The sequence below is a fragment of the Buteo buteo genome, chromosome 15 (genome assembly GCF_964188355.1).
Source record: "Buteo buteo chromosome 15, bButBut1.hap1.1, whole genome shotgun sequence".
Taxonomy (NCBI): Eukaryota; Metazoa; Chordata; class Aves; order Accipitriformes; family Accipitridae; genus Buteo; species Buteo buteo.
The window spans coordinates 22,394,500-22,466,588 of record NC_134185.1 but is presented as its reverse complement, the minus strand read 5'-3'; the positions used below and the strand labels follow the sequence as shown (position 1 = coordinate 22,466,588).

Below are 72,089 nucleotides of genomic sequence, written 5' to 3'. Positions count from 1 at the left end.
AGATTATTCAAGGATCTAAAATAATATAATATTTGGTAGTTCAGGGTTTGTATAGGTTAGAATTAATTCATTTGACCGCAATATCAAACAGGGTTAGGAACTCAATAATACAAAAATGTAATTTTTAGGTGTCTATACATGCTCTTCACTGTTCTAGTTTCTTTAGGGGAGTCAGAAAATCTCTTAGAGACCAGCTGTGTGAATCAAGTTGTTTAAAGGAAAATGGTATTCTCTTTCTATAGAGATTTTAAGATTTTCTAGTTGGTCTATAATTAAAATGAAAAGCAGAAGTGCTCTCTTTGTTCAGAGCAAATTCCAAAATTGTTATCATAAAAAGAAGTGAAAGATGTTTCTATTTCTAGTGAAAGAAAGCTTTATAACATCTGAAGAGAATTTAGAGTCAGTATTTCGCTATATCGTTAACTAATCATATTGACATTTTAAGACAAAATCTTTTATTTGGATGCACATTTTTAAAATTCCTCTGATTAGACTAATAAAAAATTGGAAAAATATCAGAACTGACATTTTCTTGTGTCTTTTTTCACAGTAACATATATTTCAAATTTGTGTGTGTGTGTGAACAAATTTTGACTAGCTCTGTTAACCTAAGTATAGGCACAAAGAGCATCTAATACCTTCTTTTTACACTGGACAAGGGCAAACACTGCTTTGCACAGATAGTCTTTTCAGTGGTGACAGCTTTTCTACCTTAACCATTTGGAGCAGAAGGATGTTTAGAATTCCTCTTTACCCTAATATATCTGTTAAAAAATTGCACAGCTCTCTTCTTCAGATTGTACAGAAAATGTCTTCAAAGTTTAACACAGGGTAATTAAAACATTTAAAATCCTATTGGTGTTACAGGTTTTCCAGCCCAGTAGCTGCAACTGGAGGAAGGAAGAAGCCACTTGAAAGATTCTTAACTTGAGAAGCCTACTAAACTCTTCAGGTTTATCTACAACCTGCTCAGCAAACTGGTGCCTACCAGAGATGAGAAAATGTCATTTATGCTTATTCAAGGGCACCATGAAGGACAGAATACTGCACAGCCAGTTGAGGAATTCCAACAACATTAAAGAGATGAGAAATGAGCAGCAATCATTTCCCTCAGCATGTTTCTTCTCTGTATGCTAGGCACTTAGCTTTGAATGCAAAAGAGCTTAGAGGTGGGACTTCTGGATAGATACCAAAGGTTATAAACCTTTCAATTAGAGGAGCTTTCAGTTAAGCACTTCCATTGCCTCCAATATGTGGCCTTTCCTTTATTTTTATTTTTAAGGGCCATTCTATTCTATGAAATGAAAATTAGTTACAGTGCAAGTGTTTTTTCAGGAAGATACCTTTTCTTCGCAAAAAGGTAACAACTCATATAACATGTTACAAAGAAAATTAGATACAAAAAGAGTGAACCTGCATGTTATTTTTCTGGTCTGAATGACTACATACAATTACATATTTAAACCATATTCTAAATTATAGGTTAAAAAAAAGAAAAAATCATAGGCAGTAAAATGAGTGTTTTAAATTAAAGATTGAGTAAAAAAGAAGAAATAATTAAAGGTTTATAGAAAGTTTAAAAATGTACCTATTGAACCTATTGAACAGTAAAAGCAATCATTACAGAAAGCGAAATTTCTTTAGCACATAGAAAACCTTGTGAAAATTGTTATTCTTTCAGCCATTTCTTTGCAGGTTACGAAGTCAAAAAAAACCTAAACACACACACTCCCCCCTTCAATCAAAACAAACCCCCATGAACAAACCAACAAACCCCACCTTTGGCTAAAATAACCAAAACCAGGCATTGAATTATTTTTGTCTTTTAGTATTATATGGATGAATAATTTGCTCAGAACTGAAGCAACTGAGCAGCTATCATCATCTGACCTCGCATCCCCAGCGGTCTGCCTGTGGGGATGTGTCTCTGTGAATAGAGTTAAAAGATTATTTTTCTCCATTTTTCTACCCAGGACTGCAGTAGAAATTCTGTACATAGACCAGCTTCAGTATATTTTAAGCATAAAGGTGCCATGCTCTGGGCAACTCTCCTAGTATTTTCTTCAATATTATGATTTGGAAACACCTTTTTTCTCAGTATAGTTAGAAAGCCATAGAAACTGAATGGTGTTTTCCAAATACTTTGCAACATGCGTATTTGCCCCAGATATCACCCCTCAGTTATGATTCTTGGCATGTGATATCCCTTTTTATTGTACCATATAGCATGATTTATGTCTATACTTTCTTTTCTCCCAAATTCTCTTGTGAGCTTTATGTTTTTCTTGAGCTACAAAAAATGAAGCAAGTTATTAATATTACACCTGCTGCAGATGAAGAAATACTACTTTATACCCATTAACAAATGCTGTTTAAAGAATTTCATGTTTAGATAGCAGCACATCTCCATTTGTCTTACACATTGTGTTGCAGTGACCCATTTGGTTCAGAACATTAGTCTCAGGCGCAGGACACTGGGCTCAAGTAAAGGCAAGATAGTCTCTGGCTGTAATTTAAAGTCTGGCAGCTGGCCCCCCCTTACATGCTAAATTAAAGCACTTTACAGTGATGCATCAAGCAGCAGATCCAAGGGCAGAATATGGCCCTGAGGAAGCAACAGTTTTGAGAGATGGAAGACGCCATCTGCAATTGTTTCCTTGTCTTAAAGACAGAGAGACACTCTGTTTTCCCTTTACTCTCCACAATTTCCCAGCACTTTGTGTTTTTATGAAAGCTATCAGCATTTGATACATCAAACTCCATTCACTCCAAGCACCCCTGGATTACTTGCTTTATTTCCCCAGCCTCCAGTCTCACTTGCCGGAGAAGGTCTGCCAGCCCAGCCTGTTCAATAGCCATCTCCGTGAGTCATAACACAGCAGCTCCAGATGGAAGACAGGGCAAACATCTCCCTCCAGAGTTATCACCAATTCAGTTCCCATCAATCAACCAGCAGCTGGGAGTGAGGAATCATTCGCCGCTATGCCTGGCTCACTCGTGCCAAAGACTCGGCACATTAGGGCTGCACTCGCCTTCTCATCCAGTCCTTGGGGAAGGAAAAACCTGAAGCCTCTCGTGGATTTCCCACATGGCTACTCAGCCCGCCACCTCCCAGCGTCACGCCAAACTTCGTGTACGAAGGGGATTTTGTCTTAGCACTTTGACTTGGGGTTTTTAATTCAGGGACCGAAGCTTTCTGGCTTGTCGAGCCAAGCATGTGGTTTACAGGTGAGATGTAGTCAGTCTCGCCTCCATCCAAAAGACAGAGGAGCGTTACGTGTATTATTCTAATGGCACAGGAGCAAGCGATTGGCGAGCCAAAGGCACGTCTGGGTTAACATGTGGGAAGCAAGGACACTGAATAAATGTGATTGCTCATGCCCGTTCTGCAGTTGGTAGAAGTAGTAGGAGTTGGCTGGAGAACTGTGATAATGGTGAGAATCCAGTTTCTGCTCTGTAGTAGCTCTGTAGTAGCAGACGTGGCAGGAGGTGGCTGTTCCTTGAGCCAAGACAAAAATGGAGAGTGAACAGTTGGAGCACTCTGGCAGCAGAGTTTTGGCATGAAGCTGCACAGCAAATGCTACATCGCGCCAGTGTGACCTGCTGAGCAGTGCCCTCAGCCGTCACCTGCACGTGTGGATGGCTGCAGAAGCGGATACCTTCGGAGGGTATGAAAGAAACAAAACTGCCTGGAAAACAAACACGTAGCCTGAGTAGCATCTTCTAATCTGTTACAGACACAAGCAGTAAACATCAGTGAATACTCCTCTGCTCAGAATTAGGTAGGCTGGCAGATATAGCCCTTGGTTTTCTTTGAACTAATGACCCCCCCGCTCCCGAACAAGGATGTTGGTTTTTACAGCAGATCTTGGCCCTGCCTAAGTGGGCATGGGACCTGTCTGCAGGGGAACGCCTGGCTGCCATTCTCAGGAATGACATTCGGTGCCCCAGATTTGCCCCTTCGTACTGTGAGCAGGCGTGGAAGTCAAAAGTCTCCTTTTGGGGGATTTTTTTAAAGCATTAACCCAGGCCTTTCTGCCCCGCATTTGATAACAAGAGGGAGATGAAACAGATTACACCACACACAGTATTTCCATTTTAGGGGCCTCCATTTGAGGAAAACTCAATCAAAGACATAGTCCTGATTCTTACCTTTGCCTAACTATGCAGTGGTGTCCTGTGCTGCCTGGGCAAAAGTCATGGGATCAGTTTGCATAATTTCAAATGTATTTATCTGTTAAAAATCCGACTCAAATATTACTGGCATTGTATATCTGGGGAAAAAGGAACAGTAAGCAGACAAAAAGAAAATCATACACTGCAGGACAGAGAGGAGCAAAAAAATCATCCCAAGAGGGAAAAAAACCAGTAAAGAAAGAAATTCAGCTGGGAAATGAAATAGTACTATATACAAATTATATATAGAAAAAAAAAGAGAAGAAGGAAATCTACTTCTGTAGGCTAGCCTTTTGTAAGCATCACTTTTATCCCTAGTTTCTATAGAGGTAGCAGACCTTGCTTTTGCAGAGAACTGTGCATTAGGAAAAGAAAACTTGAATCACCTATGGGGAAAAAGAAAAAGGCCATAGGGCTAAATCATAAGAGTCAAAGATTTGAAACATTGAACTAAAGGTACAAAGCCAAAAAATACAGTGACAAATTAATAAATTCTACATAGTTGTTCCATTCAACATAAGACATTGTTCACCATCTCTAGTCCCGGGAGATATTTTATTCACCTAGAAACCTGTCTTCAGTCTGTCCGAAATAGTATTTTTGTTCTAAGATACAGGGATGTCATTAAATAGAGGGCATCTGACATTGCCGTAGGGTTTCCCAATTGAAAAAATGCTCTATCACATGAGGGAATTTGGCATCTTTCTATTGTTACTATCTACTGAAGTTAAATAAAAAATTATACCTTCATTGCACCTTTTGTACTTCGGAGTCTCCAGGGAAATCAGGCAGATCACAACTGAGTTAAGATTCCAAACTGTCAATCGGAAGGAAAAGGGGATTTCAACATTTTAAGTAGGGCAAGTGGATCGCTCCCCAATTTTAACCAAAGGAGTGGAATAGCAAGGAAACCCAGCTGGACTCTTCTGATTCCCCATAGCAGCACTGAACAGAACTTTTGCAACCTATTGACAAGACTCTCTAAGATTTTAATATCCCCTCCTCCACCCCATCTCCCTTTTTCCCAAACTCACAATCACTGGAAGCCCGCATGCAACTTGGTGATAAAGCAGGCTTGTTTGTAGTTTAAAAAAAAGTCTCTCTTTCCTTAGAACAGTGTTCTGCTCATTTTTAAGCTTTCTTCTCCCAACCCACCCGTCACAATTCAAAAATGTCATGTTAATGTTTTATAGGCAGAATCCTCCTGGCTTCTTCTTAGAAACAGCTGCATCCTTGAATAATTTATATCAATGGGTTTCTGCTCTACTTTTTTCCTGGACTTCAGTAAGCTTCCATGAAGGAGAGGGAGGAGGAATCAAATAAGCAAATGCTTGGAAGTATCTGCCTCTACATTCAGCATTTGTCCTCCATCGTCCCCCTCAGATGGGAAGGGAAATTCTTGCCTCAGAAATGTTAAAGGTTGAATTCAAGTTCAAGACTAGCAGGGCTCTCCAATAACAGCTACAAGGATCACAGTAGGTAAAATCAGGTTGAGCAAACACCTGCTTGTCAACGATGTGATATGTGAATGACGTGATAGTGAAATATGGGGTAAAGAGGGAGTTTGACCATGCAGGGGTCTCCCGCCGGGGTCTTACATTGCCTCCCAAGCTGTTCTGTAACTTAAACCATTTATGCCTTTGCTGAAGCAAATTTCAAAACAAAACATAATAAAGCAAAGCAAAACCACACATACAATAACCGCACACCTCCCCCTGCCCCCCACAAAAAGAAGAAAAAAAGACTGATATAACCTGCAAAGGCCACAGGACTGCTGGAGTATCCCTTCTTTAAGGTGAACCACAGACCACGAGAAAGGGGCAGGAGAGGCCCAGGGGTGTGGGTCAGCCTGGAAACCCCCTCGTAGCAGCCACTGATCGGCAACCGTGTCCTCCTCCAGCCACCAGCCCTCCCTAGAAAGCAAATGCCCCCCTCGGCCAGGAGGGAGAGATGGGTGATGCCTGAGAGCAGCCCAGCCCTGCCAGCAAGGCTGTCGTCTGGGTCTGCAGAGGACAAGCCATTCGATCTCGGCATTTTGGGATTTACGATCAACTACTCCGGCGAAATGAGCTTCTCAGCCCCATCTAAATATAGGTATGAAACCTTGAACTGTATGAATTTGTAGCTTCCTATTTATTACAGTAGAAACCAATTGGTTAAACCGTTGGGTGCCTAGAGATGGGGGTCTGCCCCCCGCTCTGCCCTGCGCCAAAGAGCCCGGTTGTTCAAAAAAACATTTCTAATGCCACACGGGGCACATCGCTGCGTTTGCTACAGACACTGGTGTGTCTAAGCCTTGCTGACCTCCTGCACCATGTAAAGTTTGAAATAGCCTTTTGTAAAGTTTATACCAGTACTACTACCTCCTGTCCAACACAAGGAAAAGTAGTCAAATGGCCAAAGAATTTGTGTCTTTGAAAAAAGCTTGATGGGGTTTTTTTGAATTATTTTTTTCTAGCCAAAATCAACAAATGACATCTAAATCCTACTGGACTCATGTGGTGTCCCAAGGAGACCCAGGCTTTTAGCCTCATTACCTTGGAAACATCCAGAGGAGGACTCCAGGTATTTAGCTGTCATACATTCGTGACTGCAGTGCTGCTCTGTAGACCGAAACACATTATCCCCATAGGCATTCTCCCTCTCTGCCTTTTTTCATCTCACCTTCATCCACTTAAGGCAGATATAAATTATTTTCAGTGGTTTACACTGCAAATCAAAAGTAAGTCGGCAGTTTGTACAGGCCATTCCTAATCTATTAACTGAACCCGGTAACAGCACATCTGCAGTAAGACAAGGTAAAAGCTTTCAGCTGAACATTTGCCATGTACTGAACTCTGAGTTACCTATGATGGGTAAGAAACAATGGCATTTTAAAAGCTAGCCCAAAATGCTGCTCAGGAGACTATTTATTAAACTTTCACTTTTGAAACCAAAATACTGAACTTGGATGACTGGGTGATTTAGCCTTCTCCTTATCAATTTCTCAAAAGTACCAGGAATACATATATCTTCATTGCAGTTGTTGAATCTTATGCTAGCCTACCTGATATATCTTTACGAGCTAGTGCAGGGGTTGCTAACAGTGAGGCCGAAACATCACAAAACTGCAGAGACTAACTCCATGATACATTTCTCCAGCTCGCTCTGTGAGGCTGGTAATAGATTCTAGTTTCCTACAACTGTTTGGTAGTAGTACCCCAGTTATCTTGTACTGTAAAGCTTTCTCTGTTATATCCACACAGAATGAAGTCACACCTTTGCCTGAAGCATGGAAATACTGTAAAGAAAACTGCTATTTTCTAATTTCAAAAAGCCTATTTGAAGCACCAGAAGGTTTCTTAACTGCCTTCATAGCCACAGAAATGTATTCACGTTGAGAGTATGCAACTGTAAATTTTAATTTTAGAAGGACGGAAGTTTAATTTTGCTCATAAAATATAAAAGATAATAAAGTGAGGGGTCAGATGGTTTTAGCCTTAAGAAACAGAACCATTATGATTTAGATATCAGTCATAAGTTAACTCCAAATCAATATTTGACACTTGCACTATATTTAAATTATATTGCGGTAAAGTACATTAAAAATTCACTGTTGAGAATACACTTATTCCACAGATGAGGCTAAAGAAGGGCCAATGTAATAAACAATTTATAACTGTAAGTATGTTTCCCTCAATAAAGTTCCAAAATTCATCCTAAATAAATCTTGTGTAGTATCTCATTATAGCTCATAATTTAGTTATATGAAGAATTAAAGAAATAAATTATGGTTATTCTCTAATACTCTGGATGTTTTATCTCTGCCCTTAAGAATCATTTCACATGATAATTGATTGCCGGAGCCACATCTCTTATCACAAGGGTGAATAAGAAAAACTTCGCAAAATTATTTTAGAGCTTTGGGACCTATAAGAGGATGTGATATGCACTTATCAGACCTCCAGAAACCACAAGTATAGTGAAATCTCTTATCACTGTATGAGGCAGGGATTAGCAAATACACTTCCTTCATTAGTGTGACAATTGATTAGAGGAAAATCATAGCTACATTGCATGCTCCTGAAGTGGAGTGGGTAAGTGTTTTCAGGAGTCAGACACGCAGTAATACGACCATGTACCACCAAGGTGCCAGGATGGGGAGAGCTGTCAGGTCACTCTGAAGCTGTTTCATCCTTCCGCTGACCCTATTTAGCAATTTGTGGCGTTACTGGGCTATACAGGGCTAAAGCTACGAGCACGATGGGAAATGAGCTTGGCATAGGAATGCTTCCAACTTTCAGCTAATTCAGTCAGTTCGACACTAAAAGTTATCCTTGCCAAGCTAAATTAAAATTAGCTAGAATGTTCTAGACATTAGTAATGGCTTTGGTTAGGACTAGGTTTTCCCGTGAGGTCAAAAAAAGCTTAATAAATTTCAAAGCGGAAAGGGTAAAATGAAACATCCATACAAACTTAAAGATGTAAATGGATAACTGATCCAAAACCAAATTCATTTATTGCTCTGAATTCTCTGCTTCCTTCCTCATCTCTTTTAGTTACACTCTCCTGGGAAATTGTGTTAACTTATCCAAGTCCTTCATCTACTTCTGCTAATACAGAAATTCAATGGCACTAGGAATGGGCCTTCTGCTCCTGCAACCTGGAGTCTTGTAAAACCTCTCAAAGATCATGGGAAAGGAGCTGAGCAGGGTATAAACACTTGCCAAAACAAAGCCTTTCCCTGCAGAATTTCCAAGCGAGAACATTGTCTTGGTTGCGTGTGAGTGCCAAGGCGCACCAGTGCCGTTTCAGAAATCGGAGGTCTCATCCACACCAAAAGTCAGACAATCCCAGTCAGGAACTGGTGTTTTCCAATGGCCATTGCCAGATGACAGCAGCTGCCCCAGCTGGACAGCCTGAAGCTGGCTGGAGTGTTCCTACACACATCCACAGCGTACAAACAAATACTTAAATTCCGTCACCACTGTTTGCTTTGTGGGATTGTAGGCAAAGGCAGAGGTTTTCTTAAAGGCAACTGACAGTGATGAAATTTCCTCGCAGTTTTGGTCTCCGATGTGTGTTTGCTTTTTGAAGCAGACTGCCCGGGAGCCAGACCCTCATGTAGTCACAGTATGGGTAGAAAAGGAGCATACCAGCCTGCCATGGTTGCAGATTTATACTTTGCTAACACCTTAGACTATAGTCATACCCTGTATCACTGATTTTTTTCTCTACTAAAAGTCTAGTCCATTTTCTATTTCTAGTCTCACAGGAAAATGCCAGATCAATATTAAAGACCCTGATGTCAGGAATTTAGGGAACCATCACAATCTCTTGTGCCCTACTACCAATGAATTTCTCTCGCCACCACCCCTTCCTGCAGAAACAGGTCTGCGTTTCTCTTTCAGGGCAGGCTGTTGTAAAGTTTTTGATGTAGCAGCTCTCATACCTCATTTCTTCCAAATTCCAGTACCTTATTAGTCTGACTATAGTAATATTATTCATTCATAGTTGAGGGGTCCCAAAGATTTGTATTGAGTCATTTCTCATTTACTCTAAAGGCAGTCTGTCAACTGCGATAGGAGCCTATCTTATCTTAATTCAATGTATATTTGTGTGGTAGAGCAACAATTAAATAAAACAGAGAAGACCTGTGGGCTTCTAACTTGTTACTGTATGTCTCTCTTTCCATAACTGATCTGGTATCTGGCAGGGATGAGAGTATGGATGAGAGCCAGCTTGTTAAGGAGACAGGCAATGCTGATGGTGAAACAACTGAAGAGGAGAGACAGTTATTATCGAAGTGTTATGATAAGAGTGTAGCTTCAGGTGACATTGCTGACTTTGGAGAACTGGTGCCTACATTTAGAAGATGAGGTAAAAGGAACAGTGATATATACATTTTTGAGACTTGAGTTTGGTGCAAAGTAACCCAAAGCCAAGGAGTTCTAGAAGGACATGCAAGATAAGTTTTCATTATTCTGGCTTCTGAGAGGGATGTGGAACTGTGATGCTGGTGATGGCACAGAGTGGACAGGTATTTGTTTATAAGAAGCTGCCTCATTGAAAAAAAAAACACTGAATGCATTGTGTTCTATTTTTGGTCATTTTAGGTATTTGGCAGAGTAATGGAGCACCTTGGAATATGAAGAGGTTTTGCTGTTTGCAAATGTAAATAAACTAATCATAGTATAAAAACATCTGAGTAAATTTTTTAAAATATCAAGAACAGAAAAAAAGTAGTGAGAGAGAAAACAATGCTGAAAACCATACATGACCAACAACAAAAACTTCAGTATGTTTAGATATTCTTCTAAGCAGAGAGATGTAACTATCCAGCTACAGAGACATGAAATAAAAATAAAACTATTTTGATATTGCCATATATATATTTGAATTCTTTAGTATATTAAACCACAGAAGTCAAATCAGTATACTCAAATATTTATATCAAAGTAATTAGAGAAAAGAATGCAGTGCAGTATACTTTTCTTTTCTGTAATAGTGTAAATAGCACAACCAGCTTATCCAAAGAGTGGTTTTTACAAATTCAGCAACAATTTTCTGTTTGCTCTGAAATGTTTTACCATTGTCCTTTCTAAAGACAGGAACAATTGTAAAAGTATGATAAACACTTCCTACATTTCTTCTTCTTTATTTTTTTTTCTTTTTGAAAGGTAGTTTGGGGAATAATCTTCAAGGCATAGCTTTTTTTTTTTTACTTCAGAAAAAGAACCGAAAAAACTCTTCTCTCTCAGCATAAATAAAAAGTCTTTTTACTCTGTGGGAGTTCTAATCCTCCTGTAATAATATTGCTAAAGAACTGGGGGGAGGGGGAAGAAATAAGAAGTTGTTGTATACCTGTCTTCTCACATATCTACCTAATTTTAGCAGAATTTATTTTGTTGAAAATAGTGGTGGGAACCAAGGTACAATTTCTATCACATTTTTCAATTTTAGTGATACTTAGATCCAGGAATTGGCTAAAATTCATTTCTAAGATACTGAATGCTTCAAATGTACGTTTTAATTTTCTCTATACCAAAATAAGGAAGGACTGAATTCTTCAGCACAATGTAGCTGTGAAGATTAAAATGCCAAAGTACTTTTCAGTGATTTCCCCAGCTTGCTTATACACGTCATTGATTTTTTTCTTTTGTATTAGTCATTCCTGAGAAGACTGAAAAAATAAATTACATGGACCTGCTAATAGTAAGCGTGGATAGAATGAAGGCTTTTTCATAGACCCCAGTTCAGTATGTTGTCCGAGCATATGCAGAGTTCTTCCAGGCAAACTTTTGCAGCAGGTGACTGAGGCAGGGGTCTGCCACACACTGGAGAGCACATCTGGCCCAGATGTTGTTGGAACAGAATGGAAGCCACACAGCTTTCCATAAAAATATACCACACGGTGGCACAACTCTTACTTATTTTTATCTGCTGCAAGATCCATAGATTACAAGTATTGGACCAGTGAGTCACAATGACCGTGGGCGCACTGAGTGGACATGATACCACAGTACTTTTCAAAGGCGTGAAACAGAAGCACGTGGGAGAGCATAAGGAGAGATCACTTGAATGAGTCATGTGCTCCAGTTCTATGCACTGATAGTTTGAGTCTGAACCACAATAAACTAATGCACTCTGCTGGTTCAGTTCCTTGCATGCTATAAGTTACAAATCCACACAAAGAAAATTGCTGCTCATAGTCAAGTCATTCAGAGTGCAAGGATGAGATACAATGGACAAAAAAAAGAAAGCAGTATAAGTGATAGAAGGTTCCCTGTTGCCCTATCACATTTTGTATCCCTGCATATGTTTTTGAACGCAGATTAGGTGAGCAAAAGTTCTCCAATAGGAATCAAAAATAAACAGTAGGGACTCCCTAATACTTAAGAGTTCAAGACAATTGCATTGCTCCATAACTTCCTGAAGAATGGAGAGTTTAAGAAAAATAGAGGTTCTTTCTTTCTGGTTGGATATTTTTAAATTATCTTTTGTAAGACCACATAAAATGATTTAGTTCTCAAAGAATAACTGAATTACATAAATAAAACATCACATAAAAGATGTCTCTACAATTTATGTGAAGTCAATTTCACAAGGACTGGTCTATTGTAGAAAATTCAACTTATCTCTTCCTGATCCTCTTATTCTATCTAAACATAGAAATTTATGTCAGTTCAAAAATATCTATTACTGTTTCTCATAACTGAATCCATTAGTTTCCCTCCATGATCCATCAGGTAAAAACAAGTGCAATAGATAGCTCTAGAAAAACCTGAACATAATAGGCCTCAAGAATAGAGTGAGTTAAGTTAAACCCATCTCGCTGTACACTGTAACTGGAAATGATAACCTTGATGTTTAATTTAAATCAAGTCATAGCAAAGACTTCTGACTATAATTGTTACCTGTCATATAAATAAAATTATTATAAAATGGAATTGGACTTGGAAAGGTATAGTTTTGCATGTTGTATTGCCTGCAAGCAAATTGAACTCTGTGAAGGTTTATCACCCCTTGCTGCATTCTTCCTCCAGTCTTTCTCGGTAATGGATCCATTTGACTGCAAGAATATGGAGAGAAAGACCTGAGAACGAATGATTAATTTTCCACATTACTCTTTATTTCCAGAGCTTTGCTGATTCCATTGCATTGCTGATTTTTCTTTCCTTTGTTCCCCTGCCAGCCCAGGGAAAAAGAGACCCCAAAGTTAGAGCTCAAACGAGCGTGGCAGCATTTCACTGGTATAACAGCAGTTTAGGGACTGGCAAAATAAGGAATTGCAAGGAATTCCAGAAAGAGGAACAACTGGATCTCATAGCAGCATCTGTGGTTTCCAAGCTTGGCCTCAGCTGGATTGTTGATAGTGGCAAAGGGGCTCTACCAGGCACCAGACTTTCTCAGAGCATCTCAGTGCAAGAGAAAGATGAATGTCCGGGCCCCATCACCTACCTGTCTTTCTGCCTTTCCTTGCTTTCCACTTCTAGTATAAAAAGAGGGTGCACTGGTGGCAGGACACACACCAACGGGGTGGAGGTGGTGTTCAGGCATGGAAGACAAAGCCTGACCTACAGGATGTTGCCTCAGGGAGGCCATATATGCACACGCTGCCTCAAAGATGAAGACAAATAAACTTATTTATTTAATGCAGTGCCTAAATGAGACACGCCAAGGTGAACCTACCTCCTGCTTTCAGCCAGTGCTGCTGCTTGTCTCCCACCCTGGTCCAGCCCATGCTAGAGGCAGCTGGCAGATCCAAACTCGATTAACTAGCTGCGGTTGTGCAAGCATGCAAAGAGAAAGCACAAAAGATAAAACGGCAGGATGCAGCAGCAGGGGAACGTGCTTGCCGGCAGCAGCACGGCGTGCCAGGCCGTGTCACCTGGAGGCCATCAGATGTGGGTGCCCGTTCCTCACACACGTCTGCAGGGTGCAGCTTACTTGCAGCTTCTGCTCCTTTCAGCTAAAGGTGGTTCGTGAGGCCACACTTGGTAAAGGGAGCTTGAAACAGCTAATTTCAGTTTGCAACATGTGGGTTAGTACATCCACCCCTCAGCAGAGTCTCATCTCTCCTGGATACCTTTATAGCAGCAAACAGAAAGAAGGCCACCAGGGGTTCTTCAGAGGAGAAATGCAATTTTAATGCACTGATTCACCATCTCAGGAAGCCTCTCTCTCTGACTATGGGAGAAATTAAGGAGACAAAGTATTCAACTTAGCTGGATGAACAGACCTTCTATTCCCTACATGCTAGTTTAGGAAGATACTTACTCTACAGGTGTGCTTTCTTCAGAATTACTGGTGTCTCTTCAGTGGAGCCCTGCAAGACCCTGCTGACTTCCACCCGAGTGCAGAGGCCAGCACAGAACAGCTTGGACCAGTTGGTATAATCTGGAATTCTGAGAACTTTGCTATTTCCCTGCTGTCAATTTTTTTTTTTCCTAGCAACTCATCTCCTGTCAACTGCACACGTCTGTACTTTTTAAGATTATATTTCTTTTATCAACAGTTTGAGTTGGGCAAACTCAACTTTTATTTGCAACTTTCTTAATGTTTTAAGTCTGAAAAATCATGCTAGAAATAGTGCTTGAACATCAAGACTGCAAGTTTGACACAGAGATCTCTCCAAATAACAGCATACCTATTCTGATTACATAAACCTACTCTGTGGGATTTGCTAACCTCATACTGTAACAGTGTTAAACACAGCTCCCAGCCAGATGAGAGACGCACGGATTGATGGAGGTTTGATAATCATAAATAAGATCTTGTTGGGGCCATGAGCTGGTAGCTAGTCTCAAAACAAACATGGACAGAGGACAGCAGGAGACTTTGCCTGGGAGTCTCCCAGTTCCTTCCACGCCGATTCTTATTAGGATGGGTTTGGCAAAGCCATTTAACCTCTTCTTTCAGAGTGGATGATTACTTTCCAAAATTGCATGGATACTATGACAGCTAATTAATTATCACTGTATTGTGCTTTACAAATGTAATTAGTATAAAGAGGGTTAGTAGGGATAAACACTGTACAGAAAATGAAGGTGAACAGAGACAGAATGCTAGAAAGACTCTAAACATAGTAAAATAGAAAGAGGAGAAAAACAATAAATAATGAAAGGAGTTTTGAATAGCAAGTACATAAGAGATGTGTATGAAAGAAAAAAATGGTGTGCTGCCTTCCAAAAGTAGAGGAGGGGAAAAGGAAATTAAAAATTAGAAACAAGGCACTGAGATGAATGGATTTGAAGTATAAAGAGAAGAAAAGAAAACGAAAAATATGTAATAAAAGCCACTCAGCCTTTAAGGTAATGAATCTTTTCATTTATTTATACCCTTTTTTGATATGAGAGGAAAATGGTAGCACACTTATACTGAGCTCACACTATGTTGACACAGTACAGTTCTTAATTCCTGGATTATGTTGTTAAATAATTAATTGATGAATCATAAGTAAATAATTAAAACTTGGTTCTCTAAGCCTCACAACTGAGAACATAAAACTGTCACTGATATCAGATTTTAGCAGAACTGATACTGTAGTTAATTAGAAAAACTGCAAAAAAAATCTAAAATCTGTAGCTGTAAAGACTGCCAGCAGAAGCACCTGGGTTCCATTTCCCCATAGAACAAAATAAAATGGATCATCTATTATTTAAATCTTCCATATTAAAGTTACATCTGGAGAAGATGGAAGCATGGATTGCTAGTTCCTCTGCAAAATACCTAGACCTGTCTTGGGCCTTGTCCTGTTGGAGAGGCTCCATGATTTGGGCAGCAGGATAGGAAAGGGTGTCACTCTAAAAGGCTAAGGTAGTCTTGAGTTCTTGTTAAAGTATCTTCTCCACCAATATCCCTAAAATGAAGAACTATAAAACAAATCGTTACACTTCAATGCACAATAACTCATCGGTTCCGTGGCACTATTTAACAACATTAAGAAGAAACAGCTTCAAGAAACTAATAACTGTGTTTATTCTTGCAAAAGAGGAAGAGTAGACAAACTAAAAAAGATCACTCTTTGCATCCACAAAACAAAATAATTCCTTTTCTCCCATGAACATCTGTGTTATTTTCTGATATAGCAAAAGCACATGTACTTCAAGTCTAAGCAAGGCAATTAATCTGGATTCTGCCATCATCACAGTCATGGGATTATTTTATTTTTTTTTACAATGAGAGGACTCTGGAAGCACAGATCCTGCTGTGCAGAGCCATCACATTCCTTCATGAGAGCAACCTGGTAGGAACGAAAAATCTAAGGAACAGCAAATAATCATTCCGATAAAGAAATGACAAAACGCTACAATGGTTATTGAGCAACACTCATTTCATTTGCTCATTCTTGCAATCTCTCATTTAAAAATAAATAGAAGACATTTTATTTTTGAGAAGCCCCCGCCCCTCCAGCCTCCTGGCGCTTAGTCTTGCCAAACACTTGCCAGCAGCAAAGACATGAAGTGCCTCCAAGTAGCCGTGCGGGGATGAAAACGTACCGGATTTCCCCCGCACCCCCTAACAACCTCCACGCCAGAGGTCAGGCTGATTTCGCGGCCCCTCCTTCGGCCACCTCGGCCAGCGTCTGTCCCTCGCCCCCCACCCGGGCCTTCATTTCACCACGGCCTGGGCGTGGGCGTAGGAAGAGGACTCGGTCTCAAAGTAGGTCTCCAGCTGCTCGCAGAGGGTCTCGAAGGTGGGCCGCCCGCCCGCCTCCGCGCTCCAGCACTGCAGCATCAGCTGGTAGAGCGGCGCCGGGCAGGTCGGCGGCTGAGGAAGCCGGTACCCCTTGTCCAGCATCTGGATCACCTGGTGTCCCGGCATACCTGCAAGCCGAAAGGAGCTCGTCAGACCGCTCGGGGGTCTCGCTTCGTGACGCCGCGTGTCCCTGTCCCTTACCGAGACGAGGCGACGGGGTGCCGGCCCCGTGAGGTACGGGTGTGGGCTGAGGGCAGGGCTGGCCTCCGCAGCCCCCTTCAACGGCGACAGGAGTCACTGGAGGGTCCCAAACCAGCAGTTACAAAACACCTCCGGCAGTTCCCAGCCCCCTCACCCCCACCGTGCCACCCGAGAGGCACAGCAAAGGGGTTCGTCTGGGTGTCAGGCTTTCCTCCGCCACCCGGGTTTGCCGAAATTTTTCTGACATCTGTTTCGCTTAAAGTGTTCCTAAATCCCTCTTGTCTCAGTGACTCCAAAATCCCCCGAGAAAATATGTCCTGCTGCTGAATTTTCCTCACATTTCGAAAGTTTTCCCTAACGTCAGCCCTAACTGTCCTCTGGTGCAGTTATGCGATGGCATCCTGCCTGCTCTGTCACTGAAAGTCACGGAGAAGAACCCATTCCCCTACCTTTGCTATACCTTTATATATTAAGACTATTGTCCTGTTCCCTTTCAATTTTCTACTCTTGAAATTAAATCTTGAATTGCATAATCTTTACTTCTTTTCCCTAGATCTCTGGATGGTGTTCCCTCTGTACGTTACCCACTGCCACCATGGATCGACATAACCTCTTCTCCTAACTGATTACTGAGGACAAAATCCTGAAAGTAGTATCAAGGAAGCAAATAGCCACGGCAAAAGGACATTTTCTACTGTAAAGTTACAGGTAAACTATGCCTTTGCAAAGGGATAACGCTGAACATATTTTCAGACAATACCGAGAATCACAGTGTTACATGTCATTTATACTTGAATAGTTTATTTATGTGCATGTGTGCATATGCAAACACCTATCGTTTATAGAAGAAAGAGTTGAGGGGTTTTGGCTTTGGTTTTCTTTTTTTTTTTTTTTTCAGAATGGTTTCAGAGGAGGTGAGGGTGGGAATCAAAAAGCAAAATCAATTTTTCCTTTTACAGGAAATACTAGTTGGGGACCCTGTGAAATGTAGTTTATGGTGAATGCACCACCCCTCAGGCCTGTGCAGATGCAGCATAACTTTTTTTTGCTTTAGTCCTTCCCTTGTGTTCTCCTCACTAGCACAAAATGAGTCACAGTCAATCATCTCACTGATATCTTGTGTTATTGGAGCCACAGTTCCTTGACCATTTCTCATGGTGCTAGGAATAATAGCTGCTCTCATACCATTAAATCTACTTTTGAGGTTGGTGTCATTTTATTCCTAATTCTTGTGATCCTTCTCTCTATGAAGATTTTCCACTGCAATAGTCAAATATGAGGGAAGGGGGTAAAAACACCCTGATTCATTTTTCAGACACCTTCTTCCTGAAGTGCCTGCACTTCACACATAATAATCTGATCTGCCATGACATATCCTCCAAAAAATAAATTAAAACAAAACAAAACAACACCAAAAACAAGGGCAGGATGGGGGACAGAAAAAACTTCCCTTTTTGCACATTCCAAGAATTGGCATCTTTGAGCTGATGCTAGAGGGAAATAGCCAGTTGGCTTAGGTGCCTGTGCAATGCAGGTTGACTCCAGTGAGAGAAAGCTTGAATGGCTGCTAATCACAGCCTTTGGAAAGCTTCCAGGGAGCCTGGGGCAGCCAGAAGGTCTGACCCACTAAATGGGCCTCATCTGAACAGCCTTCTTTCTGTATTTACAGTTTTAACCCTTTAACATGCCCGCAGTACAGGCATTCAACATTTTTGTGTGTTGTTCTTAAAGCAAGAAAATATTTGACATTCTTTAGGTAAAAGCACTTACCAGCGTAAGGCATCTTCCCATAGGTGATTATTTCAAACAGAAGTATCCCAAATGACCAGACATCTGACTTAACACTGAATTTATTGTAGCGGATTGCTTCCGGGGCTGTCCATTTCACTGGGAGTTTTGTTTCAGGCCTAGCTTCGTATACGTTTTCATTTTCTACCTGTCATGGGCAAAACGAAGCAAGCCTGATTTCAGATCTGCTTCAGCAAAGAACTTAAGCACCTGACTAAGCTAAGCATGTGCTTAATCTTATCCTCTTTTAGCCAAGCACTTGCCTTTCACAGTATTAAAGCATGCACTTTCTGAAGTCTATTGTTGAATTGGGCTTCACAGTTGAGAAATGCTACCATTCATTGGAGGCTTTTCTAAAGCATTTTTCATTTCAAGTGAGCACACAGCGTTGGAGTGGCTCGTGATTAATTATGACCTGCTACTGTGAATTCTGGACCTGGCATGCAAGATTTCAGAAGTCTGTCAGGAGTGGCAGTGTAAGCAGACTGCTGACAGGAGAGACCAAATGGCTCTATGTCTGTTCTTCAGTAAACAGAGAAGGCAAAAGAGCAAGAGCTAATGAATTTCAGAAACTTTCTTCTGTGATTTATTGCAGTGTTGAAGGGCCATTGACTTTGATAACAATCACTTAAGCAGGTTTCAGAGACCAAAGAACAAACTCCAAATGATTCAAATTAACATATTAGCTTACAGCACGTCCAATTAATTCATGTAAAGTGAAGATGAAAGACACATAGAAAAAGAAAAATTATTTACTTGCAATTTCATAGAATCATGTCCTTAAAGTTTTATGGCATACACATCTAAACTTTGTGAACATTTATTCTCTCTTTAATTCCTAAGCATAATTTAGTGCACATCAGTCACATCCAAGCCTTGGTCAGGTTTTTCACATGCAAATCCAGGCAGACGTGTACAAGAATTTGTTTGTTTGATCGTTTTAATACAGAACGTACATTTCCCAGCTGTACTGCCCTATAGTTTTGAAAAGACTGGTTGTTACTGTTTTGTATCTACATACTGATGCAGGTTGTATCTTGACCATAACACTCATTTCTAGAAACGATTTTGTTATGCTAATTAACACATATAGAAATAGAGATTTCATTTCTCACCCCTACTCCTTTGGGATCTTTGCATATGACCATGTTAGTGCTTTGGCTTAGGAAAGAATACTCCTAAGAAAGTCTGCCAAGATGACTCTATGACAGAGTATTTTAGTAAAGTTCAGTTTTAACAAGAAATGTCAACAGCTGTAAATTATTACCCTCTCTAGTGAGGACTGAGGAGAAATATCTACTTGAAGCATTGTTCATTTAAAAATATATATTTTTCATGTTAAAAAATGTGCAATCTGAACTTATGCATAACTAGAAGAATCAAAATTAAGCAAAAAGCACTTTCAAAGTCCCTTGATGCCATTGTCAAGCCATTATTCTATACTTCAGTATGTAATAAATCCAACTGTTATGAACTTCAATTTCTGCTGCTTGAATGGAAAAAAAAACAAACGAGAAGCAGAGGGCTTTTTTCTGTTTTTCCTTCTCAGTGCAAGAACATAAATCAATAAAAACAAAAATAAGACCTCAGTAATTATGGATTACATATTGAAATCCATAAAATATGTCAAATCAAATCTTTCCAACTCTGATCAAATCATTTTCAGAGGTAGGAAATCTCATTTCTAAACCACAGCTCTTTCTTAGGGTGATCTTGGTCAGCGTTACTTGACATTCCATGTCCTCAAGGACTAGAGAAAAAAACCAGTGCAATGGCAAAGAACTTGAAACTGCATCAGATTTAAAGCTCTGAGAGCTCACTTTATGAACTCTGCTGTTAGTCGTGGAGAGGAATAAGGTCCTTTTATGATTACTACCTGCACTCGCAAGCATCATGGAGGCAGTGGGGAAGTGAAGAAGGAGAGAATAGCTGTCAATACATTTTTATATGCCTTCCCTTACAGGCTCAGGAATATAATTTGGCCATCATTCCTGTGATCTCTCTCCATGGGGCAGACACTAGTGATGTGGATAAAGATTGTGCAGGAAAGGGTATTGCTTGCCAGGCTCCTTCCTTGCTGGCTGAGTGGGAAGCAATCACCAGGATGCCATCTTCAGACTGACACAAAGGCACTGGCCAGCTTCTAACCTTGCATGGGATAACACAGGTAGAGGATACAAATGAACACGTTAGGGGTCCTCTTCTCCCTGGACGTGCCTTTTGCCTGGACCCAGCAATTCAGAGGCTACAGTTTGTCCTTTAGTTGACCTCTTCCACCTTGTTCCCCAGCATTAAAGTAGAGCCAGTTCACCTTCTCACAACCCACCTTAAAAACTCTTGCAAGTCCAAAGTCTGCCACTTTGTAAACACTGTGTTCACCAACAAGAACATTCCTGGCTGCCAGATCCCGATGGATATAATTCTGAGATTCAAGGTAAGCCATCCCGGAAGCCACCTGAGCAGCCATGTCTACTTGATGTGGCAGGAATATTTGGGAGCCTGCATCTTCTGTTTAAAAAGATTACAAGGATAACATAATTCATATTCAGATATAAATAACATAACAGCTGACTGGTTCCAATAGCCAACGCAAATCAACAAAACCATGCAATACAGTAACATAACAGCCTGACCAAATGACAGATGTTAGTGAATGACACTACTTAGTCATGCAGCTAGTTGCACGATAACTGCATAACAATGCCTGTCCCATCTTCTTTAAAAGAGTACATACTAAATGCAGCAGTTCATCTAGGCCTGGAAGGACCTTTGGAAACAGTCCAAAGAAAAAGGCGTTTATCTACTGATAGTAATGCAGATGTTTGCCTTTCTGACAAGTACATAACCCACTTCAAACTGTGAGTAAGAGTTAATGTCAGTACTCACTGGGTGTAGCCAAAGCTGATTAAAGATGGAAAAGCACAGAATTCTGCTGTTTCCCTGTTCTCCAATGATTCTTACTAGGAAATATACCATCTGCTGTCAAGTGTAACTCTCATTTTCACTTTCCAGTCCACTTGACTGCTTCACGCTGTTATATCTGTTGCTGCTACTCAACAGTAGGACTCCTTGAGCTGCTTTCAAGCTGCCTGCTTCTCTTGTAGAACTTTCTGAAGCAATGTGCATGCCATTCCCACCACTGTAAGATCAGCATGTCCCAGAAATAGAGATGTGGCAAAGATCAGCTGTTCAAACAAAGTAGCAGAAGAACTTTGAGCAGAGCAACTTCCCTCCAGAAATGAAGTAAAGAGCCTTAGGCCATGAAAAACTGCAGCCAAAAATAGTAAGAAAGACAGGTACTCAAAAAAAAAAGTAATTGGAGTATAACACATTAGAATTCAAATTCAGGGCCTTTGTGGCTTTTTTGGGGACAGCTGACTTCCTCACAGCAAAGAATTCATACCCCAGGGTAATCTAGGTAAGCCAAATCAGTGCTGTATTCAAGCATCACTGCCACCCAAACCCAAACACTGCAGCACCGAAGCATAAGTGTCTACCTCTGTAGCCTCTAATACTCAAAACAGTTTCAACTTTCTGTTTCAGAATCTTAACAATATCAAAAAGCTAAGTATTTGCTACTACGTTTATTTGTAGTTCTCCTTTCTCATTGAGGATGGTGACTTTTCCTTACTGCCTCTGTGTAAAAAAAATAAAACATTTGTAGCTGGCAGTTTTCTGTGGCTTATTTTGAATTGATTCGTAGTGAAAGTGTGTCTTAGCATTGTTTTGCATAGTCTGCCCCAGTTCTGGCATTTTCTCTGACCTAACCTTGCAATCACTCCTTATGAGGAGTGTGAAATTCCATTGTTTATTAATCTATTCTGCAATCTCCAGGCCTTGCATTTCCTGCTCATCTGGATGTTCTGAGATGAATAGGTAAAAGAAATTAATTTTAAATGATTGAATTTTCTCTGTATATCTATTGTCCTACTTCCTTTTTGAGGCTAAAGTCATTGTCATGATAATCCAGCACTAAGATTATTTACTTCTATTGTTGACTCAGAAAGTCTTTTCCTCTCCCACACATGTGTTTAATAGCTGCCTTGACCTTTAAAAGAGAGAGGGATAAAAATCAGGCTATGTGAAAATCTATGGCTTAGCCATCAAGAAAATCCATCATCAGGCCACAGAATAATATAACACTGAAGTTTTGCGGTTATGATGACTGGCAGGCATCAACATTTATTATTCAGCTTGCTGGACAAAGACATAAATCTGGAAATGATGCTTAAGTTGTACTTAATCAGAAATTAACTAAATATTTACAAGTACCTTGCATGAGTACCTGGGTTTTGGAAACTAGCTTATGTGACTCAGTTTAAAATCCCTCTCTCCATGTTCCCTTTCACACTGCTCCTTCATTTGCACAGGCTGCAAACTACCTCCTGGTGAAAGCAGACTAGGATGCAGACAGACTTGAGCACAGGTTTGTCGTTGCTCTGCCGACACTCCAGGCTGGCCTGACACAAGGTTGCTCCAAGAGGCAGAACACAAGGATGTCACGGAAAAAAAGGATGACTCATAAGCCTCGTGTTTAATGAGCTGCTTCAGGGCAGAAAAGTAGTTAGAGCTGCTAAACCCTCCCTGTCTTATTCCCTGCAGGACACACAGGTGCACCTTGTTAAAGGGCAAGGACCAGATCCATGTCTAATGGTGGAGTTGTAGCTGAAAGACTATTTCTTCCACTGGGGCTTGTTTGGGATCCCAGATCAGGCTGACCTACTGCCTTTAGCAGGTGGGCTGAGGGAAGGGAAGAAGCCACCATGGCCCTGGCTGCTGCAGTATTTCTTGGAGGGTCTTCCTCTGTGAGCTGGTTCTGCGCTGGTCCTGTTCTGGAGCTCAAGAAGGGAAAGCTGTAAGGAGGAGCCTCAGCTGATCAGGAGCTGCAAACTGTGCACATAGAGGATGAAAGCATGGTCTCTTTGGGATCTGAAGTGCAAATCACGTACGGTCATCTCATAAAGATTTCTGACTATACCTCCAAAATCCCTGGTTGGGCCAGCCAAAGCACACAAGTTCAAGCACAGCACTGCATTAGTACAACTACGGAGTTCTCCAGACCAGAGCCAGATCCCACCTGGCTGGTTCAGAGCAGGTTGGAAGAGTTTACAGCTGTATTCATATGGGTATACACGTGCTCTAGTTTGTTTTAAAGTGTTTTAAAGCAGGAAAAACTACAACAAAAACCCAAGGTTAATGTAACTTCCACACTCAAAACCAGGCACTACTGGTGAATTTATAAAACCTTCCCATAGCTTATTCTTTATCCTATAAAGAAAATGTAACGCCTCTATGTCCTTTTTTACTAATATTTTTTGACAAAACTATTGCCCTTATATGAAAAATTTATTAGAGAAAAATATTAAAGAAGGCTTAGGATCTGCACCCTGTTCTAAGGAATCAATCACAATATCTCATATAGGAAAGACAGGAAAACATTCTCATTGACAGATGCCTGACAATAAAAAAATAAGTAAATAAGCAGCACTTTCTCCAGTTGAGAGCATTGCCTCCATAATAATTCACTGGGCTTCAAGACTGCATCCCTGCAGAACAAGCCCCAGGTCTATCAGAATTGATAAAAACACTCATACATTTATGACACTTGCATTCACATCCAATAACAAAGAAAAGTTTTCACTTGCATTTTTCTCATACTGGTGGCAGCTCAATAACTCTGCATAGCAGTGTTCATCAAGAGGTATCCCGAAGTACGTTCATGGGGTGCACAGGGAATTCACATGCCCATCATTATTAAGTAGCTGTCGTTATGGTAGAATGCGACAGTCACTATGCATGGAATATTAGGGATTTTTAAAGCTCGAAAGACATACCATGCATTTCTAGGAGGGGAAACTTAACCAAAGAATGATCTCTGGACTTTCCCCTCTGTTTTAGTTTGCCATATTTACCCATAGTGCACACAGAGACAGCTGCCTTCTGGAAATGTTTTCCTGGTTCCTGCAGTGGCTGAGTCTCAAGAAAGCTTATCAGGAGCTGTGCACTGACCGCCAGCCGACACAGATCACTTCCAGTCACAGAGCTCTAAGCAAGCTTCAAATCTCTCTATTTATTACTCTCACTGACGGTGACAACTTTTCTCTGACCAATACTATCAAAGCACCTGGATCTCTGCCTCCACCTCTTAGTTCTGTTTATCCCCGTGTGCGTAGGCTATCAGACAAGGAGAGGTACTGCTAGGCTGGGTTTCAATTGGCCATTTTTACGGTTATCTTCATGGCTGCCTGGAAAGCAACTGGCTTTTCACAGTCTCTCTGATGCAGGACTGCAGGAATGAGCGCTCAGGCAAAGATCAGGCTGCATACATGCGCTGCCCCCAGTAAGGGCAGCTGCTCTGCATATGCTGGCAACTGATCCACACGCAGGCTGCAGCACTGATGTGTCCTGGACAGGTTGTACTCCATGCACAAACAGGCCGATTTTCACCTCTGCAATAGCTGTGACTCATGCTGGCTTTCTCAGAGCTGTTTCTCAGGTGCAATACATGTTTTCATGCACAGCAATCATTTCCTGATGTGCCAAGCTCTTTCAATCAGATAAGCAGCAATCTGCACACAAAGGCACCAAGATGAGAATTTAAAGAAAATTTGTGCCTTGCTACCTCTGGCTGCTAAATGCCTACAAAACTGTAGATGATCTGGCCCAAGCTCATTGCAGCCCCTCTCTGCCAAGTTCCTGGTGGGACTGTCCCTCTACCCGAGATTTCTTTAGATGGAATTGGCCCTGGACTAAGCCTCGCTTTAAAAATGGTTCCACAGAGAAGATGGGGGAAGGCATGTGTCATGGTAAATACTGTCTGTGGCATTTCACAGGGCTTTGCCTTATGTGCAGGAGACAGAGAAGAAATTTAGCAAGACAATCGCAGCGAACATTTTGTCTTCAAGAGATCATTACAGCTTTAGAGACATTTAGCATCTCAGAGACATCTGCTAAACTGAAAATGGGTAACAACACTAGAATCAAGCATTTCTCAATAGCAGGGGTGAACTTAAAGTGCAATAATTATGCTAGTCTGTTCCAGGCTGTACAACTCTATTTTTAATTATTATTTGCCTTCAAAAGAGCACTTTGAAGTGCTGCTGAGATAAAAGCCCTAATGCAATAGGCAAGGGACAAATTCACAGTGAAAGGCTATCCCTGCCTAGTAATAGATTTCAAAGCTGTTAAGTACATTTTGTGGAAGTGCCTCTATTTCATGTCAAATATGATGACCTATCCTTCTGGATGCTTATATTTTTATTCTGTTGGTGTATGTTCCCATGTACTCATGGAACTGGGTGGAAAAATATGTGTCATTATAAGGCAAGAATCAAACTGTGAATGTGATTCTCTCCTACTTCTCAAATACTTTGGCACTTCAGAAATTCATAAACCTCTTTCTTTCCTCTTTTCTCAACGCCACACATGACAAATAATGTAGCTTTTATATTAAACCACAGTGTTGTACTTCTATCTTTTCCGTTAGTGTGTTTACTAAACTGACAGCTGTGGCACCCCTTGAAATGAGTTTATAGTCATTTGCTTACTTTGAAGGTATTCTAGAAGACTTCCATATCTCATCAGCTCAGTAATAATATAAATTGGGTCCTCCAAAGTACAGACAGCATAAAGCTGTATAAGCTTTGGATGTCTCAAGTTCTTCATTATTTGTGCTTCCCTCAGAAAGTCCTTTGGATCCATTGAACCTGAAACAACAGCATATAACAAAACATAAGCTGAGGTTATCAAAGGCCTTCCTACCAGCCTGGCAGTCTTAAGGGAATAACGGAGATTGTTTTCTGTCTTTCAAAGAACATTAGCATCTCAAATCTTCACAGTTCCCACAGAAAACAGACAGTGCAGCTGAAATAAACAGTTGATGAGTGAAACATGCCAGTTGTGCAAGGACAGAGAACATATGTGTTCCAGCCACCAGAAATATAAAGGCTAAAATTAACTGTCCCCCAGGCCTCCCTCAAACAGAAAAAAGTGAGGCTAGAATGTTAACTGATATAATTTAAGCAAACAATTATGTTACAACTGGTTAACGAAATGACCAGAAACTGAGGTAAGAGTGCCTAGGTAATGAACTTAAAATTTCTGACAGAAGAAAAGTGCTGCAATAATAATTTAACTATTTTTTCAGCTTCAGCAATCAAAGCCTGAAAGCATTGAAATGACTTTAGCATACAAGGAATAGATGTGTGCACTTCATATACATAAATACAAATAACTATTTATAATGTTCACATAACAGCAACCTTATTAGAAATACCAATGTATGCACAGATGTAACAGTAATTTTACACCCCCTTAAATGCAGAAGTATCTTAAAAGCTAATGATCCCAACTTTTTAAGTGTTACATAACATCGTAGTATCTCTAGTTCTATTCATACACACAGTGAGCCAATGCATAAACTATGTCAAAGAAACGATACAGAAATGGCACAGGGAGCTAAAGTTGGTGGCAAATTTAGGATTAAAGCTCATATGTCCTGAACTGGGGATTGATTAGAAAAAACATGCACAAATAAAGAAGCAAAGCTTTCTCTATGAATGATCCAGTAGTGATCAAATATTCTCAGTTCTTTGAAGAAGATGGTAAATAACACCTACTTCACAATACTTGTACCAAAAAAATGACATTATCCAAATACTCAGATGTTTCTTTCCTCCCAAATCAAAATAGTTTCATTAAGAAAAGATTACAGTGAAGTCTGAGGGAAAAAAAAATCTACCCAAGTCTAGTCTGCTTTATGCCGTGTTTAAAAACAAACTTTTTTCTTCGTGTAAGCAGACTGAGTCATTTGAGAAGCCAAGGAGACTTTATTTTATGGATTTTTAATATTAGGTAACCAACAAGGTTTATTTGGGAGTTTGGCTCAGTTCTGAACATGGATGTTTAAATGAAGTGAAATGCTGGGAGGATGCTAAATGGCTCAGCAATAAAACTCCACCAGAAAATCTGTTCTACAGAACGAACTGGCAAATCAGCCTGGGCCACCTTCACCGAACACCTACCTTGAATGCCACCTCCTGAAAATTGTTCCAACCTATTTCCCAAAACATAACAATGATGTGTGATTTCATATTCTTGGATCAATGCAAGAGGAATGACTCAGAAATGCTTCTGACATAGACTTTATGAAAAAAGAGCCATTTGACATTGCAACTTGTGAGAGCAAAGATTATTGCAGGGGACAGATGCTCCTCTTCCCTGTGTCCTCATACTTTCCTTGGCAATCCCACGGGGTCCAATTTGACAATACTTTATAGGATGTCATTAGGAGGGATGGTGAAAGTTAATGGATTTCCATGCCATCAATAAATGGATAGTAGCCAATAATACATCTCCTCAACAGGTACAGGCTATACCCATTTCCTTTTGTCACTGTCAGAGGAAAGTGGGGGCCTGAATGAAAAATAAATGACTCATACTTGGTCTGGATAAAGCAGAGATTATGACAGTCAGGTGGAAAAAAATGCAAATATCTGTAATGCTAAAGCCATGTCCTTTTCCTGTTTAGAGCAGCACAATCTTTACAGCTTTATTTGAACTTTCCACCAATCCTAGATTTAAAAAAAAAAAAAAAAAGCCTAAGGTTGTCTTTATAGGGTTTGGACTCATTTTGATACTGATTTAATATTGTGGTCCATTTGCTTACTCTTTCTAAGATATATGCATTTCTCATGGAAATCATCCTAAAGTCTGCAGAGAAGCTGCATGGTGTGAAGTATTCTGCCTCCAAAGGTAAATGCATAAGCACGACTAGTGATTTAGCATCAGTGCCAAAATTTGACAAGTTGATCCTAAGAAGGATAAAGTATTTGCTAACTTGGGGTCTACCAAATCACCTGCCCTCTATGGATCATTATACAGGATTTCTTCACACCATAGAAAATGACAGTCTGATTTGTTCCCATCATCAAAGTTTGCCTACAAGGAATCTCTCAGTTTAATCAAGCTATAAACTTCTTCCAACAAAATGAAATCAAGCAACATGTTTTTCACGTATGACAACTTCCAATAAATTGATCAGGAGGGAAGTAGTCTATTAGCTGAATAGCAGCAAATCCTTCTTTATGCTGTAAAAGTAATTAATAATGAAAACAAACCAGTGACAAAAATCAATAAGTATTTCCTGCATATTTTAAACAGCATATGTAACCTTTGTTTTTACTTAGTTTATATCTTTAAATAGCATAAGTAGCAGATAGTGCGCAAAACCCCCCAGAGCCCTGTAGCTCTTATACCGTAGTTAATAAGTGGATTGGATGCTAACTGAAAAAATTAAGAAGTGCCTTTATCAGTGTCTTGTCTAAGATTAGGTTTTAGCAACTAGATAAGCAAAGCCAAAACTGCCTCTAAAAGCAAGCAAACATGCTTGTTACAAATTCGTTAGATAAAGCCTGTCACAATAGCGGCAAAGAGGTTACAATACATTTCTTTGAGGAAGTTTATATAAAAGAAATATATAAAATACATGCCACATTGAGTTTCAAATAATGGGGAGTTTTAGTTTGTAGTTGAATTACATGTGTTTTTAATGAAGTATATGTTTTCAGCTGTAAGTTGTAAACAGCATGAAGAGCAGATTACTAAGTAGAAACCCCTTGATCAAAAACCAACTAGTTACAGAAGCCTTTACCAAAACAACAAGCATCCCTTGTGTAAGGCACCAGTTTTAGAGTAGACTGATCAGGACCTGAAGAAAACACGGTTTTGTTAATTTGGTTTTTGAATGAAAAATGTTTTTATAAATGACAAAGTCCTTCTTAAGAACAAAATGTTGGAATATGTTTCTTTGATGTGTTCTATGATGTGCTGCTTTGCCAGAAATCACCTCTAATTTAAGCCTACGTAAAGCAGGTATATCAGTTCTGATTACTTTCTGTAAATATTTTGTTCTAGAATTGAGGAAGCTTCACATTATGAGATAAACACTGATAATTTGGAAATGAGTTAGAGAAGTCAGTTATTTTCCAGTTTCCACTGGCATAGATGTAAGTGGTCTTTAAATATTTGATAAGCCCCTCCAGAGACCCTGTGTTTGCAACTTTCAATAAACCTTCCCAAATGACTTCAAAGTAACCTTGTACTACACAGCAACCTTGTCTTCTGAATAAATTTATACAAAATGAACTTACATACAGAGTACTTAGAGCATATGCTGTGATCTTCTGAATAAGTTTATGCACAATAAAGAAATAGCATTAAAAAGACAAAGTTTTTGGTAACACAAGAGACTGAGTGTAAACTATTCACATTGACAGGACAATGAGATAGGTGTCTAACAATTCCTCAAGCAGCTTTGTCACCATACAGAAGTGAACTTACAAGTTAGTGTAAGGTTATGTACTGATCTAAATGGAATAAAAGAAATTCTTTGTTCAGGGAAATTGGGAGACTTTCCTGAGTGCAAAGCTTTTTACACTGCATATGCACTAGAGAGATGAGATGTTGAAGAACTGAAAATATTATTAAAACCTCCACTGACAGTACCAACCCAGAGATCATTTTGAGAAAGCCTCCTGAAAAAAAAAAAAAAATCATGCTTGGGCAGCTTCCATGCAAAGAGAGAAGCTTGAGAGATGCTTTACAACATGATAATAACAAATGCACCTGTCAACTTGAACAGGCATAAGGAACTTTCTCAGATACGATTAATTGGTGATGATAGATGCCTGCTTTACGCCCTGACAGTTGGAGAAGCAAGCTAGCCCAGACACTAGGTTCTAGAGAATCCATCACACTCAGCATAGGACAAAGTGCAAATCCCTGCTGCAATGATTTCCACTTAAATAGAAAAAACAATGTCTCAATGAAGAAATAAAACCAGAAATGTGAAATGACATGTTCAGGGACCTACAGCAAGACAGTGCTGTGCAAAGCCAAGAACACAAATAGCAATTGCTGGTTTCTAGACCATTTTCCTATCTGCTGATCCCTACCTCTCTGATGATGGAGTCAATAACTCAAAAGTCAGAGATGTTCTTAAGGCAAAGATGTAGATCTGTTTTGTTTTTTCATTCACACATCTATCACTATTTTTTTGGCTGGTAAAATGTCACAGATGTCTCCAGAGCAGAGTCAAACACCAGTGAACAAATAAGAGAATTATCTGAATGAAGGCATCACATTACTACTGCTTTTTTTGTTTATAGTCACAGTGATCAACAGATTGTAATAAGGATAAGGAGAGGTAATGGGCAAAACATGGACTGAACAAAGATAGAGAGCAAAGAGAGGAATTATCGTGGGGAATTTCAGTTGTAATTCTGGTGAAGGGATGAGGGGTGGATTGTGTGTAAATTGTCCACATTTTTAGGTGTTCTAATGATGCTATTTTGATTTTGGTGTGGGGAATTCTTTTGTTGATGCAAGTGAATCTTGTGTGATGAAAATGGATTTTAATGATAATGTGATTTGCAGAAGCAAGTGGTGGAATATAGTGGGTAAGGTTCTGGTAGCGGGGGGGGGGCTGCAGGGGTGGCTTCTGTGAGAAGCTGCTGGAAGCTTCCCCCATGTCCGACAGAGCCAGTTCCAGCCGGCTCCAAGATGGACCCACCGCTGGCCAAGGCCGAGCCCATCAGCGATGGTGGTAGTGCCTCTGGGAGAACAGATTTAAGAAGGGGAAAAAGTTGCAGCAGCACAGAAACTGCAGCCAGAGAGAGGAGAGAGAACATGTGAGAGCACCAGCCCTGCAGCCCCCCAGGTCAGTGCAGAAGGAGGGCAGGAGGTGCTCCAGGCGCCGGAGCAGAGATTCCCCTGCAGCCCGTGGTGATGAAGACCATGGTGAGGCAGGCTGTCCCCCTGCAGCCCAGGGAGGTCCACGGGGGAGCAGATCTCCACCTGCAGCCCGAGGAGGACCCTACGCCAGAGCAGGGGGATGCCCAAAGGAGGCTGTGACCCCGTGGGAAGCCCATGCTTTGGTTTTATTTCTCATTATCCTACTCTGATTTGATTGGTAATAAATCAATTAATTTCCCCAACTTGAGCCTGTTTTGCCTGTGATGGTAATTGGTGAGTGATCTCTCCCTGTCCTTATCTCGACCCAGGAGCCTTTTGTTATATTTTCTCTCCCCTGTCCAGCTGAAGGGGGGGAGTGATAGAGTGGCTTGGGTGGGCACCTGGCATGCAGCCAGCGTCAACCCACCACACCAAAAGACTCTAGTTTAATTATGAGTCTTGTGACTTTCCTGCAAGTTAATAGAAATCTTGTATAAATATAAGGATCACAGACTAATCATTCTGACATTTTGAAGGCCTTCATAATCCACAACTGGCTCTGAAAAAAGTCTCCAAAGAGTCTGGGAAAAAAAAAATGGTTCTGGATCAACAGATTTCATCTTCTGATGTCTTTGATAGTGAAGTATTGAACATTCTGTTTAGTGATGGACAACAAACTGCTAGCAGAAACAGGAATTAATTGAAAAAGGATGGTTCATTACATGTGAAAACATCTCTGGTTGAGTTCTTTTTCCCGCAAAGTCTCCCTTACAGTCCGTAAGGGCTGTGTTTGGAGCCCTGTTGTCCATAGAGAGTGGACTGCAAACCCCAAACTCTGAACTAGATACTCCATAATCATAAAGGTAGAGGGTGACACCCCACCAGCTTCATCAGAAGATGGACATTTCCTATGGTCTCCTTAAGAACCCCAATCCTTCTGAACTTCTCGGTCAGAGGGCTCCCAGGCTGACCAATTGAAGATCTCATAGGCTGCACCAGCTTGACATTTTCCTCAGTTTTGTTACTGTTGTAAATTCTGTGGAATTACAGAACACTGCTGGTAGCTGAATTCACCTCCTCCAACTGTAGGCAATTATTCAGGCACTTAGATCTGAGTTAGTTGTCCAGACTTTACAATCAATGGAAAGAAACATGCTTTAATAGCATGTTATTCTCTCATTGTAATGTACATTTCTACTCTGTAGTATGATTTATCTGACATGCAAGTGCTTATTTCTTCCCACTAATTATTAAAAAAGTCTGGTATATCTAAGATGTTAGATGCTTAAAAATAGGAAAAATGTAGCTAGTATGCTACGCATCAATGTTTCTAAAAGAAACACTTGTGAAATTTCCAGTTTGTGTGCAGTATCTGAACATTTGGCTCCTGCTCGAAATCAGAGTGGAAACAGATTTCCAAATAGCCTAATTACTCACAAGTCAGGAATCACACATTTGCATCAAGTGAGAACTGGCTCTGGGAAATATCCATCACTGCCACCTCACCAGAATTCTGGGAGTTTAATTTTTCCTACAGGTTAGAAGGTCATCTACCTAGATACAATCATTTTAAGCCTTTTAGCAGCAATAGCTAGAAATTAGTGTAAGTCTAGAAAAACTATTTGAGAAATTAGGAGAGTACCATGTAACAAGAAACTATATTCAGCCTTTCTAAAGACAATTGAAAATTGGTTTAACTCGCTCTGTATGTACCTCCAGAACGGAAAGAAAAAATAATGCAGATGAGATAAATCCGGATGAGAAATCAGGCCCACATTCTTACAGACATAGTGATACTCCATTGATACAAACTGTCAAAGATAGCAGAGGCAACTTCTCTCTGTGACTCCATCTCAGGACTAGAAGACTTCTAGTTATTGCGTAGTCAATAACAAGCTGTGTTTTGATTAAATGTAAATACTCTATCTCAGCAGAGGGGTGAAATGGAATGGCATATAACAGCAAAGTATTCAGACTACAGATGATATAGGACAGATGGACACTGCAAAATAACACTCAACAGAAAAACTCAAACTAGCAGAAAACCCTTCTCGCCTTCAGGTCTATAGATCTACGACGTACTGATTGTATTATGATCTTCTATATTGTTTGCTGTGTGATCACCTTACTTGATTATCCTGCTCCTGCTTGGAAATGAGAGCATGGTTCCATGTCACAATTTCTCTGGTGGTAAAGCCATTTTAACAGAACTCTCTCCATCTCAATCTCCTATATTTGCCAGATCACTTCCAGTTTATCATACTCTGTCGTGCTGATGACTTTCTTCTCCCATGGGTCTACACTGTAAAGCAGCTTATCTGGTTTAAAATACACTCCCTCCTCCCCCAGTGTAAAGACAACTGATTTAAATCTTTGAGCCAAGTAGTAGGAGAAGATCGTTTTAGAGTGTTATACTTGAAGTCTGAAATACTGCCTATGTGAATATTGGAAGCTTCAATCATCAACATATAATATGCTGGTTTTCTTGATTACTCATGGACTACTATGTTTTCCATTCATTCGTCATCTTTATAATTATGATGAATGAAACTAGCAGACTTAGCCTTTGCTGTAATTTTATTAGTACCAAGCTAAGCATTTATTACTCAGATTAGGGTGAGGGTATTGGGGTTTTTCTTTAATTATTGAAATGTTATTCCTCATGAGTAATGATGAGAGCAAACTATGGAAAACCAATGTCCTAACTGATTACAGTAAGGCACTCCAAATGGTGAAAAACATTGTGTAGAAGAGGATAATGCCCTAGAGAAGTATACAACAAGGTTAAATGCTTCCATTTGAGATTGAACTGTTTTTGTAGAATGAGATAGTTCACAAAGTACACTGATAAGAGATTAAGTTTTACCTATATAATCTATCAAGATAGCTTTGAGAATCAAAGTCTTCCTTCTGAGCATCATTAAGTGCAATGCACGACTTCCTTATCACAGTATTAGACCACAAACTCTCTGCTATCCAAGCATTGCATCCCGGTGGGGCTTGTGCCTGCCCTAACTCAATATAACCCACTGTGAAATCAATGAGACTACTACTGTTGACCTTAACAGGAGTCAGACTAGAGTGAAAAAAACAGAGATGGAAAAAGTATTGATTAATCAAGCCCTTTTTCCCAGCCAAACTATGATACTACAAAAAGTATCACAGTTGAAGGGGTTTCTTCCACTATACTGTTATAGTCTGTAAATAATAGCGAGTTTGCAGTGAATATTATGTTTATTCCAGTGTAAAATTTAATTTTTAGCTAACAAACCTATTGAAGAAGTTTATGCAATCGTTTTTTATTGTTTTATAGTCTTCTGTAAGTGTATTCCTAGGATAGCCTATTATTACAAAACTCCCAAAAAACTGTTCACAGTGCTGTAGAAGTATTGTGTTCTCCGTGTGCTTTATCAGCAAGACATTGAAAGGATACTGAATTCAATAACAGTCAAAGAATGGATCTCCACAGATCAGTTTGGCCTTTAACACATCAAAATCTGTTTCAGATATAAAATTAACTCACTCCTACTTTTCTTCAGGTGGAGTATTAGTAGCAGTCATTCAGCTGATCAGCATCAAAAAGAAAAAAAAAAACGAAAAGAAAAAAAAAAGGCAGCAAATTGCAGCTCGAACTTGCCACTAGTGTTTCACATATTTCTGGGTAGTCTTGTCATTCTGATTCAATCCATTATTAAAATAGAAGTTTTTTTCACAGAGAACTGATAATATGTATTGTCCCCATTATATGGAAGGAAAAGCTGAATTAGAGTTTTGAAATGAGTTATTAAGAGAAGGAGTTGAAATATGATTAAGATAGCTTCCCATTTTTGCATATGCAATACCAGATAAATGTCAGCTCCACTTTTCCGCTAAAGAAAATAAGTAGAAATGTATGCATTGCAATTTGTTCAAAATCTAATTATTTTGTTTGATGAGAAACCAGTCTTTTCCTAGAGTGCTAATTGCCACATATTTTCTTGAAGGGGAAAGAAAAAGACAATTTCTAAAAGAAAATATCACAAAAATTTAGGATAGCTTAGTCTTGTTCATCATTCCAGCTTCATTTATTTCCTTCTTTAAATATAATTTAAGAGATTTAACACTTTAGTAAGGACCCTTCAGTCTTCTGCAATAAAACAGACTTATCCAGATGTCACATTAAATCATTAAAGGAAAGTAAACTCAGATGGACAAACTACATTGTCTTATGGAGAAGAAAGGCAAGCATCATATTGGACTGTTTAAACAGAGGTCTAACATGTCAGAAATGTGAAGCAAATCCCCCTCTTTACACATCTAGACTTGTTCTTCCTTTTAGCATCCTACTTGGAAAAAATATGTTTACCACCTCAAAACAGCCTAGTAAAGATCTTCTGAAAACAATGGGATATCTAAAACATCTGAGCTGCACGAAGAATCTGGTTGAGCTGTTTAACCTAAAGCAGAGAAGACCAAAGAGGAACTTGATGATAGTTTTCTAGTATGTGCAACACTGCTGTGAAGAGGAAGAAAACAACAGGTACTCTTTAGTCATGGTGTATAAGACAAGAGGTAATGGGCTTGTACTGTAGAATGAAAAATTCAGGTCAGACACAAGGAGAAAAAGACCAGTTTCAGACTTGCGGTTTCAGAAGTCAATAAAAATTGGCATACAGATCCCTGTCACAAACAGTATAGGCTTAGTGGATACCGTCTTAGGAAAGGGAAATAGACAAAGAGATTTCAAGATGGTTTACTGGGTCACTAGGGAGATGCATCAGTTCACTGAAAAAAGTATGCTGTCTTTCACAGGACTTATAGAAGGCCTTTAGTCTGAGCAGTTTTTCTAATTTCAGTTAAGCAGAGAAAAAAAGGTGCTTGCTTGTTTTCAAATTGCAAGTCCCAAAACACAAACAATATCCTGATAGAAGATAGCCGTAAAACACATGCTTAAATCCCTCCCTATTCAGGAGACCCTTGAAGCAGGTCTCAAGCATATTGTTGTTATTCTGAATCAAAGATCTGAATCTGTTCTGCTTCCTGAAACATGATCGTTAATGCCCAACACAAGCTTTTTCAATTAACCACAACTCATTATATTGCTACCTCTTTTTAAAAAACACATATATCGTCCAGGCTACCTTTCTTATCTATGTGGTTCTTGCCATCTGCTGGCAGATATTTTGTCAATTTAAAATGCACAAATTACTTCAAGTTAATGGAAAATAATTAAGAAAAATGTTAAAATTTGTAATAGTAACAAGCTTATATTATATGCAAATATTGGGTATTAATGTTGTGTATCAAAAACTTTGAGAAATTTTATTCAGTCAAGATTAAAGCACTTCTTAAATACAAACTTAACATTGTACATTTTCTATATTACCAAAGAAATCATTATAATATAGCATCTAATCACTAGAAGAAATTCTACAGATGACAAACCAGTAGTAAAAAGATTACCTCACTTACAGATGAAATGTAGACATTCAATTCCATACAAGCAGTATTGTACAAAAGAGATGGCTTTGCTGGGGTTGCCTTTTCATGTAATAAAGATGTTGAATGAGTTCAGCTCACATTGAAACAGAAGACTGTATAAAATTGTAATTCAAAATGCCAGATATCTGGACCTTGAGCTTTACTAACCTTCATGTTTAAGTGCATGGATTTTAAGAACGGTTGTACATATGGATAGGCTCTCTTTTCAGTAGCATTTAAAAAATAAAGGAGCACCCTTGCTAACATTTCACATTACTAGCATTTAAGAGTAATTCACATACCTGGTTTTAATGTTTTGATTGCCACTGGGGTGGTATTATTCCACAGTCCTTCCCACACCTCACCAAACTGACCAGATCCTAATTTTTTCAAAAATTTCAGAGATTGTCGGTCTATCTCCCACTGATCAACAGTTTTATAGGACAAATCAAACGTAGTTGGAATTTGTACCTGGTAAAAGAAAAGAAATAATACAGTAATTGAGACTTCTAATGTTTTTCCAACAGCATATACAAGTCATTGTTAACTATGCTATGTAAAGTCGCAACTGACGTAAATAATGTTTCCTTAGAGTACACATATGTGAGAAAGTGAGCTGAGAACATAAAATACAGCCCACATCCTGGGTACTTTTTGTTAGAAATAAGAATTACTCTAATGAAAATATCCTGCCATTAAAAGTAAAAATTAGAAATCATCCCTCTAGCAAGCTTTTTGAACAGTAACATATTGCTTGCCTTAACCTTGTGGCTTTGCCTCAGTAATTACTTATGGACAGCTAGAGTTATGAAGCTGGAGATTTCATCTCCATATACATTTATAAAAAGCTATTCATAAATCATGATTTGGCATCTTTTCTCCTCCAGCCACATGCTGATTTGTTCAAAATGGCATGGTATTTTATTATTAACATGTCAGCTTCAAGAACGAAACTGTAGTGCTACCCAGAACCTCCTGAAAATAAGCAGATCATCAACATTTTGAAATAGTAGAAGCAGATATGGGGTTAACACCTTCTGACTGATATCTGATGAGTTAGCTTACAAAAAATACGTTGCACAGTGTAGCATCCACTCTTACCTTCAGGCATGGCTTTCCGAGCACCACACAGAGGCCGTGACTGCTTTTACTGTAATAGTCAACAAACTCATTCAGAGTTTTGAAAGTTTTCCCTCTGCTTAGGAAAAAGCCTCCTTCATCCAGCTTTCTGATCCTGTAGTGCTTCACAGATACACCATCGAAAACTGAGAAGGTTTAAACATATTAAGTTTCCAGGAATTATAGCAATGGTACAGTGTAGCTTATGGTCAAACCATCATAAGGTTCCTAAATGCATTTATGAGGACCTTAAAATAAACTATTTTAGTTTCAAAGATGACAACTATAAAAAAATCTCTTTCAAACCAAAGCCCACTGTTTAGAAAGCTTAACATATCTAGTCTATCAGTCTTCAACCATTCTGTCCAGAGATTCTTGCTTGCACCATAAGAACTGATGCAAAATACATAAATACTTCTTCTGTGAGGCAGCTCATATTTTCCACCCTTTAGAACACCAAAACCAGCCAGGAGCATCTAATTCACAGTAATCACTTAATCAGTTTTTAATATTTCATTTATCAATGTTAACATTCCAAATAGCAGCTGCTGCGCTGGCAAACATTTTAGAGCAAGCAGATATACCATCAACATGGCCATGATTCTCTGAAAAGCACTCACATCTTCCATGGGTTTTATTGAGTTTTGTGTATGTTTGGAATATGTAAAAATCAGGCCAATAATGCTCTGTTTTGAGTAGCTGATGATTCTCTTTCCATTGAAATGCATTTTATTTTAATCTGTTGTTTCCTAATCAAAAAGACTTTTCTCTCCTTACTCCTGTAGGTTATTTACCCATATGTCATGACACCCATAGTGTCCTTCCCTGTGACTGTCGGAGCACTCTCTAGAGGTGTGAGAAAGAAGGCTGGGCCACTGCATGCCAGGGCTAGACCTGGACCAGCAGCAGTCCAGAGATGGTCACTCACCTAGTGCACTATTTAAAGGAATATTAGGCTTGTAATTGCCATTTCTGATGTCTCCATCATACCTGGCTTAGTGCAGTCGTCTCCAAAGCAGAGTGCGTGCAACCCAGAGAGTGTGCAAGACAATCCACTGGGGTGTGGGGAAAAGGTATTTTTTATACCATTAATAAATAAAATAAAATAAATATTTTAAAAATACAGTTTATTTAATCTTTATCTCATCCTTTTTTAATTTCTTTTTTGGGGGGTGTATGTTCTATAATGTACATAATCTATCAGTACAGTAGTACAAGGATATAATTTAAAAATAAATAAATAAATAAATAAACATATCAGGGGTTACACAATCAAAAAAGTTTGGAGACCACTAGCTTAGAGATCTCCTTTATAAAGGAATATCAGTAGTAGCAAGGCGGGCTGAATATCAGCAGAGGGGGCAGTTCTGAAGAGCTGGAAAGGGATTTAGTAGCTTATGTAGGGTGTCATTTAGCAGGACACTCCATGACTGAGGTATCACTGTCTCTTTCCAATGGGCAATGGGACGTTTATGTTACATACTGAAGGGTAACTGATTGAGCTCCTATCAATGCCACAGCTGTTTGCTCTAATATTAACAGGGTTCCACAATGAACCTAGCTGGTAATGAGGAATCCTGACCATATAAAGCATAACTTAAGAGGGAAGATGTTTAAGTAGTAGGATAAATTTTCTGCATCATCTCAAACAGAAGATACATGCACCAGTGGAAGGAGGTTTTCTGATCCTAGGAATTTCAGGTGGAAAAATGATTAGAGCTCAGGGAATGGTACCAAGCTGTAATGAGATTAAGTGAGAGACAAGTATTTTAAAGTATGGACGGGGGGGGGTTGCCACCTGTTAGAACTGGTGTGGAAGCAAGGTGAAGGGACACAGACTGCCCAGTTAGGGTGGGGGCCAGTGAGATTGAGAATTGAGCCAAGAAGGAGAATGGGAATTATCTAGTGAGTCCGGGGAATGTCCAGAAGGAGAAACACTGGAGCAGGACTAAATGCGAAGCACCACATTTTGGAAAAAGACAAGTAGCAATAAGGAAAAAAAGGGGGGAAAAATCAGAAGGGTATCCCACCCTACATTTAATGACACAACACAGTGCTTTGCCATGAGAAATTGCTCTCAAGGGGAGGAGGATGCACCAGTTGTCATTCTGGTCCTCATCACCCAACATTACACCTTCCCAATAGGCCAGGTTGCCTCTTCCACACCCATCAATTTGGGAGATTACCATTGTCCCCTTCTCAGGCCCCACATGCATGACAAAATACTGACAAGCAAAAGGGAGGCATAGGGAAAAGGCTTTCTGCTGTTTGACTCCACAGTGCACCTTTTAGTAGCCAAAATTCCAGCAAACCTATTCAATTTGGTCATGTGGACTAGTGGGTAGTCTTACTTAAATAATTTAATGGAAATATTTTTCAATCTTAGAAGCAGTCTCAGTCTGGTACATTTGAAAATCTAATTATTGAAAAAATCGTTATTGCTCTCCTTTGGAGATATTATAGCTGATAGAATCTTGACACTGTAACACTGCATGAATTTTGGCAATCCCTTTGGTTATAACAGAAGAATACACAGTTACACACTGTATGTAGAAAAAAATTATAGAAAATTATTGATTGCATGCAATTAACAAAGATGATATAAAGTATAATTTCTCTCACCATTTAAGTGATTAAGTTAAAAAGGAAAACTTCTCCTTGCTTAAGTACTAGCATGTAGGATCAAATATTTTTCTACTGTACTGTGCGATTGTCATCCCCGGCCACCAGAGGGCATAGAGGAGCTGTTGAAAATATGAGGGGCTTTTATATCTGCCACAGGGACTATTTTTAGAGACCTGAGAACTTATAATTCTGCATGAGGACCAGAAATGAGAATATTTGTAAATATAACTCCAGAGTATAAAAGATAATTACATCACACTTTTCAAATGTCATTTCTTTTTAATTTAACACCTGTAATTAGTATTTTTCAATTATAAAATGCATGTATATTTTTGTGGTGTGTCATTTGGAAATGAGGTTGAAGCAAAACAAAGGAAAGACTAATTCAGTAACAACAGACTGAAAATGCAATGACTTTTCCAATGTTCACAGGAAAGCGCATCTGGCCAAATGAATTGCTATTTATGATGCATTGAATAAAAGGCCCGCAGGATGACTATGTTAATCCAGTCTTGGTTGTATATCACAAGTGATAGTAGTTTGACTACCTTCTTTATTTATTAGCAGTATTATAATTATTACTTGTGAAGCAGCTAATGTTAATGCAAGAGTCAGTTTGAAGGATGTGCTCTAATTTCTTAAATGAGCCTTGTATGAAGCCTTACGACTGGCAGTATCCAGGTCAGGCGGTGATGTGTGTGGAGAAGCTGGAGAAATTTCTGCACTGATACCATCTCTTCTCGTGATAAGCAGCTGAGATTAGTGCAGTATTTGGCGGGGGGCTGTTTACTTGTATCCCAGGGCTGAGTCTGGCTGTACGAGTCCTGCACCACACACTCACAGCGCTGCGGCATGTTGCAGCTCCTCTGCCCAACACGACACGGAGCACATGTCACTCAGGGAAGAACTAGCCATAACCCCCTCAGTGCTTCCAGTCATCCCTGCATCCATGCCAGACTGCTGAGCAGGACAGGATCACAACTTCAGCTTCATGCAGCTTGACAGCAGTTGGGTTTGAAGACTGCAGTGGTTTTCTCCTCAACTTGCCCTTCCCAAAAGAATCATAGCTCCCCATCAGATCTCATCATGGTTTCAGTTTAACAGAAGCATTCTCCTCTCCCTGCTTCCCACCTTCATAAGGCTGGGACATGCAGAAGTAGATTTTGCCACCCCAAGGATGAGAACAAAATAATTTACTGCTCCTTCCAGCAAAATTTATGGTGGTGTCCACAGAGTCAAGACCTTCACCAGATGAATCATGGAGACACCAAAGCACCATTATGGCCAGTGTCCCAGCATCTCTCCTGCCAGCAGTCCTCCCCCAGCACCGGCAGGAGCTGTGCTTGGTCTCCATGCCCAGGGTGGATGTGGGAGGCGAGTGGCTTAGGAGATCACCCTCACCAGCACAGAACGGGTGCAGGGGCTGATCCAAAATCGTTCTCCTGCTATGGCCATGATTCTGCCACTCCTATCAGTCTGCTGCCTTAAGCAATTACCTGTTTTTCCCTACGCTGAAAGCCCATCTGGCCTAGAGGAAACCACACAATCTTTTTTAGGAGCATGGAAAAAAATGGAGGAGAACAGAAACCATTTACATTGTCATTTAATGCAATCAGTCTTTCAGATACCGTTATTCAGTGAGGGGGGAAGTAGAGAGCCTCCTGCTATCATTGGCAATGACACTCAATTAAGCTGAGCACATCTAAATTATGGCTTTTAATTAAAAAGAGGCAATGTCTAAGATGGCACCAACATGTTTAAAATTTAATACATTTCACACCAGATGCTGGAGTCATCAACATAAAAATCTGTCGACAACATGTGCATTTTTAAAATGGGAAAACCTATTTTTAAAATGTCAAACACTTTAAAATGATAACAGCATATCTCAGTGGCCTATCTGGTTTGATGAGCTTTCCATTTAACCATTCACAGCTGAGAAAAACCTTCCCGAACATGACTTTTTGTTTTTAATTTAAATAGTCATTTATCATCTAAATCTTACAAATTGTGAGTTTTCCCATTAAGGTAAGTTAGAAATGAAAAGTGTCATTTAAATGAAAGGTAGGGTTTATTTCTTTTTCTTTTTTTTTTTTCTAAGGAGATCCATTTGTCTCCCTCATTAACATTAAGTCTCTTATACATTGCCCATTTGAGTATGAAATCAAGCATGAAATTCATAAAATCAGTTTATGGGTGCTCGGGTAAAAATCTCTCCTTCTTTTCTAGTTCTTTTCCTTTTCAGCTTTACTATGCTTAAATGTTAAGCTGGACAGAGAATTACAATATTTTCTTAAAGACCTTAATTTTGAAAGCCATATTGTCACTTTTCTAGCCATTATCATCTACTCTGGAATGAAACCAAAACAGCAATAGAAGGCAGAGCAAACCTAACCAGTCCTACAGAAATTAGGGACATACTCCAAAATATCAGGTTGTGACTTCTCCCCTGTCAGTGTATCAGCTACCACAAAGATAGAAGCTATTCCAAACCTTTTAAAAGAAATAGTTCTGAACTACTATTCCTCAAGAAAACACTGCTTTTCTGCCTCAGCTTTGGGTGTCTCGTAACTCCTTCTGACGGCACGAAGAGGAGAGAGTCAGAAAAACTAGCTTCTCCCTAGCATCTGGTGGACTAAACAACCTTCCCTCCAGTTAATACTCCCCACAGTAAAATCCACTTCATCATTTGCTTTAGAATACACTAGCTCTCCCAAAAGTAGGCATAAGTAATGAGATTATGGAAATACAATATCTAGACCATTATGTATACTATTAGGTTGGAAGTAAAAAAGCTTGGACAACAGAAATAGGCGCCATTCAGTCAAGCCTATTCAGCAAGCAGCAAATAACATTTAGCTCTTCAGGATAAAGTAGCACGTCGAGGCTAAATTACGTTCAAGTCTGGGAAGTTGCTAAAAGATCTAGTAGCACTGGTAAATCATGTCATTAATACCCATTCTCTACAGACTGCTGCAGAGTTTATTCTCTTTCTTTGCCTAAAAGAGCACAAATGTTTAATAAATCTGAGATGACACATATATACATGCATACATGCTCAGAGGACAACCCGTGTTTGTGCATGAAGCAGTGCTGGCTCCTGTAGCTGGAGCCTTGCCTCTGCATATATTATGTCCTTCAGCACCACTCTTCCTTCATCAAACAAACCAGCGTGGAAGAAATCCACAACGATGGTTTCATATCTTGCTGTTATCAGCTATCACCAAATCTCCTGTTCCCAAATAAGGTTATACAGAAACCCGAAAAATATCTACCACAAGCTTTTATAATTGAATCAAATATACTAAATCAGATATAGTTTCCATCTGTGATTTGTAAGGAAAAACTAAAAAGCAGCATCACAGGATGATCTCATCCTACCACAAATGCTGGCCTAATACTTATTTTCATTCTCTTGCATTTTTCTCTGCAGTACTTCATAGCTTCAGTAAGGTACTGCTCCTGTCCTGCTAGAGAAGTAGTCAGAATGCAGGGTAAAGAATTAAGATTTCCAATCTCTCCTAGAAGGTTACAGTTGGAGAATAATAAAAAGAAATTGCATTTCCACTCCTAGGTGCACAAGCACAAGATTTTTCATTGATTTTTAGTAAGGTGTCATGTATTCAAGTGCCAGCATTAAGCAGATAATACAGGCCTATCTATCCTTCCCTGCATAACACCACGCTGTTATCGGTCTAGCACAGTCCTTGGATGAAATCAGTTTACTGATGAAGAACACTTGAAGGAAGCTGAAACCATGATAAGTTGGCATATAGAGGGAAGGCATTTTGAAAGGTCTGCGGCTGTAATACAGTCTTTGAATAAAAGGGTGCATGCACAGGGGTCAGTTCTGCCACAGTCCAGGAGCAGTCTGATTTCTTGATGATGTTAGCTTTCTTATCAGCGCTTCTTGGCAAGAACAAACTTCCTTGAGGGCAAACTGAAGACTACGGAATGAACTCTCCCAGAACTGTAAATACCATATTTATTTCATAAACTTCCCTGTATTTCACTCCATGGGCAACATATATTTCTTTGTCTTGGCAATAAAAAGCAACCCTCCCATCACCACAAGAGTATAATCTCTTCCTTAAGATTTGGAAAGAGAAACCAAGAATATGTCAGAAGTTCCTTAAGCAGCTTAATGTGTTTCTCTGTAATGCTCAGAAGGTGACTGACACATGAACATCCAGGCAGAAGAGGAGTCAATATGAAAGAATCTGGTTATGCACAAGGTGCGTCTCATTTTACTGACATAATTCTGCACGTGACAACTTACGGTTTATTCACAAACACCAAGAGTCTTTACGGGCATATGGAATTATATAGGTAGAGGACATTAGGAAGTTTGAGCATATAGCCCTGTTGTCTCAGGGACAACAATATATTCTTGACTCACACTTGTATGACAAGTTTGATAGAAAATGTTCATGGAAAACAACCAATGAACAACCATATTTACTATCTAATATGGCAAATATCTATGACATGAAAAAGATAACACGTACATATATGTAAATAAGTAAAATTATTATCAGATAAGAGTCCTATTTGATGGTCTTTTGGATTCAAAACCCATCATCATCATAAATCTAACTTTTTATTGATGTTTACAACTACCTTTTCAATGAAATATGACTGATTCTAAAATACAGCTTTGAAGATCTTCCTATCATTTTGCCCCTGAAAACAAATAAATACAAACCTAAGGGTGTGCTCTAGCAGAAATATCATTTTCTTAAACTCCAGATATCTGCCAATATGGTTTAATTTTTATTTTGTGTACTAATCAGAACACTAGTGTACAACTGTAATGTATTTTTTGGCATTTTAATCATGAAAATAGTTTCTATTTTAAGGCAGCTGGCCCACTGGAAGTACTAAGCATAATTTCTGTTCTGAGCATATTAGTAAACAAAGCCTATAAAATAAATGTTAGTAAAAACTCAAATGGCTCTTGCCAAGTTTTCTTTATATATCTCCTGGGAATGAAATATTATTATGAACTTAATTTCATTTTCATGCCCACAGTTTATCGTTTGTAAAAATGAAAAAGTCCAGATCACCTGAGAAATTTTTAAAACATTGCTTAAGATGGAAAACTAGAATATACCTGAAAGTGAGTATTCGCCTTTTAGACTTTCGCTTTCTCGGATTAGGAAGGCTCCTGCCTCGTTTCCAGGGTATGACAGTTGTCTCTCAGCATCTGCTCGTTTGATTGGGCCAAAAAACCATCTGAACAAATAAAATACATTAATTTTACCAATCAGTGAAACATACCAGGAAGACAATTTAGCTTTTATAAACATGCTGCATATTTACTAAAAGATAATCTGTGCTATGCTAATTAAATTCCAATGGCATGGGGGAAAAAAAAGCCAACAAGAACTACACAACAAATATATTGCTAGAAAACATTGCTTACACATTTCAGTGAAATCTGGATTTTACTGCTGATGGAGAGTCCTACTGATTTCAAGGGAATGAGAATTCAGAAGTGACAGACTGGTCTTGTCGCAGGAAAAATTCACCAAGAAATTCTGCCAGGGCTACTGTGGCAGAAATTGATGGTAAGTCCATTGATGCCACTTGAACTATGTAGAGGTGCAGGTATGTGCTAACATCCTGACACCTTCAAAGTTAAAAGATCCCCGAAACTGCAGAAGGCCTCTCAGGTTCCAAGATGTAAACCACTCCGCAGCCTTCCCCCTTCCACTGCCACGTCAATATCTCAAATGAGTTACTGGCAATTTTCTCAGCTCTGCTGCTGTTAGACAAACAAAACCAGTATGTCCCTCAAGTCACTGCAAACATCTCAATGTTCTGTGAAAATCTACTATTTATGGCTTTTAAAACATATTTTTCCTCTGTCACTAAACCCTGTAGTTTACAAGGGCTTGTTCAAGCAATAGTTTTAGTTTGCTCCTCTGAAGGTGCTAGTTAGCATTTTTGCTGCTTTGTGCCGAGTGTAAATTAAATGGAAATAAGACTGAGATGAGTCAGCATTTTCGGCTGGGCGGCATTCAGCTTCCATCCAACAAACACAGAAAGCTCTTTCCAAGATTAGCTCCACCCCTTATTTGAAGCAAATGGTGATAAATAGTTATCAGAAATATGCCATATACTCATAGGAGAATTCCTTTTAAATTAATCATAGTTAAACCTATCATGCAAACTTTTAAGATAAATTAACATATCGCACCACACATACGTTGTCTATTCAGTTAACTACCTGATTTGTCAATTACTAGTGAAAAGTACAGAAGGAGTCATCAACAAACTACTCTAGTATCTGTAAGGCTTGTAATCATCAAGAAGAATGGAGGAAATAAATGAGAACATTGGGTGACACCTTGGCTGAGCAAGCATGAGGAATGAAAAATGGTTTTGTATGAATAAAGAGGAAATAAAAAAAGGCAAATACAGATGGCGCTAACCCACACTGAATCTGCTCTGTTAACAAAAGAAAATGAAATCCAGATATTCCAGACTGCATTCCTGTCCTCTGACTTGAAGATGATTTGGATAAAATAGGCCTTGATACATATTTGGCAAGGAAAGGAATCTCATCAGAAAGCCGGAATATGTTAGTAATAAATTTAATTAGTTAAATGTGTTCATTAATTCAACTAATTAATTTAATTAATTCATTCATTAGACTTAGGTAAAAAACTAAGTAATGAATAAATGTTCAAAGCCGTGACTGAGGTTCTTGTCAAAGGAATCAGAGGACTGAGTACAAGTTCAACTCTATTCAAGTCCCAAAGAAAATTTGTTTGCCCTAAAAACTGAATTAGAATCTTTCTGAAATGTCTAAATACACCTGCTCTGAGAATAACATCTGAAAACTAACAAACTATATGATCTGAAAAAAATCTGAACTGTTTTTTTTCTCCTTGAACTATAAGATATCACTTAGTAATGTCCAAAGTGACTGATTCTTGTAACAGTGTATAAGAAGAGGTGTTTAATTTTCTGCCTCCTTTATTCATGGGTTAAGAGGATACCATCCTTTCAAAAGGATTTCGTTTTGTATCAAAGCCAAAAGAGCTTCCAATGCGGTGTTAGGAGGGTTGAATTTTATGATCAGAATAATAAAAAATATAGTCTTTACATATCCCAGTATTCACACATACACTGCTAGTAACTCAAATTGCTAAAGCTGAAAACATGAGCAGTAATACAATGTATGCAACAAGAGGAAATTGTTGGTTTATTTGGGAAATACAATTTAAAATAGTATTACACTTGTGTATGTAAAATCATGTCTACAATATAGACCACAATTTTGCAAAAAAATACATAAGTGGATATTGTATTTAGGCATATGTATCTGTTCCTTTGACTTCAAAATATTTCAAATGATATGTTTATTTTTATTAGGTTGGAAAAACTTCATTTAAATCAATATGAATTTACCATTAAAGGCTATATGGAGGATATATAATATGTAGGTTCTGACTCCCAATAAACTTAGCAGTTAAAAAGATCCTGACTTGCAAAATAAGATAATTAGAGCAACAGTATTTGAGAAGGTAACTGTAACTGAAGCAATTATTACGGAGCGTGAAAAGTGGACACATATTGTATATTACCTTATTTGCCTGACTTACATGATCTGATTAAAATGTTTCAGAAAAATATAATGAAGATTACTTTTAATAGCACTTGAATATGCGATTCTTAGTTCAAAGTCATTGGGTTTGCAATAATAATCACATAGTACCAAAAGCAATGCTGGTTGTGAAAAAATAACCCCTTAACCTCAAAGCAAGTAATTTAATTTGTTATTTGCTTTTTTTAACAAAAGCACATCTGAATTTAAAGTACTATTTCCATTATAAATGGAAGTTTAAATTCCTTTTATAAAGCATGAAGGGCTTATTTCAATTTCTCGTGATTGAACTTATGCTTCAAAAGGCTTCATATTTTACTTCATCCAAAAGCGTGTATCCTAGAGGAAAAAGTACTCTAAATAGTAATAATGAATCAAAGCAATTGCTTACCATGAGATATTGTTCTGCAGGATAGGAAGGTCAGACCAAAACAACACCCAATCCTTAATAAATCTATTTGTGTTTTATAGCTCAAAGATAGATGAAGGTGTTGAAACAGAACACTTGGAAAAACAGAACTAAAACATCAAGGACTATCCATTGCACAAGTTACTTAACCAGCACTTTCTCTGACTTCAGTGTGCTATATTGGCACTAGGCAGTTCAGGAGAAGGTGGTGGAACGTACACAGTTTCACTCTGAACTTCAGCTCACAGCCCGATCACTTTGGGTCACAACTGTAAATGTGGGCTCAGTAGATCAGGTACGGCACAAATAAGCGCAGTCAGACTTGGGCATAAGTTTCCATTTCTAGCAGGAGCTGTCTGGTCAGCACAGCAATAGTGCTCTTGTGTCAGTGACACCCAGGGACATGCTTTCTTGGCCAGCACTGCGTCCAACACCCCAACCGAGGGATGCCAGATCTGCTTTTGGGGGATTGTTTCTAGCAGCTTCCTCAAAATCCCTTGTTTCCACCATCATTCATAGCTCTCAGGAACCATTTCATTAAAAACACCAGGCAATTTCCAGGTCACTTCTGGCCACCATATATAGGAGGACTTTGGGGACAGAAAAGATGACCTTGATGTAGGTCCGTAACAAATAAAGTCCTTACTTGGTCCAGATGCCCAATACTAGAATACCAGTGAGATTTGTTGTGGTTATTCAGAGCATATTAATCCAATCTCTATTGGCCATCAATTCCACTGGCAGGTTTTAGATCACAGAATCATCATTATAGATTGTAGCAGGCTTTGTCATGGGATGCTCCCTGACTGTGACAGTATCTCTGCTGAGACCCGTACTCCTATCCTATGTTCCTTTTCTTCCAGCAAAGGACAGGATGAAACTTCATCAAGCTGAATGTTGGTGGTTATACCTGAAGGGCAAATTCTTTAAGAAACAGAGATCATGTCACCTCTGCTCACTCCTGCCTCCCCATTCAGTCCAGCTTAAATTAAAATGGAGTCATGAGTTCAACAGAAGTTGATGGTGTTAACTGGCTCCATCACCACCTTTGCTCAGAAGCCCTCTGTCCTCCAGGGTGCAATGCACTGCTGATCTCTGTCTAAATGTCAAAGCCCCATTTACCTGGCTCTGCTTTGTGTCTACCTGTGCTTTGCTACATAGAAATCCACTAAAATAAAAATAGTTACTTCTACTTCTCCACTTTTTTTGTTATAACAGGAACATATGGCAGGAACTTTTAAGCTGGAAAATGGAAGAGAGGAAGAGTAACATAGGCCAAGGGTTACCAAATGCTGCATAGCTGCTGACAGAACCACTAAAGCAAAGAAAGATAGGGAAGAAAAGTTCTGCAATGCTATACCACTGGTAAAGTTTCCAGTGCCTGGCAACATGCCTAGAAGATGACAAAACCCCACTGGAAAAACAAAAACCACATATATCCCCATCGAAAAAAGAGTATGCAAAATTAGTTTTCTTCCCTCTGTTCCCTCCCATTAATGCAATATCCCCTTCTGATCACATCAGTGCAATGCACTCATACAAGGTAGAGACTGAAGATTTAACAGAAGTTCTCAACTAATCTGGGAACTACAGGCTCTTTTTCTCTCCTGAAATTAACTCTATCCAGCACTCAAAGTTAAACTCAAACAAAAGGATTCCCAGACATGGTCCAGATGAAAAAGCTCTCAGGGGAAACTTTTTTGGCAGCCTACCATTCCTTGGACAGCCCTTTTACACCACACACACAGCCCCACACCCACACCGCCCTGCCCCTTACACTGGAGCTCCATGCTTGGTCTCCGCTAAATCCCTAACATGCTATCTCTGGACTTTAATGCAAGACGTGTGCTGACCCTTAGCCAAAGCCCCCCAGTCATGGGCCAGACAAAACACTTCTTGGCAGACAAGTTTTTTCCTGGGCAGACCCTTGCAGCTTTATTCAAACTGGAACTCTAGGATTTGTCACTCTCCTAACCCTAAAACTAATCCAAGCCCTAACACTAATTCTAGACCTAGTTTGAGCCTTAGCCTAAAAGCTGCTTTCTGCAGCTTTGATCTTCCTTGGGCAGTCCCTTAGCAGCCATAGTCACACTGGAACTCTGATAATCTCTCTCCTAATCCTAACCCTAGGCATGGGCTGACCTCTGCCAAAGATCGATCCTCAGTCATGCCAAATGAACAAGCAACAAGGCATGGACCAAATGCCATGGAAGAGGACCCCTTGGCACAGGCCAGACACAAAAGTTCTAAGGGGACAAACCTTTCTGCAGCCTCAACCTTCCTTGCACAGCCACTCTAATATTTTCCTTTCTCCTAACCCAGCCTCTTGCTTTTGCATTGGAAAAACCACAGCCAAAGAGCCCCAACCATGGTCCAGGTGAAAAATTTGTTACTGGAGAAACTTTTTGACAGCATACCCTTTCCTTGGGCAGCCCCTTTGCAGCCGTACTCCAACAGAAACTCTAAACTCATGATTAAGGACTCTGTATGCATCCCCCTTTGGGATGTGGGTAAGATCTTCATCACCAAGCCAAACACCAACTCTGAATTAACAGCTACAATCTTTGGCTTTCTTGGAAATTTCAGCTGATCCCTCACTGCTCTTTTGTTATCCACACTGAAGCCCGGCGGAGAAAATGATATGAAGTTCTGACTATATGTCATCCATTTCCAATAGGGCTTACCAGAGCACAGCTTCCCACTTTTATCCTCTACCTTTACTTACATTTAATATGTACAGAGGCAAAGTCAGAATCAGCTCCACAATGTCATATGTGAAGTTACTGAATTTGCTTTAATAACTAGCTGTAGCTGGGATAAGGGGAGATTTTCAGTTTCTCATTCAAGGAGGTAAGATAAGGCTAAAGGCAGAGGTCTGTGACATAGTCTGAATTTCGTGAATGTCCAACTAAAAGGGAAAATCCTGACATCTGAGTCAGCATTAAGGTACAGCCACATATAGAAATCATGATCATTACAATAGGAATGAGAGGGAAGGATGGGAGCGAAAAATTGCTGAGAAGGACTACATGGCAAGGTCATTCAAAGAGCATGGGGGCATAACAGAAGAAATAGCAGGAAATCAGTCACATGAAATTTATTTTCAAAAATACCTCAAGACATTAAAATGGACAGCATGATCCTATCCTGGATCAGCACTTTGTGGCATCAGGGCATCTCAATTATCATTTTTTGTAAGTGCTTACAACTGGGATTTACCTTCTCATGTTAGGGTAAATCTCATAAGACCACTAAATTTCAGCAGCTGGAAGACTTTGTTGTGATACCTGTGGTTCCCAACCAGAAGTCTCCATTACAGAAGAAATGATGACAAACAGGCTAGCTGGCCCTACAGAAGATTAACTGGAGTGTGTTAACTGTGTCTGTTACTAGGGTATGAGGAAAAGAAAAGGTTTCTTAGACTGAGAAGAGCAAAGAATTCCTGCAATTAGAGCAAAAGTGTTGTGTTAGGACAATGAAAAATAGATACTATATATATTGAGACCAAATATATCCCAGTTTCTTCTGGAATGCAGAAAGCTCATGCAATAGCTAAAACAAATAAAGAAAAGCTTCAACAATACATAAAGTTTACATTTTAAATGCCTCAAAATCTACAGTCATAGAAAGCTGTAACTGCAAAGTCAAGAACTCCAAAGTTAGGAGATGGCAATAGTAATATGCTCTCATGGCATCACTTCAGCTATTTTCAGGAAAATCCAGTATGATATCATCTTTAATTACATGGCCACATCTAGTGCTTCCTACAATGTTAATATGAATGCTGCTCACTGAATTGTTACCCTCTATTTTGTTTTGTCATTGCATAGATAGAGTTTATTTACTGTACATTGTTTAGTCTCTGCTCTCAATACAAGTTATAAAATTACATGAATAGTTAATTTCCTAGCAGCCTCTATTATAGTGTTCATGACTATAATATCCAAATGTTTTATGAACATTCATTAATTCCTTTTTGTGGCACTTCTCCTTGTAAAGTATTTTATACACTGGAGAAACATCACAGAAGGAAACTAAGGCAATAAGACATTATTATAAGCATTTTCTACTAATTTTGGATGTTCAATTTGAAATGCCTAGGGCCTACCTTTCACAGAATTTATCATCGTGTAGTATGTAGTAGTTTATTCAGAAAGCAAGAGCTGCTAACTTCTGTGTCACAGAAGACAAGGAGAGATGCATAGAAAGCTAAAGAGACCGAGAGACAGAGAGATCCTCCAGTGTCTTACTCAATTACTTACATCATATGACCATCCTGTGATCACTGCCCTTACTCAGCACATAGAAACCTGAACATGCTTGCATGCACCACTCTTCACTGCTGTCATCCATGCAGGACAAAGAGGGCTGCTGAGCCAGCTTTTAATCCATGCCAGGTTTGCAGTCTGCTGCGGGTAAACAGTAGCGCAGAAGCAGGGACAGAAGTTGACCAAGGGCTCCACCAGCAGGTCCTCTCTGCGCTGAGAGGAAGGCTCCAAGCACTTGCTGGGTTTTCCCAAAATATCAGGAATAGAGAATGAAGCTGTCAAATTCTAATGAATATGTTCAGTTACCACACATGAAGTGCAATTTTATTTTCAAAGGCTTGGTTAGTTTGAAGCAAAGTTTTCTTAGATAGCAAAAAAGCACATACTTTTCATATAGCAATCTCCCCTACCAAATATCAAGCCCTTCCTCCAAAGTACATGCACAAAGGATTTCTCGTATCGTTCTGAGCCACTTTTTTTGCTTTCAGGGAGAGAAAGAGGCAGCCTGTGCCTGCTATCAACCCTGAAAAATTCACATCCAATCAGGTAAAGCCAGGAAAAATTATAAGCAACTGAACAAGCTCTTCTGATAGAAAGTATTAGGCTGCCTTAATTATAAGACTAATGAAGTAATACCATTTCTCCAAGAGCTGACATTTCAAGAAATTAGGAAATATCACTGCAAAGATGAAAGCCTTCCAGATATAACATAGTTAAGAAACAGATGTGCTTTACAAATGATGAACTTGCATGCATGAAGGAGAGTGTGGGAGATGAGCACTGGCTGCTTTAATTTTCCCTTTACAGTCTACAGTGAACCCGATGACGATGTTGGAAAAAAAAAACAACAGAAAAATCTGTAGTCAGGCTAAACCATGAAGATAAAAACTTGCAAAAGATTCCTTTCACGAGCATTTTCAAAAGCACAAGCCTTCCCAGATATGGTACAAGTATCTACATAGTGAAAGGTCCAGGATTACTCTAGGGCTTGCAGACTTTCACTGCGCAGAGGCTGGAAAAACTAAGATTGGGTTTCAGGTCCTCTGGAAACAGAGCCCTTCCTCCTTACTTTCTTCTACAGACATGCCTGGGATTGTTTTTAATGCTGTCTAGCTCACATTGTCATTTATTATGAAATACTGAAGGATGCATGGGACAAGTACAAAATTTAAGAGGAAGGAATTTAAAGCTTAAGATAAAGGAATGCATAGGACACTGCAGGAGGGAGGGAGAAAACAGGACAGTAAAAATTCAAAGCAGAGAGGACAGTAGAATTATCAAGCGGATGGAGGGAGAGATGGGAGAAAGTCAGAGCTAACAGGCAATGATGAAAATAAAGACAAGACAAAACTGAGGACTGCATTTATTGCCCAAGGGCTACAACCTCCTGTTGCCTGAGCTGCTGCACCTGCTCAGCAAATGCTGGTTTCCAGCTTATCCTGCTCCCGCAGGGCATGTGTCTTTGGCAGTGATTTCAGTCCTATTTGAGGAAACAATTTCACAGACTAACTCTCACTGTAAGGATTGCTCTCTGCAGATCTTTTCCCTTTCCCTTTCTTAGTTCATCACACCGCTCATGTTTGTACTTGCCAAGAGAATACTTTAACATTCATTTTCATCATTTATTGACTAGAGGTCACTGCTAAATGTACTGGTTTAAACCTTACTCACCAAAGTACCATCAGCAACCAGTGAGTCAGACAAGTGTTAGGTAACAACAGCCTTCTGTATCTACATAGGTAATTCAGGTAAAATCCTAACACACTGCAGAAAGTACCTGATTTGAACAATACTTGAAATAAAAAAATCTTTTAAAATGTACGTGTATAGTGACACAGCTCAGTTCTGATTACTTATTTACCATAATCAGAAACTAGTTTCCTCCAAGTGAAACTAGAAATTCAGGTTTTCAGGGATAGTTATGTAGGCCAACACACTTAACCTTTTGTAACCACAATGAATTTGCTTCATACGTAAAGATCTGAGTCATGCATATTGCTCAGATCCTTGTTGAATAACTTACCACAAACTAAAATGAAGACTATCTGCATGCATTGTGTGGGGGACCTGAAGTTTCTGAGTCTTTTCACAATGACAGTGGATGGAATATGTGTTTTTCTTTCCACAGGGGAAAACATAGAACATGTGAATAGTTGTGAAAAACTAAAGGCTCATTTCTACATTATGTAAGTGGCAGAGATCTATCAAAATGAGAGCACAGCACTAGTTTCTGTTGTGTATGTATGTAGAAGTCTGCCTGTATGTTTGAAAGTGACAGTCTGTCTGTAGCAACACACTGTAAGTTCCACTGTATTTTCCATATTTTGAGATAAACAGTGTGATTTTTCTTTCCATAACCATTACAATGCGAAATACACAGTTTTGGAAAATAACAGATCCCATTTTGCTCTTGGCTTTTGGATAACATTTTGCTAATGTTCTTGTCAACAGATTATAGCTGACTGGTTGGTGTTTTTCCATAAATACTAAATTTATGTTAAACTTGAGATAGTTTTATTGGTGAGATGGCAGAATATAAGACGTGATAATGGAAGAGACATAGAAGCAAAAAAAGGGGTAAGATAATTAAGTTATACCTTTTCATATATTTTCTAAACAAAATATTACAGCTCAACTTGTGAAGGTACTCAATTTGAAAAATTTTAAAATTTGAAGCTTTTTTTATTTCTGTTTTCAAATGGAGTTTCCTTCAAAATAGAAGCATGTTTTCTTTTAATTTTGTTCAGAAAGGATTAAGTTATCTGAAAACAAGATACAATTAAGCAATATCCTTCATTTTGTTTCAGGCCATGTTAAATATTTTTATTTGATACAAAACTAAAAAGAAGGACTCAAAAGAAACATCACTGCTTCTTTCTTCCAGGAGAAGGGAGCCATTTTCTCTCTTCCCATACTTATTTGATCATGAATGTAAGCACTAGAACACAAGTGATACATTCTTCCATGAAACAGGGGTTCTTTAGTTAAAATGAGGCAATTTAAACGTACCTCTCTAACTGTCATAGTCACTATTTTGCTGGAATATACCACGTGCATAGATGCTTACATACAGTAATTTGGAGAACGCATCACTGCAACAACAGAGGTAATCCTTTGGGGACTGAACGTACATGAGCTACCACCAAAATTAGGCAGAACCTTTGCCACCATTCCTTTTTATCAAGATGGGAAATTGCAGGTTATTGCCAGAAAAAAAGCTTTATAGCTTTATAAATCTAGACTCAAGGACCAAATTCACCACACTTATATTGCATAGTGCCTTGAAAAAAAAAATTGTTTTAATTTTACTCCTTACCAAAAACTTGACTCTAACACTGAACAGTAGCTTTCTCCACACAATCCCAATGACGGCAATATAACCGTAGCAAACGTGCGAAACACTACCCTGGCAGACTGACCTTGTGTATACCTGAGACCCGAAAGGAGCCCCAGGTTGCGATAGCAAATCACTGGGGGAGCCCAGCTGAAGAAACTGGAGGAGATTATTAGCTTGTGAGAAGAGGGCAGCAGATGTGTCAAAAAGGACTCTGAGCCTCTGAAGTCTGTTTTGGTCTAAGAAATGTCTTTGTTTTGTGTTAGTCCATTGTTTTTGTTAGAAATAATAAGCTGTGTCCTAATGAAAGGGCCTGTCAGGGCTTTAGGGACTTTTACAGTAAGTAACTGCGTGGGATTGTTTGGATAATGTAACATTCAACAGTGAGTAAGGGTGGTAAAACCCACCACAGAGGTAGGCACTTCCTCTTACAATCTAGAGTAAATTTACTGTCTTGTAACCATAAACACAAAGATTACTTGGGCATTAGTCTAAAAAATCCATGACATGTTGTGTAGAAACCTTTTAGTAAGTACTTCAGTAGGCCATAACAGTACTGTCGTGTGATTCTGTTGTAAGGGATTATGCATAATACTACATTAATTTTTCAATAGTTGATAATAGCAGTTGACTGTGCTGCAAACATGGAGATTGATTTTCTCTGAGTCTGCTTCAGGATGACAAACCATTGCACCTTTGGCTACTTTTGCACTCCGTAATGACTGGGAAATGACTATTGCTCCTGTAGAGATAGTATTAAAAGGCCAAATGCATGAGCTCTGTAAATTAGCATAGCTCACCCAATACTAGTTTCACTGCAAAATAGGAACAGAAGATAATAAACCAGGAATCAAATCACAATCTGATAGAGTTAATTTGCGGAAATCTCCATAAATAAATCTCATCCTGTGAGTCCCCACTTTGCTATTGTGTAATTAATTTCAACATTTGCATTCATTCTCCACAATACTGGTCATGTGCATGCTGTATTAGTTAATCTAGTCTGAAGTTCTTCTATATGAGAAAATAAACAGTAGGTGAAAGTGGTATCATACTACTTTTTCTGTCGTGTTTTAGTTATGTAAGTCCCTGGTATTTCTCCAATTTAAGAGACTATGGTCAATCATCAAAGTTTGTTTCCAGTAGTGGTTTTGTACCTGGATAAGGACTTCATTGCATTTAAAACTTGTTCTAAAACAACTTGTCTTTGGAATCAATGAAAGGCTACCATTGACTTCAGTGGGCATTGCTTTGGGACACTGGGCATGAAATATAGCCATATAATCACCTCTTTTAAAAAAAAACTTAAAATTTGTTCCTCAGACCCTATTTCTGCTGCACAGAGTCTTCCAAATAGCATTGTAAAATCTTGCATCAGTGCTAGTAGTACCTGTATGCATTTGCTAACGCATACATGAACAGAAGTACTGATATACTGCCTTAATATACTCTAAAAGTAGCAATAACTCTGCTATTCATAACAACTGAGGAACAAAGTTGAAACCTTCAGGTAGCCTTAATGTTAACATGGTACAGAGAACACTAATAACATCAATTGATTTAACATTAGGGGAAACTCAAAAGGACAAGAAAATGTTCAATCATACATTCACTTAAACCATTACAGCTTCCAAAAGCACTCAATTGATTTTCTTGAGAAAATCATTCCTGAGAAATTATTCTCTTTTCTCACAGGGAAACTCACCTCAGCACAGAAGTAATACAGAAACCCTCGGTAACAAAAAGCCCCCCTTGCCTGCACAGGACACTAGTGGCAGAGCAGATTTCTCCATCCATTCTGTGCGGAGCTCTCTCTTGGACATTCACTTGGGCACATACCTCTTCAGCTTATGGCCAGCAGTCTGAGCAGCCTCGTGCCCCCTCTCAGGTCAACTTTCAGTGGAGAACAACCAGGTCACTGTCCCCAGAGGGACTCGGAAAGGAACTGCGCGGTCTGGCACCCCCAGGTGACCCTGAGCCAAAGGACAGAACAGTTCTTTCACATGGGGACAAATTTCTTAACCAAACGGTCTCCCAGTTTTCAGGGTAACCTTTTCAGGATGACAGATGGGAAGGGTGACACACTACAGACACCTTTGACTTCCAGAAGTAAAGCTGGAGCACATCAAACTCCATATCAGTGGGTATATTATCATCCCAAGACCCACACACAGAGTTTCTTTTGTAAGAGATCACAACACCGTGTCAGAAAGGTATGTCAGCATCAAAGGAAGTTTCTGGGTGATTTTTGAAACATTTTAGCTCTGTAGTAAGAACAGGATCTCATTTTCTTTTTTCTTTCCTTGCAGGTATTCAGAAAAACAATAATTATCTTTCCAAGCTAATTGGGTTGTCATTCTAGAACAGCAAAAATCGTCAGGTGACTTTCTATGGATAAAAATGATACTGATTCACCCATGTCAGGGGCTGAAAAGATATACACACTTCTAAACATTCATAAATCTGCAGGAGTTTAGGAAAAGCATACAATAAAAGGAACAGAAAGCCAAGACTCTCTTTTTTGAAGTAAAGGACACTACTAAGGGGATTTAGGAGCAGCCACCTTCTCCCTGTAGGCCAGGGACCTCCTGCTTGGCTGCTGGACCCCAGCGCAGGGACACAGGGTCTCTGCCCACGCTGAGGGATGTGTCTGCCGCTTTCCCGTTGCAGGTTCAACCAGCGGTGAAGCTGAGCATATGTCTCAGAGACACACAGAAACACAGAGAGGACACGGACATGGCCAGTCACGCAGACTGCCACAGACGAGGCACTGCCTTCAACAGCACCCACGTACAGGACTCACATAAAACACAGCACGGTCCCCTCCTTCTCCTCTTCGGCTGGCAGAGCCAGAAGGTCACACTAGTGACAGCGTGGACGCGCACACACACACAGAGTCTAGATTCACAAGCACATGCGCATTTGCGAATCCCCCCCCTCAAATACCATCCAAGCACCCTGACCTGATCCCAGCCCCTTTCACCCACGCTCGCCTCGTGCATGCCAGTCTTCCCAGCAGCTGGTTTTGAGACGTAGCCCACTCCAGTATCTGGCACTGAGACCCCATTACTCCAGCAGCGGACACCACAGGCCAGGGGCACCTACACCCCGGCTCGGACTCCAGCTGCTGGCCCAGTACCCAGTCACACCAGTCCCCCCAGGGAGCTGGGACTTAGTCCTTGCAGCAGTCACAGATGGGACAGAGGGTAAGCTTACACATACAGATAGTCAAGGAAGGATTTAATGAGAAGACAGGACAGCACGTGGTGACCAGGTACAGGGCTCAGCCAGACAAGTGTACCGACTGGCCCTGTTTTACATGTGAACGGCACCTTTTATACCCCTTTGCATCTACCCCCTCTTTGCTCCTCCCTGATCCCTTTTCCCTAAACCTTGCTTCATCATTTGACATAGCCCCACAGACCCCCCCTCCAACATCCTGGACCCCCAGGTTTGCATCCTTATCAGTTGCAAAGTCCAAGTTTGCCTGCCGTTTCTTGATAGCCCATCAATTAGTGCGACTGACCAGGTTTATTTCTAATTTGTTAACATTAAACAGTCAGGTTTGGTGTCTGTGTGTTTGCCTGCCTCCCTTTCCTTATTGGCAAGGTCCTCAGATAATCTTCCTGAAAAAGAAACATTCCTACACTTCGCATACCCTTATTGGTGAGTGCCACTGAGCAGGCCTGTCCTTGTCACCACCTCCCTTCTCATGGTTTGTCCCTCAGGTTTGTCTCTCCATGTTCTTGTGTATGGCTCCTTTCACCACACCCTCAGAGGAGCAGAGACTCCTTCCATACACCCTTACAGAGACTTCCACTAACTGAAAAGATCAGTAGTTTCAAAAGGAAGACTGAGGTTTGTGAGTTCTCATCATTTCTGAAATTCATGGTATATATTCATTCCCACATGTGATTCTCAGATTTCTTTTTTTTCTCTTTTGCAGTGAGGTTTGAAAAGGTGTGCTGCAAAATCCTTTGTGCTAGAACTACAGAAAAATATTATTAAACTAGCAATATATCTGCTTGAGTGAGAGAAAGCAAAGGGAAAATGTTTACCAACATTACTGCAGGTAAATTTATAATGTAAAATATTATAGAGTAGTCTGCATAGAAGTAATGAAAATGTCAATTAGTGCAAACCTTTATGGAACCATCACTTATTATTTAATTCACTGCTTTGTTTTTCCAGTTCTCATTGATTAAGATTAGTGTACAGCACGGAAAAACTGTATGTATTTCTCTCTGTTTTAAGTGATAAAGCAAAGGAAAGCATTCATGATCAATATTTTGTTTGATCTTCTGAAAAGCTATTTCCAGATGAATTCTAGGCATGACTGGAGAATTGAAAACTGCAAAGATGTAGATTTCCATTCTAGTTTCTTGTAACACTTATGGGGTTTTTTTACAGTTTTGAGGTGCAAACCTGAATTTCAACATTTAAGGAAACTCCCATGCACAAGCTTCATAACTAAATAAGTTTACTCTCTTATTTTTAAAATTCTAACACAAGAAGGGTCTTCAAATATGTCCCATATAGTACTATTAAAAAATCACTGAAAATTGGTTTTTTTTCTTACATGTAGTAGTAAATATATAATGATAATTTGTCTTTTTTAAAATATCACCTAATAAATTATATTCTTTCTTTGCTATACATACTTTTCTTGCTTAACTTGAAAAGGAGCAAAACATTTTATTACAGAAAAACATCTGAATCCTGACTAATCATATTTTCTCTACTAATCTGTTTTAAAATTAAAGTGCAGGTAAACATTGTGTTGTCTAAACTAGGCTACTAGAAGGCTGCATCATTATTACAATGTTTGCACAAGGCATCTCTTCTACAGCCTCATATTAGAAGATAGTATCTGTAAGATAATAACAGGACACATCCTGGGTTTAGTTCTGCACCTTTGGTAGGAAGTAAAATGAATTGATGGGTAAATATGTGAGGGTAAAGTCACTGAGGTCTGCTGCCCGGGCTGACTTGGGTGCATTAGGGCAGATGGGGCAGATAGGTGCGGTCTGTAAAGCACTCGTCCCTGAATTTCACAGGGACCTATGCAGCGCTACCATTTCCTTTTGTGCCTATTTATTTTGACCATGGGTTTTTTGAGTTACTCATGACTAAGCAATCACCAACCCAGAAAAAAAACCCAAACACTTGTTTAGGAATACAAAACTTTCTGCAGAGATGAGAGGGGTTTTTGTGGGTTTTGGTTTTTGTTTTTTTTCCTAATAGCTTGGTCTTTGCCCACAGACAGAAATAAAGAATTGTGCAGTGTCAACACCTATGCTTTTGCTAAACAGATTTGACAATAGGTCCATAATTAGACATGGCAGTGATGTACCCTCTGACACTGCTTATACAACAGTTCCAGCCTCTGGTGAAGTACAAAGGGAATAGATCAAAGACAGTGGATAGGCCTGTGCACTTTTCATAAAACCCCCTCTGAAACAGAATAACGAGGCTAGAGGGGCCATTGGTTTGACCTCGTAGGGTCTCTCTTATGTTTTTATGACTTAATCTCTTCAGTACAGATATGATCCTACACAAAGAAAGCCCCAAAATCTTCTATAACCAACAGTGCTTTTTACATGCTACAAAATAATTCTTCACAGAGATACCTGACCTAGTTTGTTTAAAATCAGTCCAGCTGTAGGACTTCTTAGCCTGGCTGAACTGTTGGTTACTATTTTTCAGTTCTAAACCAGCTCAGCGATCACTCAGCTCTGCACAGTGCTGCACGGAGAGCCATCAAAGACAGCTATTGAGGAAACAGTAACCATTGTACAGTACCTGGAGAATGTTTTTGCCAACAACGTTGCTCAAAACCAACTAATCTAGGCTAGCATGCACAATGCTTATTCCTACTGAGTCTGAACAAAAAACATCAAACAGAACTATTGAGTTATTCTGACCAGTATATGGTCTTTGTTTTTCTAAAAGGCACCGTAAAGGCCACCTGGGTTTCACAGTGCTGTAAGAAAAGTTAACTGGCTACATTTGCAGGTTTTAAGGATATTGTTTCTGGCCTTGACATGATTCATTGTCAAATCTTTCACAACAGGGTAATGGAAACTAGTATATAATGATTATAATGTATAACAGACACCTTAATTTCAAATAAAGACAAGGTAGGAAGAAATTTCTTCATTTCTCAGAATTTGAATAGACAATGTTGTATATTTAGAAAACCACATTGACAGAAAATAGGTGACCTAAATTAGACAGGTTTGCACGAACTGCTCATCTACAATGTCATAATTCCTTCCACCTTTCTGAGCAGACACACACATTTTCTGGACATGGGTATACACGTGGATGTGTAAATACTGCTGGCACTTGACAAAATCTGACCTTTCAGAGTTCTGTAAACCATCTCCTTTTGTGTTCAGTGTATTTTTGCTTATTTAAGAAATGAGCAGAAATGAAGACAAAGTTTGAGATATGCTTGAAGACAGCACTGGAATGCTCAACCACAACTAAAAAAGTGATTAAATTCATGGTCTTTTTGTAGTATTCAAACATTTAAATTCAAGAGAGGCACTCCAAAACATGCATGGCAGTTCCAAACTTTGGGTACTTCCAATGCTATGAACACAAGGTCAAAAAAGGTCAAAAGCATGATTTTCTAGCTTTGCAGTACACACCTTGTCTCACAGGACTGTTTTGCATGCTCTTAAAAGTATCAGTCTTATAATCTTTCTCTATGTTGTGTGTGTGTACATGTGCACACACACACGAAAGCACGTACATAAACTACATCAACTGAATTTCGAATGAGTTCACATACAGCCATTTTGATGATTTATAATAAATACATATTTTGGTGACAAAGGAACCTTTTCTACCAAAAACTGTATGAGAATAGCTTTTGTACTTAATGTAACAGGATCCAAGAATGTGAGAACAACCTACTACTACTTTGTGTAGTCATGTTAGCAGTGAACAGTTTTTACAAGTTCATTTCAGTACAAGGGTTACTGCTGATTCTGGTGGTGTCCTCGGGAGTTTGTACTGTAATAGAGAGAGGAATTATGGGAGCGAGAGAGAGGGAGCACACAGAAGCCACAATGGATTACATTCAGTTTTGTGAGGTGTTCAGTGGAATCTAAGGTTTCACTTTAAAAAGAGCCTCTAGACATTTTGGCTCTAAACACTACTTTGAAAGATGACCCATATGAACCAAAGAAACCCCGTAAGCCTGACTTTGCAGAAAGTCTGAAACAGGTCAGCCCAGGGAACGCTTTATTGTTCATGTATAGTAACTCAGATTCAGTCAATGCAGGAAATAGTTAAAGCTGAGTCAGGTCACAGAAGGTGAAGGAATTATGGAGATTGACAAAAATAACCTACAAGTCACTTCTGCTTTCAAAGGGTTGTTTAAAAAGCTCATTGTGGAATTGACTGGTGAGGTTTCATTGATTAGGTCTGGGGCTCAGTTTCCACCAGCGGGGAAATAACTACATAAGAAATCTGTCTGAAATAAGGAATGTTTCAGGAACTGGTGAAAGTTAAAAGTAACTGCTGTGATCTTCTTTGACCTAATCTACTAGGAATTTGTGTAGATTTACTTCCTTCAGCACAGCAGCAGCAGTCTTGTGTCGATAAAGCTGGCATGAAGATACAGAATGAAGTTGACTTTCAATAAACAGCCAACAGGTCTGCCAGGATGGCAGGTGAGAGCACCCTCTAAGTACACTCTACCTTTCTTCTAGAAAAAAAGAATTCATGTCACTCCAACAGTGAGGGAGTTTTAAATTTATTTTTTTTCATTAAAATTAACTGTACAGCTGGGCTATATTTGTTGTCCATAACAATTTGCACTATGTCATTTTCTTGTTTAGTTAAAACAACTGGCAGTAATAAAATAAGGGCAGGTGAATGTGTTACTATGGTTCCTGTTTATAGTGCAGAATAACAGGCACAGAAAGAGCAGAGACAGGAAGGTCATGCTCCTTGCCAAGAAAATTTATATCTTTTAATTCAGATTTTGGTGTTAGTCAAATTGCTTTTTCTGATCATCCTTTGCTGGACATGCAAGTTAAATTATGTGACTGTATCTCCATTTGCATCTTTTGTGTTTCTTTTTCTAAATGTTACATGTCTAAACGCAGAAAGAAGTGCATTCTGAAGTCATGGGATGCAGCAGATACAACCTCACTCAAAATTCCTTAGAAATGAAAAATCTATCTGGCTCGTGGTTTTGACTGCTACCTGTGATGTAGAGAGAAGAGGAGCACCAAGTGTTCTTACAGTTGCTAATTTATCTTTATAATTAGCATAGTCTGAGTCTGCTTGTAGTCAGACACTAAGTAAAAGAACATTTTTGTAGTAAGAGATTTATTTCCGCATGAAATGAAAGTTCACTGTGTGACTACAGTTTGCTAGATGAATGCTTCCACTCCTCGGCTGCCTTGTCCCACCTATCCCAGGTAGGGCCAGGACAACAGCCCTGTCTCCAGAGACACTATGCACAACCCCTTCACGTCCCTCCACCTGACAGGTTGTTGTTAGTATAAGGAGTACTGCAGGTGCTAGAAAAGATCAACAGTAAGAAGATGCTTTACTGGTAAATATAAAAATGAAAGGCCTTGTTTCCTCAGTCTGTCCAAAACAGCCTTCATGGTAGCAGGTGTGCATTTCTTGGATGTATTTAATCTTATGCAGCACACATTTGCACAGCAATGCTGCAGCAGGCAGAACCCAAGCCACATATTTACCTTTTTTCCCCTTCCCCTATTCACACAGGTTGTTAATGACTTCATCTGAGTCATTCACACTGGAAGAGATCACTCAAGCCAAACGAAGGAGGCAAGAGAAACTTATTTTTAACAAGATACCATGCACAAATAGGAAGTGTTTGACTTTTGGCATAAGTTAGTTATATGACATAAATATATCAGCAAAATATAAATAAAGTCTCCCTTCAGCTTTAGCATACAATTTCTACCAATAAACTTTGGTCTGAGGAAAGCAACACAGTAAAAAAATCTCGTTCTTTCTCAGTTCTGCTTGAACATTCTGATAGCCAAGGATACACGAAAATTCCCTTTCTTTTAAATAGTATTTCATTTTTGTTTTCCCCAGGCTGGAGATATTGCACACCCTTTCTGCCCTTTCATCCAGTTATTGATCTACCTTATCAGCACCACCTCAGTCATATTGGACGGAGTCAAAGAGAATTCCAAGAAGAAAAACTGTTATCTAAATAAGGACAAGGAAGAAAAGTTTCTTACTTTCCTTCATTCTCTTTTTTTTACCAAGTGAAAGTTCAAAAAGGCCTTTCTCACTGCAAAAAATCACATTTTCTTCCAAAGCTTCCTAAGAGTCATACCATGAATCAAGTCTGGTTCCCAGAACAGTTTAGCCAGTTTGTCTTGATCTAGTAAGATGGAGATACAGTCCAGAAATAAGCTAAAATTCCCATTGTCTCTGCAGATACACAGAAGCTAGCTGGAGCTAGGAAATGTGCATTAAACTAGCTCAGAGACTGTTGATCAGCTGTGCCTGGCAAATACTGCAAAGCCTAAACAACACACTGCAAATATATGGTATATATGCATTTTGGCAGGTGACCATGTAATTCTAAGTCTTCCATTCTTTGTCAGTTCTGTGCTGGGACCATAAAGGACTGGCATAAAGGATGCAAGGATGCAATAAAAACTTCTCCTATTTCCACAAATGTCTATATCAGGGCCATGAGCAACTGGCCAACACCAAAGGGGAGAGATAATTAAAATGAAAATGGAAAGGTGAAAGAAGTTTACATTTAAAGTTTGGGCAGAGAATATGATTAAAACATTGAATTTTAATTAAAAAGATATTAGACCAACTTTTTTCACCCTCATTCTTTTACTTTAGGGAAAACAAGGGTTAGTTCTTTAAAACATCATTACTTTTGCTCTTATTGTTTCACTAGGATAAGAGAGGTGTGAAATGCAGAGGGTGTGTGAAAGGGAATTCTTGGACGAAATTGTAGCAAGGAATATTCCAGTTGGATACAAGGCAAAAAAGTCTTCACCATGAGGATGAAAAGCTCAACTGGAAATGCTCAACTAAGCAAATGGGCCTAACTTTATTTTGGCCATGATTGAGTTGGGACAACTGCTTCAAATGTCCTTCAGAGGTCCTTTCCAACCTGACTTGGTCTATGGTTATATGTGTGTGGCCTGACAGCAGACAGTCTTGTATACATATGAAGATCACTAAAGCCAACTGTCTTAGAAGAAAATCTGAGAAAAGACAACATGTTTAGCCAGATTAGTTTTGGTACAAAACTAAAAACACATTCTGGAGGAATGACTTCATCTGAGAGCTGTAAAAGCTCTCTATTTCCTCCTCTCCAGTGTTCTAACAATCTATAAAGAAAAATCTTTTGCCAAAACTCAGTCTTTATTAATAAAGGGAGAAAGGTATATAAAGAGAGTAAAATAAAATAAAATCGATTCTGTAACAAGAGAAAACCAGAGGTTATGCAACAATGCACTTTGGCAAACTTAACTTTGTATTTGATGATTTGGTATAGAAAGGTAAGAGGGACCTTAAGAGCTGAGACTTTGTTGTATAACTGTGCAAAATTACTTTCAAAGTATTAACAGCAAGCAGAAATCTTAGATGACTTGTAATAAAACTAGTTCTTGAAAGAGAGCAAAGGCCAAGCTGAGTTGAATTAGAGCCTACCACCATTTCTCAAGTGGTTCAGAAAGTGCCTTCCCTGCAGATTAATTTCTGCACTTTGAAGAATTCTTCTGAACATGACCATTGAAAGGGTTGTCTGCCTGAATACAGAAATAGAAACAGCTGGTCAGACTCTGGAAATTAAGGTCTTCAGGTTAGAGAGGAATCTTACAGTTGCCCCAAAATGCCTCTAGCACAAATCCTACAGCTGATAAAAGACTGGCATAATCATATCTGAGCCAATTCTCCTAGCCCTTGGTGGTACGGTGGGCAGATCAGATCGGAGATGATGTTTCAGGTCCAGATGAGATTTAACTGTAAAACTGCAACATCATCCCTCTAAAGTCAACATTAATTCTGAGACTAATAATGGATGCCATTTCTGCTGTCTCTTTCCACACCGGTAATTTTTGCCAAAACATACCTCTGGAACTGCAGTCAGACCTATTTCAGCACATGTTGCCTCTCACTGCAACACACATAAGTAACTCTACATCCCAGGCTGACTCAGACCTTACTCATCCTCACTAGGGAGCCAAGTAACTGATTTTGTGTGATTTCTGCTCTAGTTCAGAATATTAAATAAGACTGGACATGTTTTGAAGGGGCAGAAAAACATGGGCTGCATAACTAAACTCTGTGAAAGTTTAACAAATTCAGTTTGTACTCCCTTGCTATATCCACTCTTTTGCCCTTTGCAATACTTACTCCAGTTAAGTTTGTCCTGAGAGTAGAGATTTGCCTCCAAAGAAGAAACAAATAATGTAGAGGAAACCATAAAAAACTTATCTGTTAGAGACTTACCCATCATTTGTAAGAAGACGTAAAGGTGTAAAGGTAGCTTCCTGAAACTCTGATTAATTGATAACTTTGCAGCTGGTTAGGCTGAACACTGTTTGGGGCAGAGGTCATATCTTTTCACTCTCTGGGAAGCATCTGACACACATGTACTGTTATACAAATAAAAATAATAAACAATCACAGTGGTAACCAACCTAATATTCCCAGATGCTTCTTTAACAGGTGATTAGGGTACATCCAAGAATGAAATGATTTACACCAAAACAAAACCCTCAATACCCTGCCTTTTGTAATTGATTTTCTTGTGACCACAGTGTATTTTCCTTGCACACACCAGCTAGCACTATCACCGGTAGGACCACTGGAGGCTGAGCATGGCAGGGTACTACTCGGCAAGAGAAAAGGCTATAACTGCCTGTCCCAAACCCATTCAACCTAACAGAAAAGAGACTGCAGTGTGCATTACGTGTGTTACTCACGGTTCAGCTTCGATGCTCTGGTCAGCAGCTATGTAGTTGGCGGGGATGTAGCCCTGGAGCTTGCGGCCAGGGCAGACTGACCCTGTAGGCAGTAAGAGCCTAGCGTACCACCAGCCCTCATGGGATGCATCCAGCACTTCAAGCCTCTCCCCGGCTCGGAAGCTCAAGTCCTCCTCAGTGCGAGCCTCATAGTCAAAGAGTGCCACAAATCTGCAAATATTCACCAGATGCTGGCCAGGCAGTGACGGTAAAGGCTTCTCTTTTATCTTACTGTCTCCATCTTTCTGTCCTGCTTGGAAGTCATGTCCTACCACAGCAAGGTTAGCGAAGACTTGGCTGACTTTCTCATCCTGCTCACCATCTCTCCCCGAGAATAAGCATGGGATGTAGGGCTCCAAACAGGTACAGTGCTTCTGACAAAAGTTTCCCATCCTTTTTCCTCGTGCCTTCCCCTGCTTCTTCTTTTCTTTCTCTTTTCCCAGTCACAATACCCTTAGACCAATTTTTGCACCATTAACATCTTAGCTTTTTGTAGGATTTCTTCTCCCCCTCCTCCTTTGGCACAAAATGAAACAACTCTTGGCACAGCTGGAAACTCCTCTCTGAGCCCCACTGAGAGCTCATTACAGGCAGCTCCTGGATCGGGAGTGAAACCTGAGTATCCAAGTGCCGGAGCACATGTGGAGGGAATTTCTCACTTCCTCTTCAGAACAGGAAAGCAACACAACTGCTGTGCTGGGCTGAGCTCCCGTAACAACAGGGAGTGTGGAGCCTCTTCTCCCACGGCAAAACAATAAAGTCAGAACATCTAAGCAAGGGAGGCTTCTCAATTCTTCCTGCTTGGGATGGGTGCTTTCTTATCTCAGAAGAGGTCCCGTCATATGATCAGCGGTGAAGGTCTGTGAAGTCTGCCTTGGTAATGATTAACCACGCTGACCTGCCTATTTCCTCAGCAGTCTCTGACGTGGACAGCTTGAATATTTCTTTTTGTTTCCTGGTTTCTGCTGGTTTCAGTTCCCAGTGGGAAGCCTTTGCTCGCCCGAGGCCAGCAGACGCCCTCACCTGGAGCACACCTGCGGCTTCTGCTCTCGCTCACACCCGGGCGCTTTCCCCAGCCAAACGCCCGCCCTTCAAACCAGTCCTCTGGCTTTTTTTCTTTTTTATTGAGCTGCATTTGGCACTTCTTTCAAGGAAAAGTAAATATATGGGGCTTACAGTAATACAGCAAGAGATTTTAATTCATTCCTTATTCTGCATTTTAAGGAAACAAAAGCACTAGCCAAAAAAATTGCTCTAGGCAGTTGACTAATTACATCAACCACATATAAAAATAATGGCTGTCTTCCAGTCACCGCGTAAGCAGATGAAACTACATTGGCCAGTATATTCCCACTTCTAAAGCACCTACAACCTGGCATACAGACCAAGCACGGGTGTCTGGGTACTCCTGTGGCAAAGCAGCCTGGAGAGCCGACTGCCACATCCCAGCAGTGCAGCCCAAGCCTTCTAACAGCTGGAAATCACCGCAGCCTGGGGGACACGCAATGCTTGGAGCAGGAGCAGGAAGCACAGGAGATAGCCTGTCTGCACCATGCGGTGGCATTTCAGTAAGAGGCAAAGTCTTACAGATAAGAGGTCAATCAAAACCCACACATGGACCTAGAGCTTCCTGGTGGTAAAGAAAACTGGCTCCTTTAACTGCTGTTTTCCTAAACCATCCACACATGAGTCACAGCCGGGGCTGGACAGACCAGGGAGGGGTCCTGGTGGGTGCAGAATTCCCTCAGGCTAAATTAAAGTGAAGCGACACCAAATCATCAGTTGAACTTTTTTTTTATGGCAGAAACAGCTTGAACTTGGAAGGTGTAACAGTAGGTGGTGTAGTTTCTCACAAGAATTGGCATGAAACTACGTCAGTAAACTGTATAACACGTGGTAACAACATATATATCAATTCAGGGAATAAGGAAATCCCTCCTGTTGAGTCAGGAGGTTCAGGGCAGACCCCCTTGCTTTCTAGACTCCTTCTCAGAGAAGGGCCCAGGGGTGGCTGGATCTGCTCCTAGTCCCAGGCTTGGTCAATGGGTTTGTGTCTAAAGGGGTGAGGTGTAGGAGTTGGGGGGTGGGGGAAGAGAAAGAGAGAGAGAGAACAGATAAGAAAAAGAGAAAGACTTCACCAGTCCTGGGTCCAGCGTTGGTCCAGTCAGCCAAGGGGTCCAGTTCCGGAGGGCACGCGCCCATGGGTCTTCAGTTCGTGTCCTTTTATAATCTCCTTGACCCTCCTTCGGGTGGAACTCCCTGGGCTAATTAGGTGTCGTGCGCGGTTTGTGCTTTCAGAACCATCAGGAAATGGGTCGGTGGGCTTGGGGGTCGTTTGGGGAGTAACTTCTCCCTCCCTGCAGGCATGACCGTTGTTTGATCTTTGGCTACGCATGGTGAGCTGCCCCCCTCAGCAGTGTCAGAACAGGGAATTGTGCATCCTCCGGCACAGCACGGCACCGCATGCCCTCCGCGTCCTGTTCCTGATGTCCTGGGCTGATCTGTACTGATCAACTTCTTCACCTGCTGGTTCCTTGTTAGGCAGAACTTGCCCCACCACAATGTTGGAGACATTAACTCTTTTAGTCCCTCACATGTGGTGTTGCTATGCGGCCTTGCAAGCAAGTTCCATTCCTTCCCTCAACCACAAAAGCCAGGCCCCAGTGGTCTCTGCAGGCCCCGGTCTCTCTGTGTCCATCATGACGGCTGTTTGAGGCATTAACTCTGTCCAGTCTCTCACAACATGTCTCTCAGCTCCATTTAGAGTTGCCGATTTCTGTTGCTTTACTTTACTAGAAAGAAAACCCAACCAAATAACTTAGAAACCAAAGCCACTTGTTTTCGTCATGTCTCAGTCAGCCCTTTGAATGAGGAGACCAGTGGCACAGGCAGAAGGCTACTGATGGACTGTGAGATGACCGAAGGAAGTCCCCACTCAAAATTTATCACTATCAGGTGCACGTCCACTGAAGAGGGATGGGGGACTGCTTACTCGCTCCTCTTCTGCAATGCTGCCAAAGAAACTGAATAAAGGAGAAAATACCATGCACATTATGTGATCACTAAACCTCATAATCTGTAGTGAACCCTTTGGGTCCGATCAAATATGGCATACTAATTTTGGAGAGTATGAAAATAGTATTTAGTTTCTGAAGCACCCCTGGACATGATTTTTCCCCACAGCAATTATTAATCACTATCCAGATCAATAAGAACACAGATATCTAAGAGATATTTACTTTTCTTAGGTCTGATGGACAATATCCAAAGTCAGGAATAGCCTGTGTTGAAAAAGAAACTATCTTCATTAGTCTTGTTTAAAGAATTATCTACATGTACTGAAACCAGAGAGTATTAGAGAAGTTGTATTAAATAATCTGGGGGTTTTCAGTTTACATATTTGATTGGCTTTTCCTGTAACATTTTGTGGTTCTGGCAACTTGGGCTTTAATCCGGCAAAGATTTGCATACACATTTACTGCACAGAAGAGCTTCACCATGACAATGGAGCCACTTGCATTGTACAGAACCAATCTCACGCACCGCTCTTCTCAGGATCAAGACCTATCTTTACACTCAGGTACCAATATACATACACATTAGAAATCACACTGCATTCACTGAGACCACTCAGATAAATATTTATAACTGTAGCTAGAACAAGGTTTAGGCCTGCAAACATTTGTGTGTATGCATATCTTATCTCAAATAAACCCAGGCTTTAAATTCATCTTCTCTCCCAATTTATGCCCCTGTTTGACTTTACAAGACCAGAAAGACTTTTGCTGTAAGTGATCAATAACTAAAAATCAGTTTACTTTCCTCCCAATCAACTCTTCAGGATCAGTTCTATCTATGAAACAAGTAGACTTTAACAAATAGCCATGAATTCCATTAGATTTAAAACTCTCTTCAAAAAGAGAGAGGAATGGGGTTGATGAGAACTGCTGAGCAGATTCCTGAGCCCACGTGGGGCAGGACTGTGGCTAAGCTGCGGTGGCCACACTGCAGCAGTGCCTCTGCAAGGGTCTTTGTTCCCATCGTGGTGACTTTATTGTGGATTCTCTGCATTTCTGAAAATAAAGCAGTACTCTTTATGTTTTAGAGACTATATAATTTTATTACAGGCAAGAAAAAAACGAACATGTAATAAAAATGTTCTTGCCAGTTTTACTGA

The 72,089-nt window shown here is 39.8% G+C and overlaps 1 protein-coding gene across 1 annotated transcript; it reads right to left on the bottom strand.

Moving 5' to 3' along the window:
* Positions 1–16,251: 16,251 nt before the first annotated feature.
* FRK (fyn related Src family tyrosine kinase) lies at positions 16,252–68,304 on the bottom strand. Its single transcript, XM_075046386.1, has 9 exons — positions 68,232–68,304; positions 67,874–68,147; positions 45,395–45,516; positions 37,639–37,802; positions 36,840–37,008; positions 25,893–26,051; positions 20,672–20,853; positions 18,328–18,493; positions 16,252–16,484 (listed from the first exon to the last, which is right to left on the bottom strand). The coding sequence occupies exons 1-9, from the start codon at positions 68,302–68,304 to the stop codon at positions 16,270–16,272; spliced, it is 1,524 nt and encodes a 507-aa protein (XP_074902487.1). The 3' UTR covers positions 16,252–16,269.
* Positions 68,305–72,089: the final 3,785 nt, after the last annotated feature.

What these genes read in the sequence shown, in the direction of transcription:
- FRK (XM_075046386.1), bottom strand. Translation starts at nt 68,304, where the DNA reads ATGGGAAACTTTTGTCAGAAGCACTGTACCTGTTTGGAGCCCTACATC. An exon ending in CTTATTCTCGGGGAGAGATG is followed by an intron (nt 68,148 to 68,231) that starts GTGAGCAGGATG and finishes AGAAAGATGGAG; the next exon opens with ACAGTAAGATAAAAGAGAAG. An exon ending in TGGGAAGATGCCTTACGCTG is followed by an intron (nt 16,485 to 18,327) that starts GTAAGTGCTTTT and finishes TTCGGCTTGCAG; the next exon opens with GTATGCCGGGACACCAGGTG.